Source organism: Syzygium oleosum, unplaced genomic scaffold (genome assembly GCF_021117445.2).
Source record: "Syzygium oleosum isolate NSW1041296 unplaced genomic scaffold, Sole_v2.1 Sole_v2.52, whole genome shotgun sequence".
Taxonomy (NCBI): Eukaryota; Viridiplantae; Streptophyta; class Magnoliopsida; order Myrtales; family Myrtaceae; genus Syzygium; species Syzygium oleosum.
Window position 1 is genome coordinate 183782 of NW_026607536.1, and position 59290 is coordinate 243071.

The 59290-nt window shown below is 41.3% G+C and overlaps 11 protein-coding genes across 22 annotated transcripts; 7 read left to right on the forward strand and 4 right to left on the reverse strand.

Annotated features, from left to right (window-relative positions):
• The first annotated feature begins 203 nt into the window (after window positions 1-203).
• On the forward strand, window positions 204-3911 carry LOC115679732 (elongation factor 1-gamma). The gene is made up of 8 exons (XM_030603415.2): window positions 204-315; window positions 513-557; window positions 1260-1406; window positions 1680-1740; window positions 1832-1884; window positions 2005-2106; window positions 2615-3122; window positions 3256-3911. Exons 2-8 carry the CDS (start codon window positions 549-551, stop codon window positions 3633-3635), a joined length of 1260 nt encoding a protein of 419 aa, XP_030459275.1. The 5' UTR covers window positions 204-315; window positions 513-548; the 3' UTR covers window positions 3636-3911.
• Window positions 3912-4710: 799 nt separating this feature from the next.
• LOC115679737 (uncharacterized) lies at window positions 4711-7032 on the forward strand. Its single transcript, XM_030603425.2, has 3 exons — window positions 4711-4892; window positions 5645-5908; window positions 6646-7032. The coding sequence occupies exons 1-2, from the start codon at window positions 4817-4819 to the stop codon at window positions 5884-5886; spliced, it is 318 nt and encodes a 105-aa protein (XP_030459285.1). The 5' UTR covers window positions 4711-4816; the 3' UTR covers window positions 5887-5908; window positions 6646-7032.
• Window positions 7033-7784: 752 nt separating this feature from the next.
• LOC115679734 (KH domain-containing protein At1g09660/At1g09670) lies at window positions 7785-11904 on the reverse strand. Of its 6 annotated transcripts, none has more exons than XM_030603419.2 (8): window positions 11720-11901; window positions 11480-11590; window positions 10886-10971; window positions 10393-10532; window positions 9803-9937; window positions 9599-9718; window positions 8377-8520; window positions 7785-8295 (listed from the first exon to the last, which is right to left on the reverse strand). In XM_030603419.2, exons 2-8 carry the CDS (start codon window positions 11578-11580, stop codon window positions 8137-8139), a joined length of 885 nt encoding a protein of 294 aa, XP_030459279.1. In that variant the 5' UTR covers window positions 11581-11590; window positions 11720-11901; the 3' UTR covers window positions 7785-8136. The 6 variants fall into 6 exon arrangements, with proteins under 6 accessions (XP_030459279.1, XP_030459277.1, XP_030459280.1 ...); XM_030603417.2 differs by having other exon boundaries at window positions 7785-8298; XM_030603420.2 differs by having other exon boundaries at window positions 9599-9715; window positions 11720-11900.
• Window positions 11905-12680: 776 nt separating this feature from the next.
• LOC115679730 (regulator of nonsense transcripts UPF3) lies at window positions 12681-21495 on the forward strand. 3 transcript variants are annotated; one of them, XM_056307341.1, is made up of 13 exons: window positions 12682-12855; window positions 12943-13128; window positions 14171-14277; window positions 14600-14695; window positions 14804-14902; window positions 15034-15113; window positions 15937-16050; window positions 16972-17119; window positions 18237-18316; window positions 18682-19114; window positions 19849-19973; window positions 20115-20166; window positions 20801-21495. In XM_056307341.1, the coding sequence occupies exons 1-12, from the start codon at window positions 12809-12811 to the stop codon at window positions 20151-20153; spliced, it is 1554 nt and encodes a 517-aa protein (XP_056163316.1). In that variant the 5' UTR covers window positions 12682-12808; the 3' UTR covers window positions 20154-20166; window positions 20801-21495. The 3 variants fall into 3 exon arrangements, with proteins under 3 accessions (XP_056163318.1, XP_056163316.1, XP_056163317.1); XM_056307342.1 differs by having other exon boundaries at window positions 12684-12855; window positions 18703-19114; XM_056307343.1 differs by lacking the exon at window positions 20115-20166 and having other exon boundaries at window positions 12681-12855.
• Window positions 21496-22345: 850 nt separating this feature from the next.
• On the forward strand, window positions 22346-29786 carry LOC115679731 (shaggy-related protein kinase kappa). Of its 3 annotated transcripts, none has more exons than XM_056307344.1 (13): window positions 22346-22648; window positions 23968-24198; window positions 24981-25073; window positions 25174-25233; window positions 25367-25639; window positions 26104-26178; window positions 27048-27104; window positions 27238-27378; window positions 27464-27514; window positions 28383-28478; window positions 28990-29073; window positions 29163-29265; window positions 29422-29786. In XM_056307344.1, exons 2-13 carry the CDS (start codon window positions 24052-24054, stop codon window positions 29508-29510), a joined length of 1269 nt encoding a protein of 422 aa, XP_056163319.1. In that variant the 5' UTR covers window positions 22346-22648; window positions 23968-24051; the 3' UTR covers window positions 29511-29786. The 3 variants fall into 3 exon arrangements, with proteins under 3 accessions (XP_056163319.1, XP_056163320.1, XP_030459274.1); XM_056307345.1 differs by having other exon boundaries at window positions 23971-24198; XM_030603414.2 differs by having other exon boundaries at window positions 22347-22648; window positions 24041-24198.
• Window positions 29787-31168: 1382 nt separating this feature from the next.
• On the forward strand, window positions 31169-35521 carry LOC115679713 (phosphoribosylamine--glycine ligase). 3 transcript variants are annotated; one of them, XM_030603380.2, is made up of 5 exons: window positions 31169-31381; window positions 31626-31944; window positions 32753-33123; window positions 33416-33946; window positions 34762-35521. In XM_030603380.2, exons 2-5 carry the CDS (start codon window positions 31656-31658, stop codon window positions 35176-35178), a joined length of 1608 nt encoding a protein of 535 aa, XP_030459240.1. In that variant the 5' UTR covers window positions 31169-31381; window positions 31626-31655; the 3' UTR covers window positions 35179-35521. The 3 variants fall into 3 exon arrangements, with proteins under 3 accessions (XP_030459240.1, XP_056163313.1, XP_056163315.1); XM_056307338.1 differs by having other exon boundaries at window positions 31169-31944; XM_056307340.1 differs by having other exon boundaries at window positions 31169-31944; window positions 32996-33123.
• Window positions 35522-43071: 7550 nt separating this feature from the next.
• Window positions 43072-44101, reverse strand: LOC115679725 (NDR1/HIN1-like protein 1). Its single transcript, XM_030603399.2, has one exon. It carries the CDS (start codon window positions 43974-43976, stop codon window positions 43347-43349), a length of 630 nt encoding a protein of 209 aa, XP_030459259.1. The 5' UTR covers window positions 43977-44101; the 3' UTR covers window positions 43072-43346.
• Window positions 44102-46187: 2086 nt separating this feature from the next.
• LOC115679590 (phosphoribosylamine--glycine ligase-like) lies at window positions 46188-50045 on the forward strand. The gene is made up of 4 exons (XM_056307337.1): window positions 46188-47010; window positions 47481-47851; window positions 48239-48769; window positions 49454-50045. The coding sequence occupies exons 1-4, from the start codon at window positions 46716-46718 to the stop codon at window positions 49871-49873; spliced, it is 1617 nt and encodes a 538-aa protein (XP_056163312.1). The 5' UTR covers window positions 46188-46715; the 3' UTR covers window positions 49874-50045.
• A 183-nt stretch (window positions 50046-50228) lies between these two features.
• LOC115679629 (NDR1/HIN1-like protein 1) lies at window positions 50229-51128 on the reverse strand. Its single transcript, XM_030603262.2, has one exon. The coding sequence runs from the start codon at window positions 51111-51113 to the stop codon at window positions 50379-50381; it is 735 nt and encodes a 244-aa protein (XP_030459122.2). The 5' UTR covers window positions 51114-51128; the 3' UTR covers window positions 50229-50378.
• Window positions 51129-51906: 778 nt separating this feature from the next.
• On the forward strand, window positions 51907-55893 carry LOC115679677 (stromal 70 kDa heat shock-related protein, chloroplastic). Its single transcript, XM_030603334.2, has 8 exons — window positions 51907-52640; window positions 53020-53272; window positions 53492-53571; window positions 53679-53821; window positions 53937-54035; window positions 54257-54446; window positions 54569-54967; window positions 55150-55893. The coding sequence occupies exons 1-8, from the start codon at window positions 52083-52085 to the stop codon at window positions 55558-55560; spliced, it is 2133 nt and encodes a 710-aa protein (XP_030459194.1). The 5' UTR covers window positions 51907-52082; the 3' UTR covers window positions 55561-55893.
• Window positions 55894-56738: 845 nt separating this feature from the next.
• On the reverse strand, window positions 56739-57710 carry LOC115679681 (uncharacterized). Its single transcript, XM_030603340.2, has 2 exons — window positions 57292-57710; window positions 56739-57173 (listed from the first exon to the last, which is right to left on the reverse strand). The coding sequence occupies exons 1-2, from the start codon at window positions 57534-57536 to the stop codon at window positions 57002-57004; spliced, it is 417 nt and encodes a 138-aa protein (XP_030459200.1). The 5' UTR covers window positions 57537-57710; the 3' UTR covers window positions 56739-57001.
• Between the last annotated feature and the right edge of the window lie 1580 nt (window positions 57711-59290).

A 59290-nucleotide genomic window follows, 5' to 3' on the forward strand; every position in this document is an offset into this window, starting at 1 on the left:
TTTTTTGTTTTGGTCGGAGGGAACATTTAAGTTTACACATCACTTTATAAACTAATCTAAGTACAGCATTACCCTTTCGACAGCATTTCCTTTCTTAAGCAAATCCGTCCGGATTCAGGCCCAGCCCAAACCGATCGACTATCCATTTCCAAGCGAACGACCCGACCCGAAAGCGAACCCGCATATGCGACGGTATATGTTTTTTTATCTCCAGCCTCCAAAACCCTAAAACGCTCGCTCGGCTCATCGCGCACTCTCTCCCTCTCTCTGCTCGAGCCTCTCTCTCTGCTACCCTCAAAGCTCTCCCATCCGCAGGTATTGCATCTCCCTCTCTTACGGAGTCTTCTTCGATTCCACGTGCATGTCCGAATCGCGCTCTCGCGATTGCTTCTCCGCCGATTGTTCTCAACCTGGATTTTCTTTGCTGTTTCTCCGTTCCATTGCGTCGCCGATTGCTATTTCGAGTTCGCCGATTCGGTCGTCTCTAATCGTTTTTCTTTTTCTCGATTCAGATCTGAAATCGGAGTTGCGAGATTTTCCGCGAGGCAATGGCTCTGGTTAGTTCGTACACGAATGCGTTGTGTTGTGTTTTTTTTCACATTATGCGTGAATCCGTGCATTGTTTGGGTCTCTACTCTCTAGGAGAGCGTCGCGGGTATCGTGTCGTATGGACGATATCTTGACTATTGCTTTCTATCTGATTTTGCTTCTTCCTTTTTTAGTCTTTTGTTTTTTTCTGGGAATGAGAAGGAATTTAACTTTGGTTAGTGATGAGCCTTGGGATGGCCCTGATCTGTTTGAGAACGTCGCTTTTGTATACGAACTCACCCCGTGCATCTCTGTCTCCGTAGATTTGTTGCCTGAGCAATCCTATGCATGTACAGCCATCGTGATTGGTCTCCTATCCGAGTAATTCATTAGATTTTCTTTTCAGATCGTATGTAATAGAATGATACTGCTACTTTGATGCTATCATCACGAGGGACTGATGGTAGAAATCTTTCTTAGCGGGATCGAAATTAGATTAAAAAAAAACTACTTGAATAATTAAAATAGTGTTCTTACAAATGAAAAGTATGATTAAAATTAACGTTAACGAGGTTTTGTTTGCCTATCATACTGTATTTCACGGTTTTAGAATTGTATAATAAGTTTCATCAATTTGTGGGGACAAGTGAGTGGGCGCAAGAGCCCTATTTACCTTCAATATAGTTCTGTCCCTGTTCATAACTCACGCAGCTACTTGATTCACATTGCAGGTTCTGCACGCCACGAGAAACAAAAATGTCTACAAGACACTCATTGCTGCAGAATACACTGGTGTGAAAGTTGAATTGGCGCCGAATTTTGAGATGGGTGTTTCAAATAAAACACCCGAGTTTATCCAGATGAACCCTATTGGAAAGGTATTTAGATCCCATTTTGGTATTTTTTTTTTTTATGAAAGACTAGTTAACATAATCCAATGTGAGTTAAATCTATTGAAGTCCATGATGGTTCGTCATTCCGTTTTCCCTTCTCTTGCCTAGCAAGACAGTTCTTATACATCAGGTGAGGCAACAGTGCAATTCGAACTGCGGGGAGATGGGATTTTTGATCATCTTGTTTAGTTTAGGTGTCAGATGGTCTAGTGCCAATTTGATCTTTATTTTGTTGCTGAATATCTTTTACTTCTCTAGATCCCTGTGTTGGAAACACCTGACGGCCCTGTCTTCGAGAGCAATGCTATTGCACGCTATGGTATCTTTTTCTTTCTTTGTTTATTTCTTTAGTGACTTGTGGGTGGTGCTCACTTTTACAACATATGATTGTTTGATTCTCTTTAATGCAGTGTGTCGGTTGAAGGCGGACAATCCCTTGTACGGATCTTCTCTGATTGATTATGTGAGACACTTTATGAGTTTCGCTTACTTAGTTCATTTCCTTACTGTTTACTTCTACTTTTTTTTTATGTTAAGAAATTGGCTGTATGTTTCTCATATACTGGTGACTTCTCATTGGCAGGCTCATATTGAACAATGGATTGATTTCTCATCTCTGGAAGTTGATGCCAACCTTATTAATTGGTTTAGACCGAGAATGGGACGGGCAGTGTACCTTCCTCCAGTAAGTTGCCCTTGTTGATATGAAGTGTAGCTTTTCAACATTTTCTTGGACTTGTCATTCTTAAATTGGTCCCTACTATAATGAGAATGTGTATTCTACTTCTTCAATACATGACGAAGTAATTTCCAGTACAGTAGGATCAGTTCCTTCCCAGGAGAAATCTATGTCCCTACCGTATCATGGAACATCATATCCCATCTGTTCTGAAGGAAAAACTTTTGGTCGACTGCACATTTTATTCTCTACAATGGCGTGATGAAGAGAGTTTCTTCTGTTTTTTTAGAGGAAAAACAAGTTGTTAGTTTCTTTTCTATAGGTAACTTAAGTATCTAACTGATGAGGTGCCTAAAAGGTGCCATTTATGAAAGGATGTTGCTCTGTTATGTGGTGGTGGCTAATTCTACAAGGGCAATGCTCCTTATGTGCTTTTTATGTTGGTATTCTAGCTTTGTTTATTTCATTCTGCTCCGAGCTAATCATGACGCAAATTATAAAATTCTGTATGAAGGCTGAGGAAGCTGCAATTGCTGCCTTGAAGAGGGCATTAGGTGCTTTGAATGTGCATCTATCGTCCAATACCTACTTGGTTGGGCACTCTGTGACATTGGCTGACATTATATTGACATGCAACTTGTTCATGGGATTCACCCATCTTATGCCCAAGAGCTTTACCTCAGAGTTCCCTCACGTAGAGAGGTACTTCTGGACCATGGTTAATCAGCCAAATTTCAAGAAGGTATTAGGAGAGGTGAAGCAAACTGAAGCTGTTCTACCAATCCAATCTGCAAAGAAGCCTGCCCAGCCAAAAGAGGCAGCTAAACCAAAGCCCAAGGAAGAGCCAAAGAAGAAGGAAGCTCCAAAAGAGCCCAAAGCAGAAGCTGCTGATGAGGAAGAGGCACCCAAGCCGAAGCCAAAGAATCCTCTAGATCTCCTGCCTCCGAGTAAGATGATATTGGATGAGTGGAAGAGACTCTATTCTAATACCAAGACCAACTTCCGTGAAGTTGCAATTAAAGGTATCGTGTCATTTATGTCTTGATTTTATCATGTCCATTCGACTTGTGAATAAGAATTTATGTTAACTCATGTTGCGAAGGCATTCTTTTGAAGCATTCTGTTCACTTCATTTGTTCTATCTTCCCGATGCAGGATTCTGGGACATGTATGATCCGGAGGGATACTCACTGTGGTTCTGCGATTACAAGTACAATGACGAGAACACCGTTTCTTTCGTCACCATGAACAAAGTGGGCGGATTTCTGCAACGTATGGACCTTTGTCGCAAGTATGCATTTGGGAAGATGCTGGTGATTGGGTCGGAGCCACCTTTCAAGGTGAAGGGTCTGTGGCTTTTCCGTGGTCCAGAAATCCCGCAGTTTGTGATTGATGAGTGTTATGACATGGAGCTCTATGAGTGGAAGAAGGTCGACATCTCAGATGAGGCGCAGAAGGAGCGCGTTAGCCAGATGATTGAGGATCAGGAGCCTTTTGAGGGAGAGGCCCTGTTGGATGCCAAGTGCTTCAAATGATTGAGGGAAGGGGAGGGCCCCAAGTGATCTGATCTACACTTTTTGCCGTATCTTTTTTCCCCGCTTTTAACTTTTGATTGATTTGGGTAGAGTCTGTACTTGCAGCCTGAACAAAAACTTAAGTAATAGCAATTTGTCATTTGAGTGACGATACTCATTTAACTTATCCTCGTGGATGTCTACTAGGATGTTAAGTATGTATCGTTTACTTTTGGGGTGTTGTGGACCACTGCTTAATACGAAGATGTAGTGAAACGTGTGCCTTTCAGATTTTAATGAGATGCTGTTAGATTTGGTTTTGTTGGGTCGAGGATGGTAGGATGACAGCATGGCAGCAGGGTGGCTCGTTATTTTCTTGTGACCGTTAGTAAGGGAAATGCGTTAGCAGGTGATGAGTGACTGGGGGAGAGGAGGCACTGGCATCGTGCTTTCTTGGCTCGTTTTCGTACGGTATGAATGTGAAGTAGGACGTAAATCCTATTGCATTCGATTGACGTAAATCCTGTGTCAAAAAGCAATTCATCTGTCAAAGCATTTCGCGGTCCTCTGTTTCTCTTGGGAGTAGTGAAAGTAGAAGAAGGGATTGTTGAGTGACGCAAGCTTTCATTTTAACCTGGCGGAGATAAAACGGGTAAGGAGAGAAGTCTCGTAAAATTGGAATTTTCGATCTTTTTAACTAACCACCCATGATTCGACGACCCCCTCCATCCCCACCCCACCCCCCAAAAAAGAAAAAACAAACGAAAGTAACCGATCGTGTATATTTTACATGGAAAAGTTGACGGAAGGTTCATAAGCAAAAGTGGTCTTCTCAAGGATTATCGAGACACGACATGACATTTGTAATTTATATGATTGGTTTGGGAATTTGTCATGTCCGATCTGAATTTGATGGGCCCAGTTGGCCCAACCATACAATATATCAAAAGGAAATCAGAAAGCGCGAAAAAATAAAGGGAAAGTACAATTCAAGAAAAAAAAAATAACAATTCAAAAAACGAATAAAGAAAATAAAATAAAAAATAAATGAAAGAAAAGTCCAAAATTGGTTGGAATTTCATTCTCCTGGGCTTTTTCTCCGAAGGCGGTTGCGGAGGAGAAACATCGAACTACACGTCGCCCTCCCGACAACACCACCACCCACACCCGACATACAATTCCCTCCCGGAGGCGGAGGAGCCATGGGAGAGATGCCGCCCCTCGGATCGCCTCGCTTTCTCCTCGTGTTGGCCTCGATTCTCCTTCGACTTTCCCCAGGTTCGCTCCTTCCTTCCTCTTCCTTCCTTCCTTCCTCCCTCCTTCTCCCTTTCGTTTCCTCTAGTAATCTCCCTCCTGCGTTCGAATCCATTACTGGGGATTCCCTCTTTGCTCGTTTGCTTTGCTGATTGGTTGGTTGTGTCGTCTTTGCGGGCGGTTGTGTTTTCCGAGTGATCCGGTTGGTCTTGCCTGTATTGGTTTCTACATGCCCAGCTGGACACGACTGATCCCTTTTCGTGCTCGCACTTCGATTTGATCTGCCCCAATTAGTTCCGACAGCCTCCTTAGTTTCTCGCTTGCCTCCCTCCATACTCATTGCCTGCCTAGTGAGGTCCTCTCAATTTCTGTCCATTGATGTTGGTAATTCCCTTGTCCTCAATTCGCCCGCTGAACTCCCAAGCTTCTCCTTTTGCATATTAGCCTTGCCCCGCCCACCACTGGTACCCCGACCCTCTACTGATTTTGGAGCTTCAATTATGTCTCTTGCTCTTTTTGGTCGACCAATTGCAATTGGATCTGCATTCCATCTACCTGAATGTCCCTTAATTGCGGATGTCGGGCTTGCCCAATTTGTCTGGTCGTTACTGCTGCGGTCTTGGGTGCATCTTGCGTTGCTCGGATCAGCCCCCTCCCATTTTTACACTCTTTAAAGCGGAGTCATCCTCCTCTGCACCCTGTTCATTCGCTTTATCTACTCTTTATTTTTCCTCTGTCAAATCGTGCATCATAACTGATTTCTACTGTCTTCTCAGGCTCTTCCGATGACTCGTCAAACTCTAAGAAGGGCACGAAATCTGAGACTCATGATAAGTCCGGCGGCAACACGGGGTCTATGGTACTGGTGGTATTGGTCGTGATCGTGGTCGTGGCTCTTTTCTCTTTCGTTCTTTACAAGTTGTGGCAAAAGAAGAAGCGAGCTGAGCAGTATGCACGGCTTCTCAAGTTGTTTGAAGAGGATGATGAGCTCGAGGTCGAACTTGGTCTGCGAGATTGAATTTGCCCTGCAGACTTTGTAGGTGAGACGAAGTCGTTTCTGTGCTTATATGATCATTTATGAGCAAAGATGCTATTGTGTCCTCATGAGACCCATTACGAGGTTGCAATCTACTGTGTTTAGGCTAATTTTCGTGAACTTTTGGAGGGCCTGTTGGTGATGGTAGGGTTTTGTTGCGTGGCTGAACTGAGTCCGTTTCTTGCATATCTTTGCAGTGCCAACAGGTCCACAGCAACCGTCATGTAGTGTTCAAATGTTAGGCAGTCTATAATGAGTTGGAAGTTTTTATAAGTTGATGTCTTTTCAGCATGTATTGTTTTATCTCAAGCTTCGTTGCTTGCTATTCTTTTTTTATGAGTTTATCAATTTCATTTTGGCTGAGGAGAAGAGCTTTTGTTTTTTCTGGGTGTAGTCACTCGCAGCATCCCTCTCCTTAACTCCGTGGAGTGGAATGCTCTGCTCTTCTGAACTATGATGGCTGTATTTGAATATAACAAAAGACCAGGCAATTGATTTGGAGGGTCGATATCATGCATCTGAAGTAAACTGTAGGTCTTGCATAACCTGCATTATGTGTAATTTTTATGTGAAAATGTTTCTAAAAGGGGCAACATTGCCATTGGTATTACCCATTGCAACATCGATTGGAGGAGTTGGTTAGATGTGAAGTGGTGCTCTTCTAACTTGGTTCATTCTGCTGTTTTAGTGTCAGTGCCTTTGCATCAATATATTCGTGACAGTTCCCTTTTTTTGTCACAGGTCCATCTTGGCTTAAACAGCAAGTTTAGCTTGGGATTTTTGTGAACAAGATTCTTGTCCTTTTTCCAGTTTATAAGTTGTACCTTTTGTATTCATATTCTGAGAGAGAGAAATTTGTGAGAATTTAACTTGGGCTGGCGTTAGATGAGCGAATTATAAAGTGTAAGAAACATTCGGAGGGATGGTATCGTTTGTCATGTTGATATTACATGAATTCAAGGAAGTGCAGATATTTTTTTTGTTTTTTTTTTGGGGGAGGACCATTGTCCTCTGCGTGTAATCGGATGAATGCAGTGCTGAAATTGTAAAACTTCAATTGTCGGGTGAGGTTATCTTGCTCACCATTTTCAATCTTAGGGATAATGACATGATTGAATAGGTCAGGAATCCTTGAGCTTCCTGGTGTGCCATCCCTCCCTCCCTCCCTTTTTATACATATATCAGTTGTTAGATAAAAAGGGTCTGAGTCCCCGTTGAATTTTCTCACTGGTATAGCATGATAATGTTCCTTGTGCCAGTGAGATGAAGTAAATTTACTGTTTTTGCAGGAAGATGGGTAGTGATGAGTCCAATTATGGGATTGGGTGTGATGATATGTGACAGTAGGTTGGAAGATGACTTCGCTGATATACCAACCTCGTTTTTTTTTCACTGTTCACCAAGTCATCTTCCTTTGGATAAGTACGACTGTTGGGTTGTTCTCTTCAATGTCAGGAAAGGGCACAATATCTCTGCTCTGTGCAAGCACTAGAATTTGCTCAAACTGGTGGAGTTGTGGGAAGTGCGAAAAGTTAGTGCTTGCTGGGTGAAATATCTCTCACTTGTAGCCAGGGTAGCAGGTTATATGCATTCAGACAACCCTGCATACAACTAGAAGCAAGTCCTGATTCAGGCATGTCCAGACCATAGCTCTCGTAGTGGTGAATACATTCGTCTAGTTTAAGCCTTTAAAGAGACTTTCTCGATAAGCAAAGGTAGTGTTAGACATAAGACTATGCAGAAGCAATTCCAAAGTCAAATGGCAGCTAGATCCAAAGCAAAAACACCATTCAATGAGTGCTTGAAAGCCAAAAAACATCTATCAATTTAGCGCGTTCAGTACAATGATCAACAAAAAAATTCGACTGAAAGACATGCACGATTCTACATCTACCTACATATTATTGAGATTAGGAAATACAAAGTACAAGAACTCTTAACAGCACAAAATATAGAGAAACTGCAATGTCTCATTTGGAACCACATCGATTCCAGAATTAAATGGATAAGTTATTAATCACATGGACCGCAGGGACATCAATCAGAGATCATGCAGCTGATGCCGATCCTGATACTAACCAACCCAAATCTCAGTCGCAGTTTCTGTTGTACTTGGACAGTGGCTTCCCAAGATTCTGTTCCTTAAGATGCCGTTCAAAACTGCAATCGCCTTTCATGGATGATCAGTCAATCACATCTGTCTTGTAGACGATAATTCAAGAACATACACAGTTATCTTCCTGTCTTTGCCCTTTTCATTCCTGTACTGTTAAAGGGTGACATGCTTGGACTCATGCTAGGGCTCATACTCGGACTTTCTTCCCTTAGTGTACCATTGAGCATAGCCAATTCCCTCAGCTGTTGTTTCTTGTAGTGATCCAAACATTCATCCTGCTAAAGAGTGAGGGAAAGGAGGTTATTAGAGCAAGTTACGCGACATCAAGTTAGAATCGGAGTGTTTACGTGTCTTACCACTGGCTTCAGAAGGTTCTCTAGTATAGCCACTGCATGTTCCAACCGAGAATTTATTATATCCTCTGGAAATTCAGCTTCCACTAGAATGTGTAGAGGTTCATTAAGATGCTCATATCCAGGCTTATCCTTTAACTTTTCTTCCTAAAAAGGTGTAAGAAATGCACCGTCAAATACGCATGCTAATTAAGAAGCAACGTACTCAATAATCTAGAAGAATTGATTACCATTTACCACCAAGTGTGCCGACACCAGTTAGATTTAAAAATATAATAAAAATTATATTCTAAAATTTTCAGTTTTTGAAACAAACTACGAGCAATTCACTATCTTTTAAAAGTGAGAAAAAGAATGATGTTTCAATACTTGGCAAGCAAATTTGGGGAACCATGCTGCGTACCAGCCAAACTGCAATAAATTCTTCAGTAAGACCCCGACCCAAGGAATTTTACTACCATATATGAAATCACAAGCAATTTGGCAGAAAAGGTGCTTATTCTCTCTCGTTTATCCACGGTAAGGAATTTTAGGCTACAAAGCCACAAACACAACTCTCAAATTGGCATATTAAACAAGAATACCCAATACAAAAATCTGATAGGAAAGGATGAAGTCAAATGAGGCAAAAATATCTGGCCAAAGAAAAAGAGAGAGACAGAAATAAAAGAAGCGAGACTGAAGAAAACTCTGACTTCCAACCTAAATTCAAGACACTAAACAAGAATTCCCAAAAGACATCTGATAAGAAAGGATGAAGACAAACGAGAGAGAAATATCTAGCCAAAAAAAAAGACAAATAAAATAAACAAGACTGAAAAGTAAAACTCTTGACTTGCAACCTGCCTAAGGTAGTTGCATTTAGAATGTCTATTTAAGGAAATTTCAGTAATAGCAAATGATTCGGATAGGAACCATGAAAAAGTAAAAAGACAAGATTCGTCCAATTCAAAGTTCACTGGTGGAGAGGAAGGCAATTTGGACATGGTGCCGTGCAGCCAACTTCAACTCAATGACAAGAATTTGGTTTTTCAATCATCTCAATAAGATGATGTGGCATAGGAGAGACTGGGGATGTAAGTTAGAAAGGATATGCAAAGACCAAAAAAGACTTGATGGGAAATTTTTTCTGAAAAAGAATATGGAGTGCTTGACCAATTTAATATGCACTAACTAGACCACCACAACATCACATTGTCATTATGAGAAAGTTGGAGATGTATACCTTTACAGAATCCTTCACCGAGCCCTTGCCTCTTATGTACACTCTACATTGTGTCATGGCTTCGACTCTTTTAAGGGAGTTTCCACGTGGTCCAAGGATTCTTCCAACAAAATTATACTGCTAAACTTAGAGTTAGAGCCGCTGCTCAATATGTAAGCAGAAACCACAAGCATTTTGACATTGGCTAGAATTATGTGAACATACACTTGGATATTTGTCGACAGGAACATCAAGCCTGATGACTTTCTTCACTACAGGAGTGGTTGGTACACTGACAGCTCCTGGCCAACCAACTGAAGAAGATTGAAAGAGACCCGCTTTCTGGAGATGCCCATTTTCCTGATGCAAGAGGCTTAGCTTTAGTAAGCTCAAACTGGAAGTAGCAATAAACTGTTTCTTCTTGACAAAGCTAATGTGGACTCAGCAGCCTAAACAAGAACCATTTGACTTCTTTCGCTTAGTATAACAAATGAAATCTCCAATTAGTCAGTTCAATTTTAGAAGGTCTAGCCAAGGCTTAAAGCAAAATATTCATACACTCTTCTAAGAAGACAGTGTGCCTTACAGTCCGGAAATAATTCAAACGGAATATCAAATTAAGACAAACTCTCCAGGTAAAAGAAGAAATGTATTCATATCACAAAGACATGCAAACTGTGAATCAGTCCCATAATAGCTGAATTCAGATCAACAGCAATACAAATGGCCACATGCCCAAAATCACAGAATCTGCAGCTCCAATGGAATAGCAGCTAAACACATCATTATTCCCATGGGAGTGACCTAGGTATTACCTCCATTTGCATGACAGACCACCTGTCCAAATCCAAGGGCCTCCCATTTAACTGTGGATTAAATGGCCTATGTGGGCTCTCATGGTCAAGTCTCTCATGATCCAGAAAACTTGTACTATAAGCTGATACCCGTCTAATTTCTGCAGAAACCAAAAGGCAGGATAAATGCAAAATAAAAGGGAGGTAATACATAGAGGGCCACAAACGTGTACCCCTTTCACCATCAACTACTCCTAAATTTGCTCAGAAGAATTTAACCAGCTTCTTATATTTTGCCACTTACATTCATCAGTACATAAAGGACCATATTCAGCTTGATGCAAACATGACATAGGCTGAAGATCGTATTAAGACGCACTCAAACAAGGGATACTATGTACCAGTCTTTGCCAAGAGGTTGTCATTGAGATAAGTATGGAGATGAAACCAACAGAGATGAAAGGACTCCTAGATGACAGGAAAACGAATACGATAATTAAAATGAACAGCAGACCTTGATTAAGGAGCCGGCTACAATTTGGAAGAACGTGCATAAAAGGTCCAAACTTCTGCCTCTCAGCCAATAGCTCAGCCAAGTATCTGCAAAAGATAAAACGATCTAATTTGCTACCACGTAGCAACATGGAGAAGCCACTGAATTACAATTCGGGCAACGGGACAAGAACCAATCTCCTTCTTGAAGACTAAAGTCTCAAAATGAAGTGTAATGGATACTAGAGAAGTGATGTAAATACCATCAATTCAAGGGATAGCTACTAATCTCTGCGAAGGAGGCCAGATTGGATATTTGACAGATAACCCGAGAAAAGCTTTTGCACATTAAGCCGAAAGCGAAACTCAGAAAATTCAGAGGTTAAATAATAGCAAAAGCCATGTGGGGAGGCTAACGCTTTCAATTCTTCCAACAAGGCAATGCAGAATCACTCTGGCCACCAATAATAACAATCATAAAAGGGAAAACCGGTATTCGTAAAAGGGTGAACCTTAAAGTTAGAAAAACAAAACCATCGGAAATACAAATCACAGAGAGAGCAGCAGAGAAGAAATCAACAAAAACAAAGAAAAAAGGGATGGTAAAAGAAGAGACCTTTCTCGATCGGGAGGAAGGGGAGAGGAGCGGTGAGGAGAGGCATGGAGGCCAGAGGGCGGGTACTGGAAGAAACTCCCCGACTGGATTCTCTCTCCCATCACACAACACCTACCAATCAATCAAACGCCATCAAAGGAAGACAAAAACACAAACGTTAGATCGACCCATCTCTCTAATCTGTATGCCCACAAGAAGGAGCACAGCTAAGCGCAGACAGAGAGGGAGAAAGGAGCTTACTTGATGGGAGAGGAGGGGAGAGGAGTTGGATCGGAGACTGCCCTTGTGATTTGCGTGGTTGTTGGGAGCGAAAGAGGGAGAGCAGACAGACACGCACAGGCACAGAGAGCCCTACTGCCGTACTCCTCCTAGCCCTGACGACATTGAATAGTGAGCAGTATCTATGAGTTTTGCCTTGCTTTGCTGTGATTTATTTAGTTTCTAGTCAAACAAGATTCACTTCACCCCCCGTTTTTATTATATGAAAATGATTGCATCCTGAGCTGTGGAGGGATCTTGTCCATTTTCTCCTTTGATGTTGCCTTGTAAAATATCAGAGGCCATCCCCTTCCATTGACGCCTTTCCTTTGCGATTTTAGTGTAAAGACTCATTTTTTTTTTTATCACCGTTCTAACTTACGGTAATACTTCAAAACGCCAAGAAAGTCGATGATGATTTGAGAATAGAAGACCCCCCCGGCCGTCGTAATTCCTCAAAAAGTTCAACGCCTTTTACTCGTATCATCGACGAATCAATTCTATTTTCATATTCATTGATTAATAAGAGTACCAAGATCCATCTCTGTTGATGTGACGTAATTGATTGATGTTTTCGCCGTCGACAATAAAATTAAATTAAAACTCTAGAAATTCAACAACCAATGAAGCCGTCAATTCACATATTTGGTAGATAGATACTATAACGTTGATGAACCTGCACGGATATATCATATTGTGTGTGAGTGAGCAGCAGCAGCCGTCAATTAAGTTACTGCCTTAATGTGTTTTTTTTGGGCCGGGCCGATTGCGGACGGACTACCCACGCCCCCCAAAAACGGCAGCTCGTTTTCCAGCTTCTGCGCGTAACGCGTCCCGCTTCATATTCCCGTGAGATTTTCGGATTTGTTTGCCGATTTTTCGTCGGAATTAAGGAAAGAGAGAAACCTTAAGAAATTCAAAAACGCAACCGTATATATAACACTCACGCACCTGCACGTTCCTTTTCCCCTCTCCTTCCTCCATTCCTTCCTCCTCCTCCCCCCTCCCTCTGTTTCTCTCGCTCGATATTCCTCCTCGAATGGAGGTTTCTTCCTGCTCAATCTCGATCTCATGAGCCCCTTCTTCCCCGCCGTGCGCTCGATCATGCCCAACAAGATGTGATCTCCCGGATTGCGATTTCCTCTCCCTGTTTTTTTTTTTTTTTTTTCCGGGGCGTTCCTTTGACCGATTTCTCGAGGGTTCAGTTTCCAGCGGTCTGTCGAAGAGCCGAGGATTTTCCCAATCGAGGGCATGAAAGGGCATCTGGATCGGACCAAGGTGGTTCTGCGGCACTTGCCGCCGTCGATTACGCAGGGCATGCTCTTGGACCAGATCGATACCGCGTTCGGGGGCCGCTACAGCTGGTTCGCCTTCCGCCCCGGCAAGAGCAGGTTAGGGTTTCTGCCCGTTCCTTCCCTTCCGCCCCGCGCTTTGGTGTGGTCGTGCGTATGGGGCTTTTCGTGTGCTGGCATTAGCTTCCCTTCGCCTCCTTTCCTCTTTTGTTCGATTCCCGCTTTGCCTCTTTGCTCGGCGAACCGAGGTTATGCGTCAATTGATCAGCGTATCCAATGACGGGCGCTTATGTGGTTCTTTTCGAGGTTTTAGCTGTTGTAGAGTCGAGATTCGTGTCCTATTTTTCGTTAATTCTGGTTATTTCTATATTCAGTAGTTAGTGAGCCGTCGAGGCTTTTGGGCTCTGACCCTCACTTGCAGAATTGAGTCCGTTTTTGTTTGTTATCGGTTTGATCGTGACGTGTCTATCTCTGAAGTTAAGGGTCGAATATTTTGCGTAACTTGTGATGGTTTTGCCCTACTTCTCCAGAGAAAGGGTAGTGTTCGCGCTTTCATTTGATTGTTGGGGGGGGGGGGTGGGGTGGGGTGGGTTTTCCTTGAAGCTCTCTTGTCGGATAGTGACTTCACTGACTTTATGTCTGTCTTTGAGATTTCGTCCTCTTCATCTTACTTCGAGGATTGCTCCTCAGCCAAGAAGCTTCATTTTCGGGAAAAAAAAAAAAACAAGTAGAACATATTGCAAGGTTCTAGAGGATGTTGATTATTCTCAAGGGAGTATTCCTAGGTATTGTGGATACTATGACTACTAGTTAAACAGCAAACGGCCTGGACAAGAAAGAGTTGGAAATCATTCTTTAGCTCCAAGCCCTGTATTTCCTAGTTGACTGATGCATTTACAGGTCCAACACCAATTAACTGGGATAGTTTTGCATTTCTGTCAAATTTTCTATTGAAAGATCTCCTAGCGAGGTTAGGTGAGAATCTGTTCCGACACTGTAAAGAATATGCTATGACGTGGCTTTGTTTTCCTAGTTATGGGTGGAGAGACGTTTTGAGCAATTGTGTTTTGGACACTTGCCAAATTAGTGTCTGCCGTGATGTTGTGCATTGCTTTACATGGTTCCGCAACTTGTTTTGCAGCCTGAAGCACCAGGTCTATTCAAGAGCCTACATCAATTTCAGGAGACCTGAGGATGTTGTTGAATTTGCCGAGTTTTTTGAGGGGCATGTGTTTGTGAATGAGAAAGGTAACTTTGAGAATCTGATAAAATATATTCTCGTGTCTGTAGAAGATTTTTGTTTTATTTCACAAATCACGCTTCTTGAATTCTAGTTTTATAATTGAGCTCTATTTTATTGAGAGGTAACTGAACATGAACTTGCCATGCTTTTTACGTCACAATTTTCCTTACCTACTCTTGTGACAATCATATGGGCTTTAGTTGCTTGTGGCCCGGCACATTCTGATATTTGCGCTTTGTACGTCAGCCACCTCTTTATGTAGCTTTCTTCTAGAAACTTGTGATGTTTGATTCTTCATAAGTTTGATTTAAAACTTTCTCTCGTTAGGTACTCAGTTCAAGACTATAGTTGAATATGCTCCTTCACAACGTATACCTAAGCAGACATCTAAAAAAGATGGCCGGGAAGGGACCATAATGAAAGGTATTTCCTTTGCTTGGCTGAAGTAGAATCATTGGGAAATCGATGATGGATTAATTTTGACCAGGTATTTAAACCTTTTAATTCATTATAGCTCTCTTGATATTGCAGATCCTGAGTACTTGGAATTCCTTGAATTTATTGCAAAGCCAGTTGAGAATCTTCCAAGTGCAGAGATACAATTGGAGAGACGTGAGGCGGAGCGATCTGGTATAGGTCACTTTCTGTAGTGTTAGAGTGTTGCTTGTTCGTTATGGGTGCGCAATACTTGAGATTAGTACAGCCTGCACTCCTAATTTGCTTCCCCCCCCTTTTTTTTTGTGCACATTTAATTTTTGTAGGTATTGGAAAAGAAGCTCCTGTAGTGACTCCTTTGATGGATTATGTTCGCCAGAAGAGGGCTTCAAAGGGTGGATCTCGGGTACTTTATTATTGATGCTGTAGTTACTTTCAGAATGGGTCACTGAAAATATTTATATGATAATGAAATTCTATTGGGAGTCTACTAGGAGGATAAAAGATTGGCAAATGCTTTTGAGATTAGAAGTCATTGTTTGCAGGATCAATAAACTAAAAGATGAGTCACAAGGATATGATGTCTTGAGAAAAATATCGGTTTTTTAGGTTCTTTGTTTTAGATGTAGTGACGCGTTGACATGTTAAGTATGTTGTTTTTTTAATTTGATCTCTTTGTGCCTTCATGTTGGGGAGATTGGTAATAATAGAGCATGAGGTGTTGGTGGAGTTACTCCCACTTCCAAACAAAGTTGCTTAGGTTGAATTGGTTTCGTAAGCTCGATCTTCATTTCTGGCTTGTGGTACCCCCGAAAGGAGGCATATAGTTCCAAAATTATTGTTTTGGTGGTAGTTTTTTATTTGAGGCAGTTTCATTTGTCATGTAGGATCTTTGTGCAAGTGTTGCCATTTTACGCCAACCTTGGTGTTCCTTGAGAAAGGAAATCCCTTTTTCATTTTTGAATGCTGATGTACTTATGTTGACTGTAACAATATAGGAAGTCTACATCTATTATTTCATACATGCTTTTGATCTACGGAATATATTGCTAAATTTGCATTGCCATTCTTAATTAGTTTTGACACATTTTAACATAACTGGGTAGTATTATTTTCTTTGCCAAGTTTTCAACTGTCATCATTACACTTGGATTTGGATGTTTTGTTTTAAAATATCTAGCGCTATTGCTCAGTAGACTCTCTTATTGTACTTTCATGCTTGTTGACAGAGGTCAATCGCTAATGAGAAAATGAGTGGAAGAGGTGGTGGTTCGTCTGCCGGAAGCTCTAGTTCTGCACCATCAAAACGAAATTCTGAAAAGAGAAAAAGTTCAACTGCAATGGTACTCCTATTTGTGGCATGTTGTTGCGCATACATCTTTATATGCGTGTTGTATTGTGTTTTTTTAGATGTTTTGGCATGGTTGCCTAAAGCAGCTCGGGCCATTGAGGTGCTTTTGCTGATCTTATGGTTGATCCGAATTTTTAATCCTCATTCACCTTTATTTGCATCTGTACCCACTGATGGCTATGCATTGTTTTTCAATGTAGTAGTCTAACAATTTGTAAAGTGGGAGATGAGTTCTGATTGAGACATGTATCCTTTTTCCTCGTAGAGTTGAGTTGCATTGCTTAACAATGGATTCCTGATTATTGCTTTTAAAAGTTGATGGCGAGCTTAGGTTTTTTGAATTGCTGCCTCTTTTGGCTATTACCTAACTATGTGATGGTCCCTTTGTAAAGGATCATAAAAATATTTTGGCATCTTTAGTGTCATTACTTTGTAACGAGGAGCTTTGCCATTTTTATTTTGGTTATGTCCTGCTCCTGCATGTTTAGTATGCCAAATTTCAGTTGGTAGTGATGCTTTTGGGAAAAAATGAGGACTTTGAAATTGAAACCAAACTTGTAGATGTAGTCCTCAATATCTCGTGCTAGTTAGGACGCTTCACCGTTGATGTAATAGTTTTTACTGGGAATTGTGATCAATGGGAAGTGTCACTGCAAGTGCCTGATGTAATGTTTGACTTTTCTCCATCCTGACCTTGTTAATCAGGAATTACACAACATATTATGGGAAATTTGTGAGGTATATGATGCAATGATCGATTCATTATCAGCTAAAATTTTTTAGTGATGGATTGTTTGATCTCTGCGATCCCTGTAGTTCACAATGTTAATTACATCGAGACCTAGAGTTATCAAATTGCGACCAAGGTTCATTGCTGAAGAATCGTAACTGATTTTGTCTGCACTTGTTGCAGTATATTTTGAGAGATGCTTCGAGGAGCAGTAGTGGCAAAGACAAGTCCACTTACATTCTGTCTTCCAAGCGAGATGATCCTCAACTTTCTGACAAATCTAATCCTTCAGCAGTGGCAAGTGGAGCTGGACAACCAGAAGATGACAATGGTGAGGCCCAGATGACGATACTCGGGCAATTTGTTATGACACTGCTGCAATCAAAACTTTTTCTTTTGGGCCTTTGTGTTTGTGTTCTAGGAAAGTAGTGATAAATATGAAGTCATTTGGCGAAACTTGAACTAATTGGAAAAAAGAGAAGGTGGGGGGGGGGGGGGGGGGGTTGGGCTGAACTAAGTGGAGTAAGTGGAGTTGCATTTGTTGCCGTGGTATGACATCCATTCCATTCTTGACAACATTATTTTTGGAGTTGCACTAGTTGGCATTATATAAGGATAGTTTGGAGGAACATATTTTCCCCTATAGAGCTGTGTTCATGTCTATCTGCAGCAAATCATTTACAACAACACAAGTCTACGTCTTTATTTTTAAGGCAAAGTTCACAACTCAGATGGGGAAAAAGTTATTTGTTTTTTCATGTCTAGATATTACCGAAATAAGGGGGCCGTGTTTTCTTGAGGTTTTACTTTCTTCTCTTGGAGTAGTTGATGTCTTCCGTTTCTCAGTGGAGGTGGGGTCTGGTTGTAATATCCTTTTCTGGGTATTTTTGGCGGGAAGCCAAGTCGTGCATAAGCGGATGGTAGATTTGTGATGATATTAAGTGTAGGCCCACTGCGAAATGTCCAACACCGAAGTACTCCTCTTGGAGTTTCCAACATGATTTCTGGTCTGATAGTTGATTGTTTGAAACTACAGACCTTGGTGTCATGATGGTTACATTCACTTCGGCCTGTATGGGATGTGTCTTGGGACGGTCCAAATAGATTGGCTCTGGAGGGAAGGTCTTCGGCTTGATGCTCTTGTGTATCTTGTTATCTTTATACGGAACCTTTTCTTTTCTTTTTATACCTCCGGTACAATTTCTGTGTACCTGAGGCGTATTGATTCTATTCATTCATAACTTTTTGTTCCAGAAGCAGAAAGTGCCATGTGCCTTCATTGATGTGTTCTTAGTGTATTCATCTGATATGTCGGTCATTTTTCAAAGAAATCTAATGATATGCTTTCATTAGCTGTAACACTTGAAATTTGATTATTCCTTTCTGTACCTGAGATGACTGTTGCTTATTTTATAGAAAACTTACTTTATCTCCTGACTTTGTTCTAGGGACTATTGGAATTGGAATTGCTGGTGCTGGGAAAAGGAAGATTTTACTTTTGAAGGGGAAGGAGAGAGAAATTTCTCATGTTAGCTTCTTCTGCTTCTTCTTCTTCCAAGTCGATCAACTTATTTATCTTCATTGTCCATCGGGAAGGCATCCTTTTACTGTTCTAGACAAACATCTATTGGTTAATTGTTTTATGGTTTAACGACTGTTAGTTCATGGGGTGGCTTCCAAATGTTCTTTTTCTCTCCTACATATGTTTCTGAGGCAAACATAGTGCCCTTGCTGTGATTTCAACCATTTTCTCTAAATAAGGATGTTATTTATTTTTCCAGGCTGTGTAAATGATATTCAACTCGTCAGAACACGGTCCATTTGTTACCATGAAGTATTCTCGTCCCATCTGTTTGGAAATCAGCTTTTTATTGTATTTAATTTGTGACGCAGGTCTCTGGTGGTGTATCGCAGGACCAGTGTCAACTAAAAGATGTGATAGGTTCAACCACTGACAAGCAGAAACAGCGGCATGAGGGTAGTCGGATAATTAGATCCATACTTTTGAACAAAGATGCACGCCAAAATCAATCAGGAGTCCCGTCTGAAACTCAAACACGAACTCTGCATCCTGGAAAAGAAAGGAGGCCTCCTCGAGCCCCAAGTGTACAAGCAGTTTCAAAAGATACAAATGGTGCTCCTGATGAGAAGGTCCATGGGAATGGCCTGTCTGGTTTTGGTAGTGAAAAGCTGGAAAGACGCGCAAGAAATAAAGATAGACCCGACCGTGGTGTATGGGCTCCTCTCCGTCGTTTAGATGGATCTCACGCAAGTGATTCATCTTTCTCTACTGCTGCTGCACATTCAACTTTAGATTCCTCAGAAGGTAAGACAATAGGCCTTTGCTTGGAGCCTTTGTGGCTTGTCAGATTATCATTGTTTTATCGCAAATTTATTGTAGACAAGAAAAGTAAGAACATGTGCTGTTAAACATGCCCCCATGCTCTTACATAGAAGAGGGATCAAATTATCATTTTAATGGGCCAGTTGCATCAGCTTATAAAACACTCTTACCCCTTTCATGCAGTATAATCTCTTTCTAGTAGAAATAAGCAACACTAATAGCAGTGCAAGAACACTTAGATCCAAGCACTCCAGATTTTTCTTTGAAGTTTCTGTTGATTTCTTTTCAGATTTGCTTACCCCTTTTAGCTCGATCCTGATAATAAAGTCTCATCTTCACATTGCACTATGTGAAAGCCATCATTTTCATGTTCAAATCTGCCAGTTGATTTTCTTACATTTCATTCTCATTTTGATCCATACCTTCCTTTTTCTCGAGTATTCTCATTTCTTATTTCAGCTCGTTTTAAATGAATGCATCCATCTAGGATTGGGCTTAGAAGGCAGCGGTTTTAATCAATAAAAAATCGGTGTGCTTGACATCTTCATGCATTAAGATACTGGTTTGCCGTAGGAATTCCGTGTGTAAGAAAATTTGGGATGCTTCTTGAGTTCTGATGTACATAGATAATGAAGACTTTCTTTGTTTGCACTTATAGATTACTGTTTCTATCTTACTTAGCTGGAGCACAACATCGTTTTTGGCATTTTATACAGGTTTCCGTAAGTCTGTTGGTCGCCGGGGATCGTCTCAGGGTGGGAAAGATAATGATGGCTCACCGCTTACGAGTGAACAGAAGTCTTCAAAAAGAGGAAGTGCTTCTGGCTATAGTTCCCATGAGGTGCTTTAGCTTGCTTTCCAATTTGCTTATTCTATTTCAATGTTTCAATAGGTCATGGGCATAAATATTTGCTATCAGATAAGTGCGACCATCATTGAAAAGAACATGAACTTAAAGGCACATCTTTCTTTGGCCTTGCAGAAGCAAGTGTGGGTTCAAAAGTCAAGTTCTGGATCTTAGTGTCTGAAAAGTGGTAAGACTGGCAGTGTATTATGAATTTTTTTCCCATTTCTCGTTGCTGTATGAGTCAAATCATATATGTGGGCAATTTCTATTTTTTCTGGTTTGATCTATGGGATATTCGCACTGTCATGCTTAGGCTATAGATGGAGCTTATTTAGATAGCAGGAGGTTGAATCCTAATCTCACATTACTGTATATTATCTATGCATTTTGAAGCTGGTGGTCTCATACTGCATGACTCCCCAATACATTTTTGAAGGAGTAAATGAACTTCGAAGGAATTTTTTTTTTCTTGGTAGTCAGTAGAAGTAGAGAAGAATGCTTGTATGTGTAAGTACTAGACTTGGCCTTATAGATCATATTTTCATGATATGGTTGCTTGTTCAGCCGCTATGGTTATGGTGTGTCCTTTCTATTTATTACTCTGCCAGAGTTTATTAGGGCTTCATCTTCTCTTGGAAGGTGCATGCATACAGTTGAAGATTGTTTCCGTTTGTGTAATATGTTGCAAGCAAGGCGATCCAGTGGCGGTGGACTTGCCTGTTTATACTGGTTGTTTCTCTGCAGTAGTTGTGTGGAAGCTGCAATCTCTTCTGGGTAATGTTAATCTGTTGTCTTATGTTGCTCTTGTTCTTATGTTGTAGTGAAAGGCTTGGTGTATTGTGAAATTGATCACGCATATCTGCTAGTGGCTGGAGGCTCGTCTCTTTTGCTAGACAGGTGGTCAGAGTGGAAAAGGCTTTGGCAGCAAAAATGGTTTCTCGGGAAGAAACTGATGGTTGGTACAGCTCGAAGGGGGGAGGATGGAGATATTGTTGTAATTAACAGTTGGGTGGGTGAGTTGCATAACCCGGATTTATTACTACGCAAGGCTGATTTGGATTAGTTGGAAAGAGAAGGAGAAAGATATCGTCACCTAGGAACGTACATAAGTTACAACAGATCCTATCCCAGTATCTTTCGGGGGGATTCTTACCATCGCTGAAGGAGCTACAGATAACATTCTTGCCATCGACTCTAATGAGGGGAGCGTGATATTTTAGCTCATAGGATAAGGTTCTTGGTTGGACTGTAAATACGAATGCGGAGCAAATGGTTTATTGCCTCTGCTCTTGTCAGTTGTACATCTTTGTTGGGCAGAATATCATACTCTAGTTATGGTGTGTAGTTGCTCTAGCCCATTTTGTTTAATGGCTTTCTTAATGGGGGTTCTTGTCGAATAGAGAAAGATATATGTCGGGGGATGCTCTTTCGGATTGTACCCTCGAAATGTTGTCTATGTGGAGAGTGTTGATATGGAGTTGGAAATCGGATGGCACTCTCTGTTTTGGAATTTTAATGTTTTGGGTGTTGCATGTTGGTTGCGACCGTCCTTTATTTGCTCTGCACCGGTTTTCAATTTTGATGTGTAACCTCAAAAAATTGGCAATGTTGCCGATGTTGGAGTAATCAAAAGAGAGGGGGGATTCTTTTCTTGCAGTGGAGGTGGTTCGAGAGCGTGCGAGACGTAGTTGTCGTTTGGGCTCGTGAGAGTGAGATGCAAACAGGGATGGCGACATGGTGGTAAGCCAACCTCCTCAGCAGAAGTGAGGACCACCCTTACGTCGTAGTCGGGACGGCAATGCTTTGCCATTTCTGTTCCCCCCGAGATATAAAGCGAATCCCCACTCAATTCGTTGTGGATTTTTTTTTCTTCTTTTCTTTCTCTTTGTTCCTTTTTCGACGCTAGAGGGACTCCCCCCTACTTTCCAAAACGAATCGTAATATCGATATCCGAGATTAGACTGGCCTCGATTTTCAAGAGCGCTTTTGGAGGAGGATAATGCAACAGGGTAAAAAAGTTGTGATGCTGCGAATGTCTTGAGTATCGCCGATTCCTACTTTGGCGGTGGATGGAGGTGTGCCCGTTTGTCGACATGATGACCCTTTTGCCTTTATTACTTTCTTTTTTTAAACCCGTTTTTTCTCGTCAGTAAAACCAAAAAGCTGTATTTTTATATAACGAAAACAAAGGGGGCACGCCCCTCCAATCAAAACAGGCTAGGCCACTACACTGCATAGGATGTGCAACCCTTTTTGTAGATTCTAACATTTATATAAAAATATAATCAATCGTCGACAACAAAAAAGAGGAACGGAAAAAAAGAGAGAGAAAAGGCCCCCCCAAATAAGTCAAAATGGAAGGAGGAGAAGCAATTTGGAAATGAATGAAGGTTGAAGGTTGAAGGTGAAGGTGAAGGTGAAGGTGGTGTGAAGGATCAAACAGGTCCAGATCTGGCGTCAGTCAGTCAGTCAGTCAGTCAGTAAAATGGAGTAAAAAGACGAAGAGCTGCTCGAGCCTCACCTCACCTCATATGCTCTTTTTTTTTCACTTTGACCTGAGTGTGGTTTTTGAGGACCAATTTGACGATGAAATCGGAGGACCCTTTTCAAATGCCTCATCGTGTCTCGCTCCTGCCTCTCCTCTGCTGCTGATGCTCCCATCATCCCAGGTATACTTCTTCTCCTATTTCTCTGTGCGCGCGCGGGGACCATCGTTCCTTTTGCTGTGTGTAAATGCCCCTCTTCGATTTAGCCTCTCTCGTTCCCCAATTCGAGCTCCTCGCTTGTTGATCCGCTCGATTGGTTGATCACGCTCTCCGATCCCCATCCCCGTTTCCTGCTTCTCCCGTCGCTCGTTGCTGTTTGGTTTTTGCGGGCATGATGCTTTGTTACTTCTGCTTCCCGCATCGCGATGAAACCCAGTGTTTGCTCCTATTGCCCACTCGTTAATCCTGCCGGAACGCTAGTATGAAGGGCGTACGAGCTGCTGGGTCCATCGAGCTCTTCACTGCTTCCGACCGTGTTTTCATTTGGGCCGGTTTCAGTGAGAATCTGTGAGATTCTTCCCGTTTCAATTCTAGGCTCGCATTATTATCTTGTCGACATCATTCTTGGAGTTGGAGCCCCGTAATTTTTTGTGGGTTTTTTGTTCGCAAGAATGTCTAGCCGCTGTCCTGATCACCCGCGACTCGTAATCCGCTTTGTTTAGGATAGATCTTTCCTCGTTTCGCGGATTTGGCTCCGAGATTATTTCGCCACTCAGAAAGTCTTGTCGTTTCTCAGTTCTAACTCGCAATTGCTTATCCTTCCCCTAACGCTGCTAGATGCACCGAATAGAAATTTGGTAGCTCTTGTGCCTATGTTGATATCTAATTGAAAGAGGCAGCATTGCAATCGTGGAGGTTAATTAGGTGAAATAGGGATTGCTGTGAATTTGGAATCAAATAATGTTGGTATTCTCTCTAGGAGAGAACTTTCTTCGTCTCCCTATTCAACATGGTTTGACTTGCTCAAATTCTGGATAAGTTAATTGTGTGGGGGCATGAACAATTGTTCGGAGGATTTTCATTTGATAATGCAAACTGCCTGCCTCGAATGAATCTTTAGAGCATCATTCTGGATGGGGCAATTTTATGAAGGGCAATACGCATCATCTTCCGATAAGTTTGTTTGTGCTGCCAATTTCAGGAGCTGGTTAAGTCAGTTGCTGTTTCTTCTCTTTGGCATGTAAATTCTGAAAGAGCAACTCTCCTTAAGCGCATCTTGACCCAAAGGGTTAAACAAAGTGGGAAGAGAGATTATCGACTTTGGGTCCTGAGGATGCTTCTCTTCTCCTCCTGGCCTTCCTACTAAAGACGCTATATTTGATTTTTCTAGCTTCTGTGAATGATATTTTCTTTCCTTTTTTTGCCCGCGTGAAATGCAGTTACTTGATTACCTTTTCTTTTTTATCCCCTCACATTGTTGACTTTTCTTGTTATTTACTAAGAAGTTAGGATTGAGGGACGGGGCAATGGATACTTATGATGCTATCGAGAACTGCTATTTTTGACTATCCTCAGATACATACATCATGGCTTCTGCTAACCGCGGGAATGGAGGAGTCGGCAGTTCCAGATCCATTCATGGCTTCAGCAATTCATCTAGTTCCGTTGACTGGCTTGGTAGAGAAATGCTTGAAATGAGATTGCGAGATCGGGTGGAACATGATGAGGATAGAGTACGTCTTGCATCCTTTATCTGGTTTTTGCTTCTTTGGTTAGCGCTTATAAGTAATGACTTGGTATTGGTTTGCTCCAGCAGAGGATGTTAGCAACTTGTAGGACTGTGATTGGTTATCCAAGTTTTCAGTCTGGCCGCCGCCACCTCATACTCCACGCTACCCATACTATCACCACTTTCATCCATACTATCAAATCCTCCACTTCTTTATCATCACCTCTACCACTTGTCCATAAATGGATCATAAGAATTGAACCAAGTCTAATTAAATTGAGAATTTCCTCTTAGCTATTGATCTCATGATTTGGTTTCGGCAATAAATGGCTTCTGCCATTGCTTTTCTCGTTCTAGACATGTCTACTCATTCATATTAGATAACTGGCATTCAAGATCATTAAGCTTTGGGTAAGAGTCATGTTACGCGCACACAATTATTTGCTATGCCTAAAAACCAAAACTCACAATTGATATTTGAATTTTTACATGTTGGACAAAAAAGCAAAGTCTTTCCTATTGTCCCAACTACTCAATATGAGATTATATTGAACCTTTTTTTGTTTTATTTGAATTCTGTGATGTAATGTTTGGGATTTGAATGAGAAAGTGTTTTTTTTTTATTTTTTCTATTTCCGACTTGAAAATGAATTTGGAGAAAAGAGAGCCTATTTGCATATGTTTGAGGAAAAAGTATTTTCGACAAATAGAAAACACTTAATTGTAGGGTAGTGTATTGTGGTAAGAGTACTTACCTATATCTCCTTATTATTGCATCTCTTGCAGGACAGTGAACCAGACATCATAGACGGTGTAGGCGCTGAAACAGGGCATATAATAAGAACCACCATTGGTGGTCGAAATGGTCAATCTAGGCAGGTTTGAGGGAATGAGGCTTGAATTCCAAATTATTTGGTAAAAATTATGTGCAACTCACATGGTTATGACTTTGTGGCCGTTATTTCTCATTATTTGGCAGAGAGTCAGTTATATTGCAGAGCATGTGGTTGGAACAGGTTCTTTCGGTGTCGTTTTCCAGGTACATACGTTTAACGCATTTAATCTCTTGAGTGTGTCTTCTAACCATTTATATTTTGTATAATCGGAAATGATCATCTGATATTCTTTTTAACTGACTGGTGTAATTGAGATGGTTTTGGCTGTTGTTCCAGGCAAAGTGTAGAGAAACTGGTGAAATTTTTGCTATAAAGAAAGTTCTCCAAGACAAGCGCTACAAGAATCGGGAATTACAGATTATGCAAATGTTGGACCATCCAAATATTGTGGCCCTCAAGCACTGTTTCTTTTCAACTACCGACAAAGAAGAGCTGTATTTAAATCTTGTGCTTGAATTTGTTCCTGAAACTGTTAATCGTGTGGCAAAACAGTACAGCAGGATGAACCAGCGGATGCCCTTGATATATGTTAAACTCTATACTTACCAAGTACGTGGGTGATAATTTCTTGGCCTAAAATCTGATTTTCTGGGTGGTTTACAATTCACATCTTCATAAAGCAAATGGCATGTGTTGAATGGAATCCATAAAAGCAAATAACTTGAAGGTTGGCTCCAATAAGCTGAGCGCTATCAAATGTGTAGGATGTTGCCTTCAAATTGTTCTGTTTAAAACCACTTTGATCATGCCCTTTTCTGTTTCATTAATGTTTTTGGTGGGTTACCTTTGTTTTTTCTTTTACTCTTTTTTTTGGGGGGCGGGTTGGGGGGGGGGGGGGGTGGTTGGTTTTCATGATCTTTTTATATTTTCCTGATTCGGGAAGGAACTTATTTAGAGTTACTGAATGAGAGGGCCAGTTCTATGTCCTCACAGCTTGTACTTTTTTGCATCTTCTGAAGCTATATGATTTACTGCAATGTATAAGCTATATTTTTGCTAAATTTTTTCTGCAGATCTGCAGGGCACTTGCATACCTACATGGCTGCATTGGCATTTGTCACCGGGATATCAAGCCTCAGAATTTACTTGTGAGACCCTTATTATTCTCTCTCTCTCTCTCTCTCTGTGATCTGATCATAAATAAACTCTTGGAGTATGATGATTATAAGATTGACATGGTGATTGCTCTCAGCCAAGCCATTGGAATTCATGAATCAGTGTACATTGGTGCTTTCAAGTTCTTTCTACTACATTCTCATCATGTACTTCATTTTGTGTATTATAACATTCTAAAGACTGAGAGTTAGGTTCTTGATTGAGAAAATATGTTAGCAAAGCATACTATTTATTACTCTAGGTGATTTACCATTTAGGTCCTTGTGCACTTTTTCATCATAGTTCCTAACAAACCATTTTGCCAGCGGTTTAGTCCCTATGCAAACAGGCATTCCTCTATGTTTTAGCCACAAGACAGATGGAAAACAGAGCTAAGAAGAATCATTAGTAGGGGAGGTTGGGCTAAAATGAAAAACTATGTAGTGCGGCAACTAAAATAAGAACTTGCCTAAAGTATAGGGAAGAATAAAACTGGCTTGCTTGATAACAGGGAACAAAAGAATGCTTTTCCCAAGTTCATGATCCTAGCAATTGGATTGGAGATCATCCACAAGTTTCATGTGCTTCCGATGGAATTATCCCTAAATGATGTTATTGATGCTGAAGGTTTTGATATGAATAATTTTGTGTGCTGCTACGTGATTTTAGTCTGTTCTTTTGGTCAATGAGTTTTGAGTTCTTCTATAGCAACTTTATGCTTCAGTCGAGGTATTTGCGATTGGTGATTGTGACTCATTCCCTTACTTTATTTGCTCCATATTGTGAGAGGGCTTCGTATTTGTATCATAGGGAAATAGTGACCACAATTCCTCCATATTAAAATGATATTGCTCCTTCTCAGGTGAATCCACACACACATCAATTGAAGCTTTGTGACTTTGGTAGTGCAAAAGTTCTGGTAATTTTCAAACTCATGTAATTTCTAACTTATCCAAAACAAAAGTTCCTCCAGTGTTGGCTTTTGTATAGTGCTGGATCATCTTTCGCCATAGGAGTATTGATTTTGTGGCTTAAGCTTCCATTTTCATCAGGTGAAAGGAGAACCAAATGTTTCTTATATCTGCTCAAGATATTACCGTGCTCCAGAACTCATATTCGGTGCAACTGAGTATACAACTGCGATAGACATATGGTCTGCAGGTTGTGTGATGGCCGAACTACTCCTTGGGCAGGTAGATGTGTGGCATGCATGAACATCTTATGAGACTAACAATTAATCTTATTCATCCAATATCATGCTAACTAAGCTTTTGGCAGCCTCTGTTTCCGGGAGAAAGTGGAGTCGACCAATTAGTTGAGATCATCAAGGTGAAATATCTACTCATGGGGTTATGATTATGAACCATCTTATCTGGCTGCTTGGTCCACTTTTTAAACTAAAATTCTAGCCATCTTGGATGTCTGGAATAGAATTTTTGGTAACTGAGGTGCATAGGTAAGTCAGGAGAAATGATTCCAATGAATTTGAGTTTCGGGTGAATGTGCGGAAAATCCTGTTTAAAGTCGAATGATGTATAATTTTAACTTATTTCTTGTGCCTTTTAATTTTAAGGTGAAAGATTGAAGGACACCTGTTACCTATGTTGAGAACGAAACTCCCAGTTGCTCAAGTGAACCTCATCTTCGTCTTTGATGTAGAGAAAGTAGACCGTTGTTTTGATTTGGTGAGAAAGAATTCAGTCTCCTATGACAGAAATTACAAAACTATTATCCCCAAGCAAACTCATCTAAGAGATGATATGTCAGTATATGTTCAAACGTCTTTTCATTATATATGAAAGTTGTGAGATTTGGTGGGACCACAGCTAACTGTTCTAAAAGCTTAAACTGTTAGATGAAGGCGTGTTTTATTATTTAATTACTCTAATACTCCCCCTCATGCTTAGCCTGGTCTTTTTGCCTAGCACTAAGTGTGGAAATATTTAATTGGGGAGGCAAATGAGGCCTGGAAAGATTTGAACTCAGAACCTCCAGCTCTGATACCATGTGAGATTTGGTGGTACCATAGCCAACTGTTATAAAAGCTTAAGCTATTAGATGAAGGCGTGGTTTATTATTTAATTATTCTAACAAAAGTTTTGTGTGTGCCCGCGTGTTTCAAAATAAATATTTGGAAAGTTGTGCCTATATATCATCCTCCTATCTTTCATTTTATCCATCAAAAATTTGTTACCAGGTGTTGGGTACGCCGACCAGGGAGGAGATCAAATGCATGAATCCAAACTACACTGAATTCAAATTTCCACAAATAAAGCCTCATCCGTGGCATAAGGTACGGATTTTGCTTGATAGTATGTTGTATAATGTGCTTATGAAGCCTCATTCACAAAACAGTTTTTAGTAGTTGCTTGATAATCTATAAGCCTTGGATGGTCATCATTTTTTACTGTTGAAGTGATTATTTTTTATTTGGCTTGCCATTTTTCAAATATAGTGCTGCATGCTCATTGGAAGTTGTCAGTTACCTTACTGGATTTTCAGGAAATTGGTGCCATACCTCATAAAAATCCTTTACCATCTAGGTTGTAGGATGTTTGTACCCTATATGTTGCCTAAAAGAAAAATGAACTAAATGATGCAGTAAAGGAAGATAATCATAACTCATAAGGTGCTATGTGAGGAGAACTAGACACTGCTTGATGTCTGTTTCATTTGAAATATATGCATCTCTCTAAAACTTGTCATTTTGATTATTTTTCTTTTCAGAACTTTAGGTAAACAGACATGTAATTCTAGTGTACAGCTAGTTTCTGTTTTCGAGGTTGACACTGTTTCCCCTCCAGGTTTTCCAGAAACGTCTACCCCCTGAAGCAGTTGACCTGGTTTGTAGGTTTTTCCAGTATTCTCCAAACCTACGTTGCACTGCTGTAAGATCAAAATTTCATTATCCTTTTCTCTTGATACTCGGTGGAAATATTACTCAAGGGTTGTGCTGTTGCTTTCTGCAATTGTATAGTTGGAAGCCTGTGTCCACCCTTTTTTCGATGAATTGAGGGACCCGAATACTCGCCTTCCCAGTGGCCGCCCTCTTCCTCCCCTGTTTAACTTTAAGCCCCAAGGTTTGTTCAAATTTCTGCCGCTTTATAATGAGCATATTATGTCATTATTGAGACTAAAGTACTTTGATGAATCACTGTTTGTCACTGATGACGATTTCGTTTTCTATTTTTGTTATTAATGGAAGTACATTGACTTTGAGATTTACTTTTGGACAGAGCTGTCGGGCATACCACCGGAGGTCATAAACAGACTCATACCCGAGCATGCTCGCAAGCAGAACTTGTTCATGGCTTTGGATGCGTAGTGGATCTTACAACGTCTGCTTTTAGTATCTTCCCAAAAGGATGGTGTCCGTCTGAATGTGTATGTAGAACTTGAAGTCGGTGAGCTGCGTAATTCCTCTATCCAGATTGATTATCTGGCATGTTTGCCATTCAGTAATGAGGAGCTCGGTGTGCTCCAAGTAAATCTGCAACGTGTTCGCTTTTACTGCTTGCTGAAATATTTTTGGCATTTCAGCTCCTTTCTTGAAGCTCTCTCCATTTCGACCTATAAAATCTTGTCCGCTGATTCCAAGGCATGTGAGAAAATAGACATTACTGTCAAAGCTGGTTCTTTCGTACGAGTAGGGACCAGATACAATCACGACCATTAGATGATGTGGGTTGTGCCACATCAATGATTGAGATTCAACAAAAAAACTGATGCCTTTCTGAGTGTGCATAAGTCGGATGAGCCGGGCCTGTGCCCAAACCGATCAATTGAACATGATGATGCTTGAAGACTTGCAGATTTGAATCGACGAGAGTAAGCAAGCGCGTCTATAACTTTAACAGAGTTATAGCTTTTGATTCGAGTAAATCCTAAATATCCAGAGTGTCGTCTCCAGTTTCGCCCTGAAATGGCCGTTTCCCCCTGTGCCTATGGCTTATTCACAAACTGGTTTGTTCTTTTCTTCCCAACGGTCATGTAGTTCGTTTGCTGAGCAATAATGTATACAAAAGTTGACCTTGCCTGATGGTGTTTACTTTTCTCCTGTAGTAGATTTTATATCTGATGATTGTGTATACAAGTCTGATGACTGGTGCACATCTTGATTTCTGTATAATGCACACCCCACGTTGGAAGGCTCTACTCTCAGAGAACCTTTCGCGTACCTTTTATTTTTCAAGTAATTGATTAGGCTCGCTCGAGTCAATAGCAACTTCATAGGACAGATAAAATGTCAAAAGAGTGCTTATATTTCGGTTCTTACCAGTAAGGCTACGTTGCGCGCGGGCATCAAGATAAGAACGTCCCGGGACTCTAGTACATTAGGTATTTTCTTTTCTTTTAAGGAGGAGAAGGATGACATCAAACATTTTTAAAACCTTTAAGGATTTAATTGAAATTAATGAAAGCTAAGGGGACGTGAACGAAAGGTCAAGCATGCAATTCAGCCAATTGAAAATCCATAAGATAAAAGTTTTAAAATTTCCATGAACACGAGTGAATTCAATTCATGGATGACATTTCATATTTGACAAAATGATTAAGGAATGTCTTAGAAAGAAAATTAGGGGAGATATCCCAAGTGAAATCGCATAGTCCATTTCGAATTCCTCGGTGCATATTAACTCACTAACTAAAATTAAACTAAGTATGAAAATTTACGCTATCTATGATTTAATTTAAAGAGAATGGAAACAAATCCTCATAATCTTAAGAACACTTTCAAGAAACCTATACCAGTTATCAATCAAATAGATAGGTAAGTCTACCTCTTACATTCAAGTACGGGGAACTAGCTCAGTAAGTTTTAATTATTGAGCACACTTGGATTAAGCATATCGAGTTTCGTTTTCGAGAATAATTGAACTAATGCAATGGAGTCGATCGAAATGAAGTAGAGGGGGCAGAATTGTCAATTGCCATTGAGAAAGATGCCACGTCAGTCGGCTTCCCCTTTCCCTCTCTTCACCTTCGGCTTCAGTTTCGGACACGCCGAATTGCAGGTAGCCACCTGCGGAGCAGAGCATACAAAGCGCCGTCGCCGACCGTCGCGCCGCCGCGAAACAGACGGAGCTCCGTCCAAGTTCAGTCGCTGCCGGACAGAGCTCCTCCTTTCGGTTCCGTCGGTTCCCCGCTCCGCCGATTCTCGTCCTCCTCCGTCTCGGCCCTGCAGCTCAGCCTCAGGTATGTCGCCGTCGAGCTTCCATGACAGAATACAGTCTGCAACTATCAAAACCAGTTTGCTTCGCGTGTTTCTTCTCCAGACTATTGCTTCAGATGAAAAGCTATGTCCTCCGTGGGCTTCGCTTTCGTTTCCCAGGCTTCCCCCTCTTGAGGGTTTTAGACTTAAACCCCCGGCTTATTGCTTATATCGATGGCTGCAATGTCCAATTTCCGACAGAACCTTACATTATCCCCTTCATTGTAGCTGCATCGTTGGAGGTTGGAAGCGCAGAGTATGGCTTCTTCTACTGCCTCCACCCTTTCAGCTTCTCTGAAGCTCAATAGCTACCTCTGTAGATCCTCAAGACCTTGTTTTTCAAATTATAAAACTTGTTGCTGCTCTTCTGGTTGGTGGTACTCCGGACATGTCAATCCGAGAATCAGCTGGAGCTCATCTCGTCACCTCAAGAGCGCTCGAAACGTGCCTTCATTTGGCAATTCTCGGTTCGTCTTCAAGTGTGCCGGCCCGGCGTCGGACCCCTCAGTCTCCATCGATTCATCTCAAAATGACAGTGCTTCTGATGGTAAGACTAGGGGCATTTGTGGATTCACTCTGGCGTGCCTTGATCATTTGACTCGGGATTAATATTTGTTTGCATTGTATATCTCTTTCATGGTCCCTGCCTTTCCTTCTCAATGTCATTGGGTGCTTTTGACTGACATGGAGGTATACTGTTGTTGGGAGCGTATTTAGAGATTGTCCTCACTCACATTTGGGAACTTCCTCATCAGCTCAACTTTTTTGCTAACCTTGGCTAATGGAAACCTTTCAAGAAAGATAGATGTCAAGCAATGCATTTTGTGAAACCATCATTTTATTCTTTCACTATCTTACCACTTCTTCCTTCTATGGTTTCTTGGTGAGATAGTCTCACCACTATTAACGAAATCCTTGTAGACCATTGTCTGATTCTATCAGCCTTATACATCTAACATCTTATGTCATTTTTTAAGTAATTGTTAGCTCTAAACATCATAACTTAAGCTTATTATGAAATATCCAGTCGTGTTTGTTTGGGGTACTTGTGTTAAATTTCTACTTCTGGTTGCCGTTTAGTGCTCAGGCATTTCTTTTTTTTTTTTTAATCTTTAATATTTTTCAACACAGTGAATAATATTGTGCTGTTTATATGTCAAGAAATGTTTATCTATATATTTTCTATAAGATACATAAGATATACGAAGAGGTATGTTTGCGTTGATTCAGCTTCTTCTTCTTATTTTTTTTTCTGTGGGTAGGACAAACTTATTGCAATTTTTGTTTCCTTTCGTAATGCGTACGTGGAGAAGGTTTTCATTCATCTATTTCCTTTTCCTGATGTCTTACACAAGAGAGAGTGGAGGTGCTTGTCATTGGCGGAGGAGGAAGGGAACATGCACTATGCTTTGCATTGCAACGATCCCCATCATGTGACGTGGTCTTCTGTGCACCTGGAAATGCTGGCATTTCCAGCTCTGGAGATGCCACATGCATTCCAGATCTTGATGTTTTGGACAGTATGGCTGTTATTTCTTTTTGCCAGAAGCAGGGAATAGGATTAGTTGTGGTCGGACCAGAGGCTCCTCTTGTTTCAGGTTTGGCAAATGATTTAGTAAAGGCCGGAATCCCTACCTTCGGCCCTTCATCGGAGGCAGCTGATTTAGAGGGTTCCAAAGACTTCATGAAGAATTTGTGCGACAAGTACGGCATTCCCACTGCCAAGGTATTTCCCATCTTTTATTGGGAAATAATATTTCAAGTACTTATTCTAACAAGTAGGAGATGTAGCATTGGCTTCTTCTCCATTTGGCTTAAGGACTTATCGTTGAACCAAAGATACATTACTCTGAAAACAATACTGATTATTGTTTTCCAAATACCACTAAATGATGCTGACTATTACATGGAATGTCTAAGGATTCCGCATCTTGCCGTTTGCTGAGTTATCCATATCTGTCATTTGTGTTCATGGAAAAGATTTGCTTAATTACAATGTTTATGAACAACTGGTGCAGTATAAAACGTTTACAGACCCATCTTCAGCAAAGCTATACATCGAGGAGCAGGGTGCACCAATTGTTGTAAAAGCAGATGGGTTAGCAGCTGGGAAGGGAGTTATTGTTGCCATGACAGTGGAGGAAGCATATGAAGCTGTCGACTCAATGCTGGTGGAGGGGGTTTTTGGTTCTGCTGGTTGCAAGGTCATCATTGAGGAATATCTTGAAGGAGAGGAGGCTTCTTTCTTTGCACTGGTGGATGGGGAGAATGCCATTGCTCTTGAATCTGCCCAAGACCATAAACGGGTTGGGGATGGTGATACGGGACCTAATACTGGTGGAATGGGTGCGTACTCTCCGGCACCTATCTTGACTCAAGAGTTGCAATCTTTAGTCATGCAGTCCATCATTCTCCCAACCGTCCAAGGCATGGCAGCTGAAGGTTGCAAGTTTGTCGGTGTTCTCTATGCTGGACTCATGATAGAGAAGAAATCCGGGATGCCTAAATTGATTGAGTACAATGTGCGTTTTGGAGATCCAGAGTGTCAGGTTTGTCAATATATACTTAAAATCAACAACTATTTATGAATCTATGATGCTATGAAGGGTCCGCCCTTAACGATCATGGCTATTTTTGGATTTATTGAGTTTTCCCTAATTAATATGAATGTCTCAGTTTCAGTCATTGCAGGCAATCTCTATTTTCTTCTTCTTTTTCTTCTTTCTTTTTTGGCTTAGATCTCTTTTCTCTATCTTCTTGAATTTGAACCTGGAGTTTTTACCAGAATATACTGCTCTGTTTTGGGTACTTTTGGATGTACCAAATTCTCCTGTTATTATGCCATTAGAGATTTATAGGGTAGTGCAATTTTTTCTTCAAGTCGATGCCTGGTAATTTTCAGTTTTCGAATACAGTCCTCTTCAGCAGCAGTTTTCCCCCTGCCCTGTAAGGTGAATTCAACAATGTGAGCAGGTGTGTCCTGCAAAGTGTAAAATAACTTGAATACTAAGATAAGTGATCAGCAAAAATGAAGGCTTGTCTTGCTTTGCCATAAGGGATAATTGTTTATCAGTGTGACAAAAGTCTTCGTAAGCTAGTGAATAGAGAAGACAATCGGTTGTGAGGTTGGTATTTCAGACTTGGCCTTCATGTTTCTTCCTCTTTCCCTTTTTTATGTCACTGAACCTAAGTCCTTTTTTTGTGTCCTCCTCTTGAAGTCATACTCACTTTATAAAATCTGTTTTACTTGTTGGCTACTTGATGTGGAAGACTGTCGATGCTGATTGACTGAATAAATTATTATCTTGGCACTTTTTATATTTCCTTGGGTCTACTCATCCTCTAGTGTTCCCTTTCTATGTAGGTATTGATGGTTCGTTTAGAATCGGATTTAGTGCAAGTGTTGTTGTCAGCTTGTAGGGGAGAGCTGAGCAGAGTGACACTGGATTGGTCGCCTGGATCTGCGATGGTTGTGGTAATGGCAAGTAATGGCTATCCAGGGACCTATGAAAAGGGGAGTGTGATCCAGAATCTTGAAGAAGCAGAGCTTGTTGCTCCATCTGTTAAAATATTTCATGCCGGAACTGCTTTTGACTCAGATGGCAATTTTGTCGCAACCGGAGGCCGTGTTCTTGGGGTCACTGCCAAGGGGAGAAATTTGGAAGAAGCTCATGAAAGAGCTTACCAAGCAGTTGAAGCTATCAACTGGCCAGGAGGATTCTATCGGCATGACATTGGGTGGAGAGCACTTCCAAAAAAGCAATTTGCTAAGCAAAACTAAGCTAATATCAACAAGGTGGGGCTGGCCTATCCGAAAACACAATTATTTTAGTCAACAAGGCTAACAGACAGAGCGGCGCAGGAGTTAATTACCAAGGACTAAGGAAGAAAGCTACGGTGGAACAACTATTCTCATAAGCTGGTTACTCCTGCTTACTTAATTGACAAGAGGTAAAAGGTTCGTGAAGATGGTAGTTTATTTTGTTTGTTGCTGTGTTGTGAGTAGGATTATTGAAGACGCATTGATTATTTCAAATTCTCACAGCTACCATATTTGTAACTGTCACAGAAAAAACACTGGCATCACATATTGTGCAACCTTGTTTGTCCTGGATATTGCATCCTGATCTTTTTGTCATAGGGCTGTCGGAGGTTTATCTGTCTAGGTAGGGTAGGTTGTGTTGCTAAAAGACCCAAAAAACGAACAAAGAAAAGAAGATAAAAAACAGGAGCTTTACCATGTAGGGGCAGGAAGCTTGAGATAAGGTACATATGGAATCTCCCTAACGAGACAAGCGAGGAACCGGAGGATCTGTGTTTCGTGTCTGCCCTCCCAAATGTGTTCGTTCCGGTCTCAACTTGCTTCTTCTTAATTTTGTGAGCAGATACATCAGTGGCTTACTAGTGCACTAACGACCAAGTGTCATCTTTTCTAAGTAGTTAGGAGGTTGGAGCGGTGGAGAGGGGGTTCAGAGTTGTTTGGAGTTGGTCATCCTTTTCTCTGATGTACGCAAGCATGTTCGTGAAAACGAACCGTGGCAAATTTTTTATTCATCAATCGGTCCTCCTCACCCTCATGCACAGCTATCTTATTATCCTATCCTAAATGGTTGTATAGAATGGATGACTTTCGGGCCTTTGTTCATTGCAACTGTATGGATGCTCGTGTCGGCGGGAGTTCTTCACGTTGCGCCCGAAATCACGGTTCCATTCATTAGTCCAAGATGAATGGCCAGTTTTGAGCTGGACGTTTAGGGTGCGCATGATAACCATTCTGTTCCGGAATGAGTTCCTGAACCAGAAATAGATTTTTCTATTTCTGGTTCCTGGATGAGTTTCTGAGAAAAAAAACTCGTTTGATAACGACCAACAATTTCTATTTCTAGAACAGAAACCCGTTTGATAACAGCATAAAATTTCTATTTCCTGAAATAAAAACCCGTTTGATAAACAATAGAAAATTCTATTTCCAGGAACAAAAATCCACTTTTTTAGAAATGGAATAAAAATAATAAAAAATCCGAAAAATTCATAAAAATCTTTAAAAAAATTCAAAAAATCCCAAAAAATTGAAAAATTCCAGAAAAAATCATCAAAATGTCGAGAAAATAAAAAAAAATTTAGATTTCAGGAAAATAGGAAATTTGTTGAATTTTTTCAAAAAAAAATCAAGAAATCAAAAATTTCAAAACTTCACATAATTGCTTAGAATACCTGTGGCCACCTACTTTTAGTGAAATTTAAATTTTTTTAGGTGCAAAAAAAAAATCAAAAAATCAAAAATTTCAAAACTTCACAGAATAGTTTAGAATACATGTGGCCACCCACTTTGAGTGAAATTTAAATTTTTTAAGGTGCCCAAAAAAATTCAAAAACTCAAAAATTTCAAAACTTTACAGAATGGCTTAGAATACCTGTGGCCACCCACTTTGAGTGAAATTTTAATTTTTGGAGGTGAAAAAAAAGCAAAAAATCAAAAATTTCAAAACTTCACAGAATGACATACAATACCTCTAACCACCCACTTTGAGTAAAATTTAATTTTTTTTAGATGCCCAAATGGTATTTTTTATTTTTTATTTTTATTTTTTTTGGTTCCTAAAGAAAATTAAATTTCACTCAAAGTGGATGGCCACATGTATTCTAAGCCACTCTGTGAAGTTTTGAAAATTTTCCTTTTTTGCTTATTTTTATTTTTTTTTCGACACCTAAAAAAATTAAATTTCACTCAAAGTGGGTGGCCACAGGTATTCTAAGCAATTATGTGAAGTTTTTTATTTTTTATTTTTTTATTTTTTTCCGCACCTAAAAAAATTTAAATTTCGCTTAAAGTGGATGGCCACAGGTATTCTAAGCCATTTTGTGAAGTTTTGAAATTTTTTATTTTTTTATTTTTTTTTATTTTGTTTGGCAACTAAAAAAATAAAATTTCGCTCAAAGTGGGTGGCCACAGGTATTTTAAGCCATTTTGTAAAGTTTTGAAATTTTTACTTTTTTGATTATTTTTATTTTTTTGGCATATAAAAAAATTTAAATTTCACTCAAAGTGGGTGGCTACAGATATTTTAAGCTATTCTGTGAAGTTTTGAAATTTTTTATTTTTTTTATTTTTTTCGGCACCTAAAAAAATTTAAATTTCACTCAAAGTAGATGGCCACAAGTGTTCTAAGCCATTCTATGAAGTTTTGAAATTTTTGATTTTTTGCTTTTTTTATTTTTTTCGCAACTAAAAAAATAAAATTTCGCTCAAATCGGTGTGCCTACGGTATTCTAAGATATTCCGTGAAGTTTTTAAATTTTAGAATTTTTTATTATTTATTATTTTGTTTTTTGGCAATTAAAAAAATTAAATTTTGCTCAAAGTGGGTGGCCATAGGTTTTCTAAGCCATTTTGTGAAATTTTGAAATTTTTTATTTTTATTTATTTTTTTCGGTACCTAAAAAAATTTAAAATTTCACTGAAAGTGGGTAGGCACAGATTCTAAACCATTCTGTTAAGTTTTGAAATTTTTGATTTTCTGCTTTTTTTTTCTCACCTCAAAGATCGTGACTTCCATATGAATATGTGTGTTGAAGAAAATGAATTCCTTAGAAATGGTTCTCACTTTTGTTCCAGAAATGAAAAACCAACTTTTTTTTGGTTCTCATTTCTGGTTTCAGAATCAGTTTTGGAAGCAAACTTGTCCCGGAAATAGAAAAATGAAATTGCGTTACCAAACGGGTTTCTAGTCCAAAACTGATTCTGGGAACGAAAAACCAGTTCTGGACAAAACCAGAATGGTTTTCATGCAGCACCTTAAGGGTGCGCATGATAACCATTCTGTTCCGAAATGAGTTCCTGAACCAGAAATAGATTTTTCTATTTCTGTTCTACGGATGAGTTTCTGAGAAAAAAACCCGTTTGATAACGACCAAAAATTTCTAAATCTAGAACAGAAACCCGTTTGATAACAGCACAAAATTTCTATTTCCTGAAACAAAAACCCGTTTGATAAACAAAAGAAAATTCTATTTCCAGGAACAAAAATCTATTTTTTTAGAAATGGAATAAAAATAATTAAAAAATCCGAAAAATTCATAAAAATCTAAAAAAAAAAATCAAAAAATCCCAAAAAATTGAAAAATTCCAGAAAAAATCATCAAAATGTCAAGAAAATAAAAAAAAATTCAGATTTCGGGAAAATAGGAAATTTGTTGAATTTTAAAAAAAAAATCAAGAAATAAAAAATTTCTAAACTTCACAGAATTACTTAGAATACTTGTAGCCACCCACTTTGAGTAAAATTTAAATTTTTTTAGGTGCCCAAAAAAATAAAAAAAATTTCAAAATTTCACAAAATGGCTTAGAATATCTGTGGCCACCCACTTTTTGAGTAAATTTAATTTTTTTGAGATACTCAAAAAAAATTTAAAAAAATTAAAAATTTCAAAATTTCACAGAATGGCTTAGAATACCTGTGGCCACCCACTTTGATTGAAATTTTAATTTTTGGAGGTGAAAAAAAAAGCAAAAAATAAAAAATTTCAAAACTTCACAGAATGACTTAGAATACATGTGGCCATCCACTTTGAGTGAAATTTAAATTTTTTTAGGTGAAAAAAAAACATAAAAAATCAAAAATTTCAAAACTTCACAGAATGACTTACAATACCTCTAGCCACCCACTTTGAGTAAAATTTAATTATTTTTAGATGCCCAAATGGTATTTTTTATTTTTTTTATTTTTTTTGGTTCCTAAAGAAAATTAAATTTCACTCAAAGTGGATGGCCACATGTATTCTAAGCCACTCTGTGAAGTTTTGAAAATTTTTCTTTTTTGCTTATTTTTATTTTTTTTTCGACACCTAAAAAAATTTAAATTTCACTCAAAGTGGGTGGCCACAAGTATTCTAAGCAATTATGTGAAGTTTTTTATTTTTTATTTTTTTATTTTTTTCGGCACCTAAAAAAATTTAAATTTCGCTTAAAGTGGATGGCCACAGGTATTCTAAGCCATTTTGTGAAGTTTTGAAATTTTTTCTTTTTTTCTTTTTTTTTTTTTATTTTTTTCGGCAACTAAAAACATAAAATTTCGCTCAAAGTGGGTGGCCACAGGTATTTTAAGCCATTCTGTAAAGTTTTGAAATTTTTACTTTTTTGCTTATTTTTATTTTTTTGGCATATAAAAAAATTTAAATTTCGCTCAAAGTGGGTGGCCACAGGTATTTTAAGCTATTCTGTGAAGTTTTGAAATTTTTTATTTTTTTTATTTTTTTCGGCAACTAAAAAAATTTAAATTTCACTCAAAGTGGATGGCCACAAGTATTCTACGCCATTTTGTGAAGTTTTGAAATTTTTTATTTTTTGCTTTTTTTTATTTCTTTCAGCACCTAAAAAAATAAAATTTCGCTCAAATTGGGTGGCCACAGGTATTTTAAGATATTTTGTGAAGTTTTTAAATTTTAGAATTTTTTATTATTTTTTATTTTTTTTGGCAACTAAAAAAATTAAATTTTGCCCAAAGTGGGTGGCCATAGGTTTTCTAAGCCATTTTGTGAAATTTTGAAATTTTTTATTATTTTTTATTTTTTTCGGTACCTAAAAAAATTTAAATTTCACTGAAAGTGGGTAGCCACAGATTCTAAATCATTCTGTTAAGTTTTGAAATTTTTGATTTTTTGCTTTTTTTTCTCACCTCAAAGATCGTGACTTCCATATGAATATGTGTGTTGAAGAAAATGAATTCCTCAGAAATGGTTCTCACTTTTGTTCCAGAAATGAAAAACCAACTTTTTTTTTGTTCTCATTTCTAGTTTCAGAATCAGTTTTGGAAGCAAACTTGTCCCGGAAATAGAAAAATGAAATTGCGTTATCAAACGGATTTCTGGTCCAAAACTGATTCTGAGAACAAAAAACCAGTTCTGGACAGAACCAGAATGGTTTTCATGCAGCACCTAACTAACCATTCCCCTCCCCGTGAATGCTTCGCAGGGGTGTATACATAATCAATCTTCAATTTGGCCGCACGACGTAGCGTCGGTTTATCGTATGGATTTTGTTAAAGAGTGCATTAAGGGCACTTAGCGAAAGATCAAATAAAATGAAATAAAGGTTTCGTTTGTTTCGCAGAAAATATGACATTTCTACAGAATATTTTTCGGGAAGTCATTTTTTAGGAAAATGATAATATTTTTTGGTGTTTGGCCGAGACTTGAAAATAAACTAGAAAATATTTTTCATTGTTTGGTAAAGAAAATCTTATTTGATTTTCCTAATTAGACATACACTATTTGAGCGCTAGTAGCTTGTGCATGGGTACCAAGGAACTTGACACAGGCAATGGGGTCTCAAGCCTGGATCCTTGACTCCTGGGCGCTAGTTCGTGCCCTGCTCCATGGTGCCCAGGCCCCCGGTCTATAGAAGCTGGGCCTAGGTCCCCGGTGCCTGGGCCTTGGTAGGACCTAGGCTCGGGACTCTGGCTCCTAGGCCTAGGTTAATTGAGGCTAGGACTGGGACTCTAGAACTAGTGCCTACGCTCGGGGCCCATAACCCGGCGCTTGAGACCTGGTCCCCTGTGCGTGGATCCGAGACCTTGGTGCCCATGCTTGAGTCCATCAAGGCCAAGCTGCGATCCCTGTCACTTGGGCCCGGACCCAATGCTAAATGGACCAAGGCGCCGGCATAGGGGACTTGGGTAGTGGCACAGGAGTCTCGAGCTTGGCCTCGATGAACCCAATGGGATGGGCACTGGGGTCCGAGACCTGGTCACGATGAACTCGGGCACGGGCGTTGAGGACCCAGGCTCGACCTCGATATAGCCGAGCTTGGCGTCCCAGGTATGGGCGTCGGTGTCCCAAGCCCGCCTTTAGATGGACCTGGGCGCGGCGGCTGGGGTCTTTGGCACGGTCTAGATCAACCCGAACTAGGGTGTCGAGGTTCCAGGCCCAGCCTCAATGGACTCGGCCTCGCTGCCAAAGGTTTGGAGATGAGTGTTGAGGTTCTTATGTCCAAGTGTAAAGTTTTTTGTCCAATCATATTGATACTTAGTCATATTTTGGAAAATGGTTTCCGATTTTTTTTTAAAAAAATTATTTTCTTGAATTTAAGCTGTGATGGAAAAACCTTTTCTGTTAACTGGAAAAACCTTTTCTGTTAACTGGGAAAACACTTTTTAATAACTCATTTTTTTAAGCGATTCAAACGCCGAAAAATATTTTTCATGAAACAAACGGAGACAAAATCCAAAGTTTTCGTTGGGCTGTGAAATGAAACATCTCTTAAGGAAAGCCGACTCTCTTAACGGAAACCTTACCACACATGCTCAGCGTCTACTCTCGCGACAAAAAATGACGTGATTAGAGCAGCCTAAAAAATGACATTACCAACAAACAAAGACGACAGAATCTCCTTGGACTCTACCTAATCCCATCAACTCGAGTTAATTGAGTTGACACTGATAAACAAAACCGGGGCGTTTAGTGTCTAATCCGATGGGTGTCGACTCATAACCAACGCCTAATCCCAATCCTAATCCTAATGGATGCATCCGAGTCCGGTCCGACCTGATGTCTGATTAAAATAATAGCGAGAGATGCAGGTTCATTCATTAACCGGACTCCACACCGGAGGCCTTTGAAGAGTTGACTTCTGGTACTCGAATCTTTCATTTAACCGCATAAGATAAGATATGTCAGTAATCATATTATATACTTCAATCTTGATTATTCTTATGAAGTGATGATCCAAGGAGGGGGACCATTGGTGCTATACATGCTTCACGCACCAAAATAAAAATGGAGGGGAGGGTTAAGATATGCGAAGAAACTTCTTTCGTCCCTTTTAATGACAGATGCAGCAACCTTCACCAAGCATCACCTGCCCTAGTTTTCCCTCTTCCTTACAATGCCACTTACCTTAGGAGGGCAGGCTCTTGCACAGCCCTTTTCCCTTTGCTTCTTCCTATGTCAGCTCGAGATGTGATCATTCACATGTCAATCCCAAAGTGAAGAGAGCTTTTCCTCCAAGAAATCTCGTGCTAATCCTTCTCACTATTATGCTAGCCACTGAAGACGATAGAGAGGGGTGTTTTGATTTCTTTCTGTTGACGTTTATGCACAATTTGGTTATTGCAGTTGAATCATTCACTAGGCCCATGTTATTTTTTCTTGGTGTCCTCCCAGGAAAGTTAAACAAAGTTGACTGCTTAGCCTCAGCCTGGAACATATGTCTCATATATATATATATATTTGAATAGGTTTTTGGTGCTCTCTCTGCAATGTGATCGTCGATCACATTGGTTTTGCGTTTTTGGGAAGATAAAAGAGTGTCGACCAAAACAAGAACGCTTCCTTCCTCAGGCAACAAACAAGGTCAAACCCAAGAGAAAAGACAGAGCCAATTAAACGGTTGGCTAGCGATATATATTTGTTAAAAGAAGGGTTTATTTCGCTTTTCTTTTTCGCCATCCAGAAACAATGAGAGGAAAAAGCATGAAGAAGCCGCCGCCCATCGGAGCTCATGAGATGAGAAGAGCAAGAATTTGCAGTTGGAAAAGGACCCCACAACGTCCATTACACACGACAACGATGTACAATCGTCACTGTCCAATTCTAACTGCCATGTAATGTTTGTCAAAGTCGCCCAAATTTCGACACTTCCTTCGTCTATCTTACAGAAATGACGACACACTTCATATACATATAACAATGTAGGTATGTATTAATGGCTTTGCTTACATATCCATCTTCTCTTCTGGAAAAACCTCTCTCATAACATCCACATCATCCCATAACTCTACACATGATTGAGGGAATCACTGTAATGTACCACTATATTGCAGAACTTAAAACATAAGAAATAAGGAGAAAGAGAGGAACAAGTTATTGATGGAAGCTAGTTAAGGAAAAAGAGAAGCTAATCGACGATTTGTACCATAGCCAGTAAAACAAACATAGCAATAGCGTCGATCATCAGACATTAACGCTGCAACTCTGCATCAACTGATACTTGACCGCGTTGTTCCCGACTGCAATTCCCGTGCTCCGGCTCCCCATTGTAATATATGCCGGACAGTTGACGAAAATGTGGTACCCTCCCGAGGTGAAAGACCCAACTCTCCATCTCACCCGCCCCCTCAGCCTGATCATGACCACCACGTACCCGTTGCTCTGGTCCTGGGTCAGCTCAGCCGCGTAGTAGGGAGATATAGGGATGGAGATGCCGTAGAGGAAGGGCGACCACACGTCGACGTCATTGGTATCCTCGTAGGTCGGAGGGATGCGGGTGCTGAGCGTGATCTGCTGGTCCTGGTAGGTGGCGTAGACGTCCAGGCGGTCGTAGTAGATGGCGATGTTGTCGTTGGGGTTGTGGGAGGAGATGGTGACCTGGAAGGTGGAGGTGAGGAGGCTCGGGGTGGCGGAGGCGTTGAAGGCGTAGACGGTGGCGTCCTGGAGGGTGAAGCTGGGCTTGTGGGGTTGGAGGATGGCCCATGTTATGAGCACTATGAGCAGGATTATGAAGGCCACCACCAGGCTGACCTGGAACACTCTCATCCATATCTTCCGCCACTTGTGGCCGCCGTGGTTCGGGCACTTCGACATGATGAAGATGAAGATGGAGGACTTGGTGGTGTTTCCGGTGGCGGTGGTGGCGGTGGTGGTGGTGTGGTGGTGGAGGGAGTTGGAAAGTGGAGCTTGATGACTGGCGACCTTGGGACTAGGATGGATACAACATATATATAACCAAGATTCTCAACGCTAGGTTTACTAACTTTGACATATTCTTAAAGTTTGAAAGCGATACGCTTATTCAAATACTCTCTGCAGCACCCATAAGTTACCATAAATCACATTATTTGAGATCCCTAGTATCACTAAATAATAGCATCACATACCCAAATTACACGTCATTACCAAATGCAAAAAGATGCTTCAGCCCCTGCTTTGTCCGTGGAAATATTACAAATCAAAGGCATCTTTTTTACTAATTTCTTTGCGTGTATCATAGCCAAGTGAGGCTGAGCTGCCTCCGGCGGGGCTTTTCCCCTTTGCGTGTGGAGGAAGATGAAAATTAGATGGAGATTGGCTTACGTTAATATAATTTGTTTAATGACTTCGTTGCACACCCACTCCTCCAACTTGTCCAAGGTCATATCTTAGGCGCCACTTTCCAACCTTTTTTCATCAATTGTTAGCTAACATGTGGAATTTCCTTGATATAAAACAAGGGTTGACTTCCGTACACTTGTGAAAATAAGTTTTAAGGTTCATCAATGTCTATATGTCCACCCAATGCTGGCTTGCTGGGTCGGGCTGGGCCGAGCATTAGGCATCTAAACTATTAATTTTATTATAGTAAATAACATGGGAAAATTACCAATAAAGCCCTAAATCTATTATACTTGTGCTAATTCAATTCTTAACATTTCAATTATGCCAATTGAGTCTTAAATCTTTCAAAAATTTGCTGGAAATTACTAATATGAATGCCGGTCATCCTATGTGACACGGCAGCGAGATTCGCCCTCGCCAGCCTCAGGCAAGTTCACCTTTGCTGGGATTTGGTGAGGGGTGATCTCGCTGGCCTCTGGTGAGGCTAGCCCTCGTTAGATTCGGCTAAGTCAAGCCTTGTCTGTTTCGAGTGAGATCGGCTGGACAAGTAGCAAGCAGTTGAGCGAGTCGTCGTCGTCTTCTTCTTGTACTTCATCCTCGATCTTGCTTTCGTCGGTGCGAATGGATGGAGCAATTTCTTACTCGGATTTGCACACTTGTTGATTGGGTAGCCATTGTTGCAGTTGTTGGGTAGTTCCTTCAGGGCCTTCAATCTAGATCAGATTGAAGCTAGCACGGCTCGACCTCGCCAGAGGCCGGCGACGTCGCCCCTCCATAGTCGTAGGCTGTGGCCGGTCACCGGCCATCGCCGAGAGGGCCGATGACCGGCAAAGGAAGAAGGAGAAAAAAAAAAGAAAAAAATTAATAAAATTTGCTAACGGCGATTTCCAGCTAAAATTAACTGAATGGACTATATTGATAAATTTATAAAATTTTTAGGACTCAATTGACAAAATTAAAATATTTAAGACTAAATCGTCATAAATATCATAGGTTTAAGACTTCCAAATAAACATCAGATCTTCGGGTGGCTGAGGTGCGTGAGCAAAATCTTGGAAAAAGAATCGCCTGCCTAAACTTGCCCGTTCATGTCTTTTGGATCGATGTATGAATATGAGGGCTCGGACGGGCCCATCAAAGATTTAGCAGCGTTACACTAATCTGTAAAAGATGGGCTACTGATTTCGTTTTTCCAGTACTCGCTAACAGATGAAAAAATTTTGTTTTTTTTTTTGTTAACAAGTTTAATTTTCATAATCAAAAGGCAGCAAGTAAACATGAAGAAGCATTTCGAGATGGTCCTTATATTGATCGCTTTAATGGTTCCAAATAGTCCATTGACTTTTAATTTAAGTTTCCAATAGCTTCACAACCATCTGGATACCATTCCTAATTTTCCATTGCTCTTTCATATTCTAAATTTAATAACTATAATCAATTTGCCATTTTTATTTTTATATTTGGCGCACGTGTTAGAATTGTGCACTCTTGATAGTCGTGGAAGATGCATTGTCGTTGTAATTATCAGTATAATAATAATAATTATTATTATTATTTAAAAATCATTTTTATGAATATAATTTTAGACAGAAAACATTTGAACGTAATCGTAGGAGCGCCTCCCTGTCTCTCAAGGCTCGAACACGAGAACTCTAGGAATTCTCTCAGTTTCATTCGTACTCTCTCTCTCTCTCTCTCTCGATCGGAGTGCTAAGAAAAGGACAGTTCTTGCGCGCGCGTTCTTGCTTGGGATCCTGTAAGACGCATCGTCTCCCTCCTCCTTCGTTTCCTTGTGTCTTGTTTTTGCAGAATCCTTTGTGTACCCACTACTTTTCATGCGCCAGAGACGGGAGGAAGGTGGTTAAAAGGGTGCAAAAAAGGAGAAAAAAGAGGAACTAGAACGGCCAAAACCCGATCATCTGTCCGCGAAGCTAAGAAAGTTTAGACCTTTGCTGTTGGGTGTTGAAAAATCTATGATCTTCACTCTTCGTCCATATGTATGGGGAACTATAATAACGAAAGATGTTACCTTTTTGTTCACTCGTATCTTCCCTTCATCGGTGCTTATGAAAACCAAGTAGCCGCTGAGATTATGATGCTAACACAGCCAGTTTGCTTCGCTTGGGGAATTTAGTTTAGCCACAGGCACTTAGCTTTACCAGCCTTCTCTCTAGGACTAGGAGGGTTTGGCAAAGCTTATATTTCCCTCTCGTTGCAGGTGCATTGGTAATGGGTATGGCTTCCACCGCTGCCTCTAGTCTTTTAGTTTCGCAGAAACTTTTCCACAGAGGCCACAGCCGTTTTGGATTGGGATCTTCCATTCCTGGCTTTTCAAGTCTTGAACTTTCTTGCCGCTTTTCTGGTTCATGGAATTCGGGTCAGCTTGCTGCACATATCATATGGAACTCAAAACCCCACCTCAAGAATGCTCGATATTTGCCTTCTTCGATCTTCTCCTGTGCCAATCGGACATCCGAGCCCTCAGTGTCGGCTGATTCATCCCACACTGGGGTTGCTGCTGCTGGTAAGAGCTTTTACTGTAAGGTGCTCTTGATTTTGTGGCTCACTATCATGTGCTTTAATTCAGCATTTTTCCTTGATGATACACGCCTCTTTCTTTTCTATGTAAATTTAGGTGCTCTTTTTCGACTTCAAGGTAGTAGACTGTGGCATGATAAAGAATCAAATCATATTTACATATTTTACGTAGGTTCTACTCACTCCAACTTGACCATGTATATCTCCCTTATCTTAGGAGAAGCGTAGCGAACCATTGTCTGCTTATCTTGGCATTGTCTAAGAAGAGCGAAAAATTGATGTCAGCATTTATCCATGTTTTTATCTGACCAGAGCGAAAATTTATGCCAGCATTTATTCATGTTCTCTTTCGTTTCATTTTTCTTCCATTTTTCCTTCTGTAGAATATACTCGGAGTTAATTATTTTCAGTTTCTTTTGCTCATCTATTTCCTTCTACCTGTTGTCTTTACACAAGAGAGAGTGGTAGTGCTGGTCATTGGTGAAGGAGCAAGGGAACATGCACTTTGTTGTGCCTTGCAACGATCTCCATCATCTAGTGCAGTCTTCTGTGCACCTGGAAATGCCGGTATTTCTAAAGCTGGAGATGCCACTTGTGTCTCAGACCTTAATATTGCCGACAGTTCAGCTGTAATTTCTTTCTGCCGCAAGTGGGGAGTCGGACTTGTTGTGGTTGGACCAGAGGCTCGTCTTGTTGCTGGTCTGACGAATGATTTAGTTAAGGCTGGAATTCTTACCTTTGGCCCCACAGTAGAAGCTGCTGCACTGGAAGGTTCTAAGGATTTCATGAAAAGCTTGTGTAACAAGTACAACATTCCCACAGCCAAGGTTGTTTTCATTTTTTACAATGTAGCATGAAAATCTAAAGATATGCGCACATTAGCTACTTCTCTCGGTTTTTTCTTGTAGTATGAAACTTTAAGGAGATGTGCACGTTAGCTACTTCTCTCTGTTTGTTATTCTAAATTTTAATAACTGGGAATTATAGATAATTTTTCAGTGTTTAAGGAAGGCCACAATTAGTTTATGCCTGATGATATGTGCTGATTTTTTTATATGCCTTAAAGCATTGGACCAAATGAGGTCAAGTGTGCTCTGATTACCAACCTCTTTCTGCTTTGGCTATGTTCTTAGCCGAGACATCTCCTTGCATTACTCACGCATTTTGAAGGGAAAGGACCAATAGCTAACAAAGTTTCTGAATTATGGGCGCAGTATAAAACGTTTACTGACCCATCTGCAGCAAAGAAATACATTAATGAGGAAGGGGCACCGATTGTCGTAAAAGCAGATGGATTGGCTGATGGAAAGGGAGCTATTGTTGCCATGACGTTGGAGGAGGCATATGAAGCAATTGACTTGATATTGGTTATGGGGGGTTTTGGTTCTGCAGGTTCCAAGGTCATCGTTGAGGAATATCTTGAAGGAGAGGAAGCTTCTTTTCATGCCCTGGTTGATGGAGAGAATGCCATAGCTATGGAAACTTCTCAAGACCATAAACGAGTTGGGGATGGTGATACAGGACCTAATACTGGCGGGATGGGTGCTTACTCTCCAGCGCCGATCTTAACTCTAGAGCTGCAGTCTTTTGTCATGGAGTCTATCATTCTCCCTATTGTCAAAGGGATGGCGGTGGAAGGTCGCAAGTTTGTTGGCGTTCTCTATGCAGGACTCATGATTGAGAAAAAGTCTGGGTTGCCTAAAATGATTGAGTGCAATGTGCGCTTTGGAGATCCGGAGTGTCAGGTTTGTTAATCATCACACGCACACACTCAATTAGCATGGTCATCTTCATGATTAAGCATCATTGTAATTTCGCTGATTTTGTGTGATCAGCCAATCTTTCCATTTACTTTAACCTCAAGCCGGATTCTTTGTTTTACATAATTCCTGGTTTCAGTGCTGAGTAGTGGCTATGGTTGCCCTTACCAAATTCTCTCATTGTCATGTGCAAGTATGCATACATCAATAGGTAGTCTGATTTTTTTCCATCAGTGCTTGTAATGTTTATTTGTTTGTTTATTCGTCTTCTTTTACAAATTCAATTGTCCTCATCAGTGGGCTTCCTCAACCCCGTGGTGAGGAGTTGGTTGTGCCACACAATAATTTTTGTTTGGTATGTACTTAACCTGCAGATCAATAGTTAGCCGATCTTTTTCTTCCAAGGTTTTAATCGATAATTTTTTTTTTTCAAATTCAGTCCTTCCTAGACCTATATATGGCCACCATTCCTAGCATTGGTACCGCCCCACACACATCCCTGCTATAATTCAACACGACATTATGATGAGTTAGTTGTTCAACAAAATAATTTGGACACTTACTCAGTGCTTATACTAGTTATGTTGCACTGCCTTCTGTTCCCCTTTCTTTTTGTGCCGTTGCGCTTGTCCATCCATTTTTCCATTATATTACCTCTTTTACGTATAGGTATTGATGGCTCGTTTGGAATCGGATCTGACTCAAGTCCTGCTGGCAGCTTGTAAGGGAGAGTTAAGAGGACTGACACTTGAGTGGGCGCCTGAATTTGCTATGGTAGTGGTCATGGCAAGTAAGGGCTATCCAGTCGCCTCTGCAAGCGGAACTGTAATTCGGAATCTTGAAGCAGCAGAAGCTGTCGCTCCATCTGTCAAGATACTCCATGCTGGAACAACTTTCGACTCAGATGGTAACTTTGTTGCTGGTCGAGGCCGTGCTCTTGGGGTCACTGCCAAGGGGAGGAATTTGGAAGAAGCACGTCAAAGAGCTTACCAAGCAGTTGAAACCATCAACTGGCCAGGAGGCTTCTGCCGACATGACATTGGGTGGAGGGCACTTCCAAAGAATCAATTCACAGAAAAAAGTGGTTGAGCTTCAGATGCGATCTCAATGGGCATTCCAATATGACGAGTTTACTTTTAGATTTATTTAAGGCAAAGTGAGGAATTTTCTTGGCCTTGGTCGAAAAGGTTTTGCAGATCACTTTTCGATGTGCTTCATCCATAGTAATTGTTGGTGGAATAAAGTTTAATGTTGCGGACTCTCTAGTTATAATGAAATAAAGGCCTGTGTAGTTAGTGACTAATCGCGACTGAAAAGATATGATGAAATAAAGTCCTGTTTAATGTTGCAGACAATCCAGATATAATGATAAAGTCCTTTGAAAATCTCAAAGGTGGTCTTGTCAGTAGTCGTGATAGTGATAGATGAATGCGAGAGACGGATGTTTATTATGCGCAAGCAAATTAGCAACAAAGGTGACGATAGGTAGCGTTACATGTGCATTCTGGCCATCCGACAATTTCAGACAACAAGGTTAACTTAATAACGAGAACAGGAATCGATTTGGCATAAAACTTGTGCTTGTCCTTTTCTTTCACAGGCTAACACCACACCTCTGCATCAGCCGATACTTAACTGCATTAATACCAAGTGGTACTCCTTTGTTTTCACTCCCTGTGCTGATATATGCAGGGCAATCCACTGAAATGAAGCCTCTGGCTGTGAATATCCCGGGCCTCCAACTCACGTGTCCTTCGAGCTTCACCTTCATCATGACAAATCCGTTGCTCATGTCCTGGTTCAACGCGAGGGCGTTGTATGGAGCGATGGGCACGGAAACCCCATACACAAATGGCGACCACACATCGACGCCTCCACGACCCTGATATGTCGGAGGCAGGCGTGTCGCGAGCGTGATCTGCTGGTCTTGGTAAGACACGTGGACGTGAAGGTCATCATACCGGATGGAGCGGGGGTTGCCAGAAGGGTTGCGAGAGCAGACAGTGAGCTGGAAGGTGGAGCTCAGGAGATAGGTTTGGTTATCAGCGGTAACGGAGACATTGAGCGAGGAAACGGTGATGTCTTGGAGGGTGATCTTGGGTTTGTGCGGACGTAGTACCGCCCTTGCGGTGAGAGTGGCGGTGGCAGTTATGGAGACCGTAATTGTTATGGCGATGGTGATCATGAGGATTCGGCGGCGGCAAAATGGCCACCAGGGGCGGTGGCATTTGCATTTTGAGCACATGAAGACTCGGTTACCCGATAACGCAGTGATGGTGTGCGAAGGGGGGGTGATGAGCGAGCACAGACAGCTCATGAGAATCACCATATATGAAGCGGTGGAACCTACGTATAAGGCAAGATGAGAGAGGCATAGCACATGGACCCGCCCGTCGAGGGTGGTCTCCACAGGCGAGTAGATAATCTAACTATGCCCACGAACCGCCATCAAAGAGCGTTTGGAACAGCAAAAAGACAATGCAACTTTGGTTATTGAAGCTGATGGTGGGGGGACGCAACATTGTATCGCTAATCATGTGGGATTGAAAAACAGAAGATACCTTTGTTTCGGGTCGCTAGTCTTCTTCACTTGTGCCATTTAGTCAGCCCTCAGTCTTCATCCCCCATAAAATAAGACTTACGTGGGTAGCTGTGCGAAAATGACCCTGTGAACCATATGCAGATGACTGCAGAGAAACTAGATGGTTGCTTCTATCTCCTCTCGTGCAATGTAATGAACATTTTCATATAATTCAAAAACTACATTAAACATGTACAAAAAATTTAAAAATCATATTGAACGAATTAAAAGTTTAGGAGACCGTTTGTTCCATTTTCTCTCGTTACTAACTGGCAACTGCTGCCAACCCATGATGGACCGACCCGAAGAACAACTTGAGAATGAAGGTCCAAGCTCAACGCCAATCCTCGGGCCCATTGGGCTTGTCGGGTCGGGCTCGAGGGCAGCCCTTGATGCCCGCTCGGTTCGGCAAAGCCCATCTCACCCGGGTCGGGGCACGCGGGATGGTTCTAGAATGGCGACACGTGGCACCACCTAACCCTCTACTCCTCCTCATAAACCCTCGCTCCTCTTCCTTCCTCCCCCCCCCCCCCCCCCAATCCCCCCTTATCTTCTGCTCCTCCTTAACTTGTTTCCCCCAAAACTCCTCCCAGAGAAGCGCGAGAGTGTTTGGTGGGTGCGGAGGCCCTCCTCCTCCCCGTCGTTTCTTCGCCGCCGCCCCCCTCCCTCAGACGCAGCCGCATCGGTTCTATCGCCGCCGCCTCCGGCGAATCAGAAATGGCTTCTTGCGCTGCGCAGGTCCACTCCCTCGGCCTCGCCGGCCGCACCTCCTCCGCCTCGAAAGCCCCCAAATCCGGCGGCCCCTCCCAGTCCCTCTTCTTCGGCCAATCCCTCCACTCCAGGACCTCCGCTTCTTTCCTGAAATTGAACTCCCGGGGCGCTTCCCGGAGGAGGCACCACGTGGGTCCCCTCAGAGTCGTCAGCGAGAAGGTCGTCGGCATCGACCTGGGGACCACCAATTCCGCCGTCGCCGCCATGGAGGGAGGGAAGCCCACCATCGTCACCAACGCCGAGGGGCAGAGGACCACTCCCTCCGTCGTTGCTTACACCAAGAATGGGGACAGGCTCGTGGGGCAGATTGCGAAGCGGCAGGCCGTCGTCAATCCCGAGAACACCTTCTTCTCGGTGAAGAGATTTATCGGGAGGAAGATGTCCGAAGTGGATGAGGAGTCGAAGCAGGTGTCTTACAGGGTGGTGAGGGATGAGAATGGGAATGTCAAGTTGGACTGCCCCGCCATTGGCAAGCAGTTCGCGGCTGAGGAGATTTCAGCTCAGGTATCATTTCACGATATAGCCGTCCTATTTTAAACGTGCAATTTTTTGTACGATTGGTATGATTTAACCTTGCGACAGATTTATTTCAGCTCAGTTATCACATGATGCTTCGCCTGTGAATCTGTGTTGCTTAGTCATGCTTGTGGCTACTGGATAAATGTAGGCACTAATTTGGGTATTGTGATTCAATCTGTGGCATGTAAGCTCTATAACAATGTAAATTTCTTGCCTTTAGTTCATGTGCAATCGACTTGGAAACCAAAGAGACACTAGTATGCGGAATAGCCTGAAATCAGAATTTGCTTTTGGCATGTTTATCAGTTTCGTAGTAGTTCTACTTTGCTGCGGGAAGACATGCTCCTCATATTATCGAATGCAGGTGCTGAGGAAGCTTGTGGATGATGCGTCCAAGTTCTTGAATGACAAGGTGACCAAAGCAGTGGTGACCGTTCCAGCTTACTTCAATGATTCGCAGAGGACAGCTACTAAGGATGCTGGTCGTATTGCTGGCTTGGAAGTTCTTCGCATAATCAATGAACCTACTGCTGCGTCCTTGGCTTATGGATTTGAGAAGAAGAGCAATGAGACTATCCTGGTATTTGACCTTGGAGGTGGTACTTTTGATGTCTCAGGTAGTACTGCTTCCAATGAACTTGAATTCTGCTTGTAAGCCCCATTGACATGTTCATGATATATAATATGACTTCCTTGGGATCATGTAACTGGCATTCTTCTGGGACTGACGTAATATGTGTGTAAAAAGATGTGAGAACAGGACTACAAATATTATTTTGCATTTGCTATTGAAAATCATCTATCTTTCATTTATCTATCCATTCTTTTTGTCTCAGTGCTCGAGGTTGGTGACGGAGTGTTTGAAGTGCTCTCCACATCAGGAGACACACATTTGGGCGGTGATGACTTTGACAAGGTTGGTATCTTGGTGTCCAAATAAGTGTGCTTTCGTTCTCCTCATCATCATTTCAGTTGACTTTTAGGAACAATGAGGGAGTTCTGAAAATCTCATTTTCTATGTAGAGGGTTGTTGATTGGCTTGCTGCCAGCTTCAAGAAAGATGAAGGCATAGACCTCTTGAAGGACAAACAAGCTCTACAGAGGTTGACCGAGACAGCTGAGAAAGCTAAAATGGAACTCTCATCTCTGACACAAACTAATATTAGGTGATGTAACTTGAATGCGATTCTCCTTCCCCCTTTCTTTCCTTCTTTCGGTTCCCTTTCGTCTCTTTTCCCCGTATCTTTGGTTTTGTTTCTCACACATTGCTGTTTTCTACAGTTTGCCTTTCATTACAGCCACTGCGGATGGTCCAAAGCACATTGAAACCACACTCACAAGGGCTAAATTCGAGGAGCTGTGTTCAGATTTGTTGGACAGGTAATTTCTTGCATCTCCTTTTACTTTTTTTGTTTTTGGTCGAAATCTCCTTTTACCAATGCCTGCTGTTATTTCAACTTCTCATTGACTGTGTCTCTTACAAAAATATCTTTTTTTTGCAACGATGGCTGCTATTGTGATTTCATTGTGCTTGTTGTTTTCATGATAAAGGTCATTTACCTGTAGCTTAGTGATCTAATTGATCTCGTTGCATCCTGTAGGCTTAGGACCCCTGTTGAAAATTCCTTGAGGGATGCAAAACTCACCTTTAAAGATTTAGATGAGGTTATCCTTGTTGGTGGTTCAACACGTATTCCAGCCGTTCAAGAGCTTGTGAAAAAGCTGACTGGGAAGGCTCCCAATGTTACAGTCAACCCCGATGAAGTTGTTGCCTTGGGAGCAGCTGTTCAGGTGCTTGTTTTTTTTTTGCTTCTTGTTCATGCCTCTTTCTCGATGGAAGGAGCTGGGGTGTATTTGCTCTATGTTTTTTCCCAATATTCTAGTATTCTTATATCTGCCATCTTCGTTTTTAGGCTGGTGTCTTGGCTGGAGATGTGAGTGATATTGTGCTTTTAGATGTGATACCATTATCTCTGGGTTTGGAAACTCTCGGTGGTGTTATGACTAAAATCATCCCAAGAAATACAACCTTGCCGACCTCAAAATCGGAAGTGTTTTCAACTGCTGCTGACGGTCAAACCAGTGTTGAGATTAATGTCCTTCAAGGTGAGAGGGAGTTTGTGAGAGACAACAAATCCCTTGGCAGTTTCCGACTCGATGGCATCCCACCTGCTCCACGTGGTGTTCCGCAGATTGAAGTGAAATTCGATATTGATGCTAATGGTATCCTCTCCGTAACTGCTGTGGATAAGGGCACTGGAAAGAAGCAAGACATCACAATCACGGGTGCTAGCACTTTGCCCAGTGATGAGGTACACATCTTTCTCAATAATCAATTAGTTGGGGCTGTATGATTTCTTAAGAGTGGTGAATTTCCTGCAAGAATTTTCTGACATATAAATGCTGAGAGAAAGAAAGTGTTTCTTTATTTCGTATTTTGGGGAGGTGTGTGTTCCCTGGGAATAAACTAATCATCTTTTACTGGACAATTCAGGTTGAGAGGATGGTTCAGGAAGCAGAGAAATTTGCCAAGGAAGACAAGGAGAAGCGAGACGCCATAGACACAAAGAACCAGGCGGATTCTGTTGTCTACCAGACAGAGAAGCAGTTGAAGGAGCTTGGCGACAAGGTTCCTGCTGCAGTGAAGGAGAAGGTGGAGGCTAAACTTGGAGAGCTGAAGGAAGCAATCTCTGGTGGTTCAACACAAGTCATGAAGGACGCCATGGCTGCTCTTAATCAGGAGGTTATGCAGCTGGGTCAGTCCCTCTATAACCAACCAGGTGCACCTGGTGCAGGTGGTGCACCTGGTGCTGGTGGCCCCTCAGCTGGGCCTACCGATTCTTCATCGAATGACAAGGGTCCAGAGGGAGACGTCATAGATGCCGACTTCACTGATAGCAAGTGAGCCGAGGATTGTGGGTAGGGATTTTTTGGCTGCCTGTCATCATGATTGATCATCTCGCGAGAAATGAGCTTATGGAGGTCGGCTTAACTGGCGAATATTGTTCCCACTCTGTTCTCACTATGTTGGTAAAAAAGAGAGCACCCGGTCTTAGGAAGAGAATGCGGGGAATATCTATCTATGGTTATCAAAGTGAACTTGTGTGATGATCAGGCCCAACACTAGATTTATACTTGGAAATGTCCATATTTTGTGGTGGAGACTTCATGCGGATACCAATCTGCTACTCTATTATTGTTTTGTTTCTGTTCTTTCAATAGAAACCAATTTTGGCAATCCTCCCATCTTTGACCGGCTATTGGAAATTGTTCATTGATTTTGGGATACTTTTGCCAGATTGTGTGTGAGTGCGTCAGTCTGGCGCTAGATTTCGTGTGGGATTCCATGTGTGCGAGTTAAGTAGCCCTCCAAGTTGTGCTGGATATTGCTTCCCTGTATAGCATGATACTTGCAGCGACCTATGTGGCTGCGGGCTTTAGGATGGTCCTACTGCTGCAATATCCCTAACGATGGAGCTTTAACTCTCTTCACTATTAAAATAGCATGATGCTAATGCTAAGTGCTGGCAATTTGTGTTTGCATGTTGTGTTTGATGATTAACCCGGTTTATGTCATGCAATATTTTAGTAACAACTTAACATGCCCCATGACATCTCATGATGTCTTGTAGAATGTTCTAGGTCAAGGATCGGCATTGCAAGGATGTTCTGTTCTGTCGAGGAAAAGTCTTCCTATGTCATCTTCTCGGGGAGTCTATGATGCTGTGAGTAAAACCTAGGTAGATTTGCCGTTCTCAAATTCAACACTCGACATTGACGAGCTGTAAATCCGATGGCTGACAAAACACAAAATCCAACTGATATGGCCGTCGGCAATTTTTCCGTGCACAAAATTCCAGGAGGTAAAGACTTGGTCTCTGTCTTTTAAGCCGACTCAATTTCAAAAGTGATGCCATTTTATAGCTGAAGTTGACTATGTAGCATTTGTCCACATTATTCCGCATTGTCCCTTTTAATTTGGAAAACTATCGATCATTAAGTAGAGATGGTTCTGCTATATCTTGGGGCCTTTCCGTTTTCTGAAGAAAGAACAAGTCGCAAGAACGGAGAGCACAAGCGAAATGGCCAAACAACGAAACATGTATATTGCTCAACATCTTTATGTGATATCTCGGAGAAACTTGATTCAGCCTTGAGGTTTGCAAAATGAAATACCCTCGTAAATTCACTATTTTGCATAGTGAAATACACTAGTAACTGCCGAAACGAACAGTTTATGATGATAGTGCAGACTTAGAGCATGCGGTCTTGGGGATGCAGCAAGACACTGAAGCAGCAAAACCATTGGTCTGCCTCATCAGCTGAACTAGGAGGACAAAGAGCCTCTAAGTCTTAATACACGCTAGGGACTTAAAGAAAAGTTGCACATTCATCGCGTCCAGATAAATAACCTTAGAGTCCCAGAAGCCGCTTGCAGGCTTTAAAGATATTGACTCCCCTGTTCTTCTTCTTCTTGGCAGATCCCATTCCCTCCATACTGCCTTCCTCGTCATCCACCTGCGATGACAATGTCACAGATTGGTCATGTATCCGACAATACCTCTCGGAGACTGAAGAAGATCTTCTCATGGAAAACACTCTCTTCACAATCCCAGCATTCTTCTGCCTGTCGAACCTGAATCTGTCGGAAGCGGTGGAGACCGAGCTGCTTCTACCGAGGATCACCCCGAATCTTTCTCCATCTGAGTAGTCATCCTTCTCTTTCTCTGAGCAAGAACTGTCTTCGGGTCTTGCTTCCTCGACGCCCGCCTTCGCGACGGGTTTTGGAGTTTGAGCAGGAAATGATGGCAACAGCTCTGAGAAGTCCACAGATCTCGACTTGTGGGTTCCGAAAGCTTTCATCTTGGAGTAACTGTTCATCCTCGCTTTTTCAGGTATGGAATATGAAAACTCTGGATCGGAGATGAAAGGTGGAGGAGCTCGGATTGAGATGGGAGCAGCTAAGCTAACGAAAGGACATGACTAGAGGCAAAAGGGTTATGACAGAATGGGGCCATGGAGGGATGGGGACATAAGAGAGCTACAAAATGCAGGAGACATTTAAAAGAAAAACGAAAAGGAGAAAATGATTGATGATGAGCAACGTGGGTAGGTCTGGAGATGGAGACATGGAACTGGAAGCTAGTGGTGGAAATGCTGGTGGAGGTGAGAAGTCCACCATATGGACAGCGGAGTCAAATTTGAGGAGCCCATCTCTTTGTTCTGGCTCGGCGCTCTCTTGGTTCCTGACAAAAGGAGATCACTTTCACTATGACTTATAGTTGAAAGGTGTGGCTCCAAGTGTGTGAAGTGAAAACGGGTCTTCACTTGGTAGATTTTGGTCGGTTCTTTCGTACTGCAGATGTGGATTCTGGTCCTCATCCCAACCAAGAAGCATGTACAATGTGGTCTCAACAGTGGGAAGGAGGGATGCACGCATTAGAAAATTCAGGCATGCGTGGGAACCCTGGAAACTGCAGCGAACAAGCAACGGGAAGGCATGTGACAGACACGTTCACAGTTTGGAAAATCATGCAAATCATCAGTTTTATTTTAAGGCTCACTACTGCAATGCTGTCTGTCAGAAGCTTTGATTCTTCCTCCATAACGGGGAGGTGGCAACAATTTGTACAGCTCGTGACACGGCGGTGATGCAAGAACTCATGTTCTTCCCAGTTCCTACCACGACTTAATGCCAAAATTACTCAAATATTGGCGTTCCTTGCCTCTTTTCGAGTGAAGTAAATACTAGACAGGAGGTAGCCATGCTACTTTTCAAGTATCAAAACATGGATTGCGTTCCCCTTCAGATGTTTCATGGCCCATTGAAGCTCTTGCATCAAATTTGCAATCTGTCTGCCAATAAGAAAGTCATGAACAGCATCCAGCCAACAAGCGGAAACAACCTAAAGCACCTGATCTTTGAGTTGCTTATGTTCTTAGTATTCATTTGGATAGCCGGACGATGCTTCCTCCTTTGTAATGTGGCAAAAAACACGCACTAGACAGCCTACAAATCCACAAACCACTGTGAATATTTCGATTAATGGCACTTGTGCTGGACATAGAAAGTGATAAAAGTACAAATCTTCATAGGCTTGACATTGGATTTGGACCCTTTGTATTGCTCTGCACAACTTATATTCGCCGTTTCAGAACGGGTAGATAATTCAAGCACCTTGCACTTAGTCCAAATGTACCATCTATCCCCTAATGTACCATGTCTTGCTCCTTTAGGAAGTGAATCATTACAATGGTAGTACTAGTAATCAAACGGCATAACATATTTGTTTCAATGACCTAGATTTTACTTCGATTCTTATTTTACTCATGATTTTTATTTTAGCGGAGTACTTAAGGGATATCGAAAAAATTTGGAGCGATGCACTTCCCATTCCGAGAAAAATGGGATCAACTTCAATTCACCTCTGTTTCCGTGGGGAACCATCTACTCGTCGTATCCTAAATTCCACCGTTAAGGAAAGCTATCGGCAGCAAAACGAAACAACTACCAACCATCTAATCCTGGATTGGCCCGTCTTATACCGTAAAGCGAGGCGGCCGGTGAGAGTATCCCGACTTGTTACTTTTTTGACCTCGCAGTTGCAGGCCGTCTCCTGTCCTCGCGGCTTACT

Bases quoted from the DNA above. Each gene is read 5' to 3' on its own strand.
- LOC115679732 (XM_030603415.2), top strand. The intron at 2,107-2,614 runs GTAAGTTGCCCT...TTCTGTATGAAG, and splicing joins GGGCAGTGTACCTTCCTCCA to GCTGAGGAAGCTGCAATTGC. The intron at 3,123-3,255 runs GTATCGTGTCAT...TTCCCGATGCAG, and splicing joins CCGTGAAGTTGCAATTAAAG to GATTCTGGGACATGTATGAT.
- LOC115679737 (XM_030603425.2), top strand. From the start codon at position 4,817: ATGGGAGAGATGCCGCCCCTCGGATCGCCTCGCTTTCTCCTCGTGTTG. The intron at 4,893-5,644 runs GTTCGCTCCTTC...CTGTCTTCTCAG, and splicing joins TCTCCTTCGACTTTCCCCAG to GCTCTTCCGATGACTCGTCA.
- LOC115679734 (XM_030603417.2), bottom strand. From the start codon at position 11,580: ATGGGAGAGAGAATCCAGTCGGGGAGTTTCTTCCAGTACCCGCCCTCT. The intron at 10,533-10,885 runs GTCTGCTGTTCA...TGGTTTCTGCAG, and splicing joins TAGCCGGCTCCTTAATCAAG to AAATTAGACGGGTATCAGCT. The intron at 8,521-9,598 runs GTATACATCTCC...ACACCTTTTTAG, and splicing joins CGGTGAAGGATTCTGTAAAG to GAAGAAAAGTTAAAGGATAA.
- LOC115679730 (XM_056307341.1), top strand. From the start codon at position 12,809: ATGAGCCCCTTCTTCCCCGCCGTGCGCTCGATCATGCCCAACAAGAT. The intron at 13,129-14,170 runs GTTAGGGTTTCT...CTTGTTTTGCAG, and splicing joins TTCCGCCCCGGCAAGAGCAG to CCTGAAGCACCAGGTCTATT. The intron at 14,903-15,033 runs GTATAGGTCACT...TAATTTTTGTAG, and splicing joins ACGTGAGGCGGAGCGATCTG to GTATTGGAAAAGAAGCTCCT.
- LOC115679731 (XM_056307344.1), top strand. From the start codon at position 24,052: ATGGCTTCTGCTAACCGCGGGAATGGAGGAGTCGGCAGTTCCAGATCC. The intron at 27,105-27,237 runs GTAATTTTCAAA...CATTTTCATCAG, and splicing joins TTGGTAGTGCAAAAGTTCTG to GTGAAAGGAGAACCAAATGT. The intron at 29,074-29,162 runs GTAAGATCAAAA...GCAATTGTATAG, and splicing joins CAAACCTACGTTGCACTGCT to TTGGAAGCCTGTGTCCACCC.
- LOC115679713 (XM_056307338.1), top strand. From the start codon at position 31,656: ATGGCTTCTTCTACTGCCTCCACCCTTTCAGCTTCTCTGAAGCTCAAT. The intron at 31,945-32,752 runs GTAAGACTAGGG...GTCTTACACAAG, and splicing joins AAATGACAGTGCTTCTGATG to AGAGAGTGGAGGTGCTTGTC. The intron at 33,947-34,761 runs GTTTGTCAATAT...CTTTCTATGTAG, and splicing joins TTGGAGATCCAGAGTGTCAG to GTATTGATGGTTCGTTTAGA.
- LOC115679725 (XM_030603399.2), bottom strand. From the start codon at position 43,976: ATGTCGAAGTGCCCGAACCACGGCGGCCACAAGTGGCGGAAGATATGG.
- LOC115679590 (XM_056307337.1), top strand. From the start codon at position 46,716: ATGGGTATGGCTTCCACCGCTGCCTCTAGTCTTTTAGTTTCGCAGAAA. The intron at 47,011-47,480 runs GTAAGAGCTTTT...TCTTTACACAAG, and splicing joins CACTGGGGTTGCTGCTGCTG to AGAGAGTGGTAGTGCTGGTC. The intron at 48,770-49,453 runs GTTTGTTAATCA...TTTTACGTATAG, and splicing joins TTGGAGATCCGGAGTGTCAG to GTATTGATGGCTCGTTTGGA.
- LOC115679629 (XM_030603262.2), bottom strand. From the start codon at position 51,113: ATGGTGATTCTCATGAGCTGTCTGTGCTCGCTCATCACCCCCCCTTCG.
- LOC115679677 (XM_030603334.2), top strand. From the start codon at position 52,083: ATGGCTTCTTGCGCTGCGCAGGTCCACTCCCTCGGCCTCGCCGGCCGC. The intron at 53,572-53,678 runs GTTGGTATCTTG...TTTTCTATGTAG, and splicing joins GCGGTGATGACTTTGACAAG to AGGGTTGTTGATTGGCTTGC. The intron at 54,036-54,256 runs GTAATTTCTTGC...TGCATCCTGTAG, and splicing joins TGTTCAGATTTGTTGGACAG to GCTTAGGACCCCTGTTGAAA.
- LOC115679681 (XM_030603340.2), bottom strand. From the start codon at position 57,536: ATGAACAGTTACTCCAAGATGAAAGCTTTCGGAACCCACAAGTCGAGA. The intron at 57,174-57,291 runs GTTCGACAGGCA...TTGTCATCGCAG, and splicing joins ACCGCTTCCGACAGATTCAG to GTGGATGACGAGGAAGGCAG.